We start from the raw sequence: 72,089 nt of genomic DNA, 5'->3' as shown, positions 1-72,089 counted from the left end.
CGTTAAAGTGGCAGTAATGCTCACAGAACTATATGGCGTTAAACTGGCAGTAACGCATGCTAAACGATATGGCGTTAAACTGGCAGTAAAGCACACAAAACTATATGGCGTTAAACTGACAGTAACGCACACAGAACTATATGGCGTTAAACTGGCATTAACGCACGCAAAAGTAAATGGTGTTAAACTGGCAGTAATGCACACAGAACTATATGGTGTTAAACTGGCAGTAATGCACACAGAACTATATGGCGTTAAATTGGCAGTAATGCTCACAGGACTATATGTTGTTAAAATGGCAGTAACGAACGCAAAACGATATGGCGTTAAACTGGCAGTAACGCACACAGAACTATATGGCGTTAAACTGGCAGTAACGCACACAAGACTATATGGCGTTAAACTGGCAGTAATGCACACAGAAGTAAATGGCGTTAAACTGGCAGTAACGCACGCAAAACTATATGGCGTTAAACTGGCAGTAACGCACACAAAACTATATGACATTAAAATGGCAGTAACGCACACAGAAGTAAATGGCGTTAAACTGGCAGTAATGCACACAGAAATATATGGCGTTGAACTGGCAGTAATGCACACAGATCTATATGGCGTTAAACTGGCAGTAACGCACACAAAATTATATGGCATTAAACTGGCAGTAACGCACACAGAATTAAATGGCGTTAAACTGGCAGTAACGCAATCAAATAGATGGTGTTCAACCGTCACTACACTGACGCTATTTGAACTGTCCCTACTCTAGCTATACACTAATGTAAGGATTACTGACACAGTCTCACTACACTGAAACTATATGAGCTGTCCCTACTCTACACTAATGTATGTATGAATGACACGGTCTCACTATACTACAGTGAAAATATCTGAGCTGTCCCTACTCTAGCTGTACAGCGAAAATTATGCTCGGGCCGAACCGTTCGCCCATCCTTATTAATGCATTCTATGCATTAATGTGAAAAAAATTCTGGGTGCAGTGCCCCCCTTATATTTACCTGAGCCCTATCTTGAACCAGCGATGTGCATGAAGTCAGCGGCTCTCCTGGGTATCTCTCTCCTCATTGGCTTCTGCAGCTGTCAATCACAACCAGTAAGCCAATGAGGAGACAGCAGGGGATGGGGCCGAGTTACGCTCTGCATGTGAATGGACAATGTTCACAGATGCAAGCCTGCTTGAGTGCACGAAAGAAGCGGCTTGCTAGTAGGGGCAGTCAGCAGGGGGAGCACCCATGACCCCGGCGGGAAACCCAAAAAGAATAGAAAACCATTGCACAGCAGGTAAGTATCACATTATATTTGATTTATTTATTTAAAAAATTATAAATTCCAGCATTTAGAATCACTTTAACAAGAAGTAAAATAGTCCAAAACAACAGCAGCAACTGTGGAGTAATTCACAGCAGAGATGCTAAAGTCTTTGTTTCTCAGCTGCTTAGCAACTTAGCCTTTCTCACCATTTTCCCCCAAAAGAACCCTGAAAAAATGTTCAGGTCTTTGGAATCCCTACTAAAAATGATTACACTAGCATCACATAGCAGATTAGTGTGATCATTAATGTTGAAAATATTTTAAAATAAAGGAGTAAATAATACTTTGTAACACCTTCCCTGCTCCAGAAAGCTTTTCTCTGATGCTGGTTACCGGAAAGTGTTTTCAGATACTGGAGACCAACTACTAGATGTGCATATCTATATATTCTACTGCAAGACAATATGTAATCTGTATCTATGTTTTATGTCAATGTACTGTATGTTTTAGCAATCATCTTGTGATGAAATTTTATTTTCATTTTTTCTTAATAAAACAATTTTTACTTATCTTTTAGTGTTGTTGCCAATTTAAAGTCTCATTTGGGGGTATTCCAATGTTTCCTTGTAACAAATTCCCTGCTCTGTGCAACATTTTTTTTATCAATAATAATCTTAAATGAATATTTCAAATATTGATGAAAAATATACAGACAGTAAAAACTATGGTGCCCCTGGTTAGGGGAAAATTGCCTTCTTCATTGCTCATTACTGAAGGAACCCCTAACACCCTCAGGAGGAACCCTAGGGTTTCATGGAGCTCTGTTTAAAAAAGGCTTCTCTAAAGTAACCACAAGGCAGGTACTCTAGGAGGGAGGAGCGGAGAGAGCTGAACTATTGAGAAGAGGATTTGAATTGTTCCATTGTTCCACTTTGCTTGCAGCTACAAAAGTCAATGAGAGATTATTTTACAATGCATTTACTGCTTGCTAAAAATGTGCAAATCTTTAAATATCTATTGATTGGCCACATGTGTACTTTAAAGTAAACAATTTATTTTTCAACTTTTCGGAAGGTAATGTCTGGAGTTACTAGGAAATATTGCACCACATCCCAATTAATTAATTTTTGATAGGTATGAAAAGGGGATTTTTAAGGTGCTGAAAACATTAATGCCACATAAATAAAATCAAGAATTTTTACTAATGCACTTATAAAAAATTTGTAAAATCATGTACAGTTCCATACAAGCATCATGTAAGTACAATGATTTCCACTCTACATGTTTCACCAAGACAAAGTGGCTTCTTCAGGAGACTTATAAAACCATATACGTTACTGTCACAATGGATAAATAAGAGACATATACAAATTATAGATTAAATTTCACAAGATATAAATATATATATATATATATATATATATATATATATATATATATATATATATATATATATATATATATATATATATATACATAACATTTACACAACATTACAATTGAAACAGATCATCTAGTAGGCATCGTCTCACCCTGGATAGAGGTACAGTTTAAATCAAATGGAAAAGTCTCTTTTGCACTGCACTGGTGTGTCATGGAAGGGATACACCCAACTGCGGGGCCTAGGCCAGTGATGGCGAACCTTGGCACTCCAGATGTTTTGGAACTACATTTCCCATGATGCTCAACTACACTGCAGAGTGCAAGAGCATCATGGGAAATGTAGTTCAAAAACATCTGAAGTGCCAAGGTTCGCCATCACTGGCCTAGGCAATAAACATAACATAAATGGAAATAGAAAAAAACTCAAAACAACCACCCTCATCATTGGTGCAAACATTAAAATATCTTTTTTTTTTTTTTTTGCATAAACATTTTATTGAATATTTTTGAAAATAGTACAATAAACACAAGAGAAATTGCCACATACATTGTACAGTCATGTAAATGGAGACAGATAAATCAGAAAAGAGAAGATATTAGCAATATCTTCCAATGGGTAAGAATAGGGTCTCATATCATGAAGACCCCACAGTAAAAGTATGGCAAATATAGACAAATTCTAATGAGCATTTGACCTGTGTTACTGAATGCAATACCAGAAATTGCCAGTTACGACCACTGCGTATTTATATAAAATATGTAGTCTTCTCAGGTCTCTCTCAACTCTGCTATTCTCGCTCACCGGGGTCGAGCCACGGGGGGGGGGTATGGGAAAGGGAAAAAGAAAAAAAAAGGATTGGGGAAAAGAAAGAGAGAGGGGAAGCGGAAAATAGGAGAATGGGGAGGGGGTGGGGACACCACCAACTGCCCTCTCCATCCATCATTGCCAAGTGTACGGAGGGATGCAACTTCATAGATGGCATGCAAGTATGCCTATTACGATTTTCAGTCATGTTGGTATAATCGGATTTCAATTGGCAGCCTGTTGTAGATTTTGATATGAATGTGAACCTCAAAAGGTCGTCCAGGGCGTCCATAAATCAGAGTACTTGGAAACTTTATCAAGAGTGATATGGATTAGCTTCTCCATCTCAGCTATGCGGTCAATACGCCGGAGCCACTCCTTCAGTGAGGGAGGGTCTGTGGATCTGCAATGTACTGGGACGCATTACCTAGCAGCATTAATCATATGCATAGCAACCGATTTATGGTAGAGCTTTTTAGATATCTTGGAGTAATGTAGAAGGTACTGTGTTGGAGAAAACTGCAGTGGAAGCGAAGAAACCGCCAGTATCATATCATGAACCTTACGCCAATAAGATTGGATTATTGGGCACTCCCACCAAATGTGGAAGAGAGTGCCTGTCTCTTTGCCACATCTCCAACAACAATCAGGTACCAAGGGGGCAAATTTGTGAATCAGATCTAGGGTTCTATACCACCGCCTTTTCAAATTATATTTGAAAACCCATTTTCTTGGGTTGAGACGTTCAAGGATCCTTTGTGGATATATAAATGGATGCGCTCCCAGCTAGCCTCATTTAACTTGATCCCCAGTGCATTCTCCCAGAATGCGTGGTCAGTGCGGAAAAAAACAGATGGATTCTCAAACATTGCAGCATAAAGAATTGAAATCACATGATTTTGGGGGAAAGATTTTATAGCCTGCTCTCAAACTTTGTGTGTCAGAAATTCTGATGGAAAAAGTTTGATGGAGCCCACACGGTCGGAATTTCCGACAACAAGCTCCGATCGCACATATTCCGTCAGAAATTCCGACCGTGTGTACAGGGCATAATGCCCTGTACACACGGTCGGATTTTCCAACGGAAAAAGTGCGATCGGATTGTGTTGTCGGAAATTCCAATCGGGTGTGGGCTCCATCAGACTTTTTCTGTCGGAATTTCCGACACACAAAGTTTGAGAGCAGGCTCTAAAATTTTCCGACAAAAATCCGTTCGGTTAAATTCCGATCATGTGTACACAAATCCGACACACAAAGTGCCACTCATGCTCAGAATAAATTAAGAGACGAAAGATATTGGCTACTGCCCCGTTTATAGTCCTGACATATGTGTTTTACGTCACCGCGTTCAGAACAATCAGATTTTCTGACAACTTTATGCGACCGTGTGTATACAAGACAAGTTTGAGCCAACATCCGTCGGAAAAAATCCATGGATTTTGTTGTCGGAATGTCCGATCAATATCCGATCGTGTGTACAGGGCATAACTCTAGCTCTGGGGTTGGCATACAAGGGTTCTCATACGTGTCCTGATCCTCAAAGCACCCAGAACCACCTCCATAAAGTCCCAGGCCACTCTGTCAAACACCTTCTCAGCATCCATTGCAAGAAAGAAACCCTCTTGTTGGCTAGATGTAAGCCAATGATGTAAATTCAGGGCTTTAATAGTGTTGTCTATGGCGTCTCTGGGACAAACCCCACGTGATCCAAACCCACCCATGCCAGGACATGGTAAGACAAATGTGTCACCAAGATCTTGGAGAACAACTTGACGTCCACATTAAGAAGAGAAATTGGATAGTAAGTGGCGACATTGGTAGGTTCTTTCCCTTCTTTAGGGATAACCGAAATGAATGCCTCAAGAAGGCTCTCTGACATGCAGGGCCCAGTAGACAGAGAATTGAAGGCCTTAGGGAAGCCTGAGACCAAAGAGTCGGGGAACGCCTTATAGTATTGTGCCGGAATACCATCTGGGCCTGGGCATTTACCTGGTTTCATAGTCTTCAGAGCTAATTTTCATTCTTCTTTCATCAGCGAGGCTTCCAAGGCCTTGGAGTCTTCTGCTGATAAAGCAGGGGGACCATATTGTTGCAAGAACGCTTATATAAGTTCAGCGCGATTACTCACCAACACCAGACAAGATTCACTGGTCTTTAGGTTATACAGCTTACTGTAGAAGTTTTGAAACTGTTGGGCAATGTCCTCATTTTTAGAATGAGTCACACCTGATGTATCTATAATATGGTGAATTGTGGAAGCAAGCGTGCGTTGCTGAGTAGCTCTAGCCAAAAGCCTACCTGGTTTATTTCCGTGTTCATAGAAAAATTTCTGGGTTAGGGTATTCCGACGACGTGCCCTTTTAAAGAGTTCTTCTAATAGGAGTGAGCGTGTTTCCTCCAGTTCCTGTGCCGTCCTAAATGCCTCTAAATGTTTGTGTTGGGCTTTCAGCTTGCAAATCTTATCGGAAAGTTCCACTATTAGAGTTTGGTGTTCTTTTTTCTTCCGAGCCGCTATAGAAAGCAAGTTATCTCTTATGACACATTTGTGTGCCTCCCACTGCATCAAATAAAAAACATCCGGGGTGTCATTTCGACGAAAAAAGTCACCAATCTCCTGTCTAGTAGATTCCAGGTCGCTGAGATCCGTGAGTAGGGATGCATCCATTCTTCAGATTTTAGTGGAGGTGATTCTATTTGGGAACCGCAAAGTCATGGTTACCGGATGATGATCCGACAGTACCCTGTTTTCTATAGTGGCACCATGGAGGTAGGAAAGATCAGCTTGTGGAATGAATAGATAGTCCAATCTCGAATAACGATTGTGCGGGGATGAGAAGAAAGTATAATCTCTATCTCTCGGGTAAAGGGTCCGCTAAGTATCATGCAATGCAAGAGAAGCTAACGAGTTTGATCTGCCAAAAAGCAGAAAAGGGGAGAGCAGATGCACCATTGGAGGTATCAATCAGGATTTAGGGGGACATTAAAGTCACCCCTAAGAATTAAGAGGCCAGAGAGAGTTTTGTCAGCTCTCTCCTAGACCCAGATCTAGGGTAATAAGACAGTTCACTGTGCAGGCCCTGAAGTAGTAAAGAAACCTGAGCTGCATCAATGACCAGCCATTCTTCTGCTGGGCAAGATCTTCCGCTGCAGGGTGTGCACCAAAGTGAACCAGTCTGCAGATCAGAATTCCTGCCCCTTTCCAACAGCCACACGCATTAGTTGTATGCAACAGCGCATAACAGCCATATCATAACTTAAAACAAGCTAAACACTTGTGATAACAGAAATTATAATTATGAGTCTGATTAAACTATAACTTGAACCAGGGGCACCCATAAAAGTATTAGCTGGGTAACACCAACCTAAAGACAGGACTTCCGGATCTCATTCTATATATATCTATATGTGTTCAAGCACCCACTCATCTCAGGTATCCACCAGCCATGGAATTAACAACGTAAAGATGCTGTAGTGAGGCCCTGGGTGAGCCAACATTCTGGTTAGCGTACAATCAGTAGTCAAAGAAGCATCAGATTGCCACGCCAGAGATCCTAATAGCTATAAAGATGTTAAGAGTTGCAGGGAAACTAGACATCCCCACCTCTAAGGCATGTCCGCTTTGCCAATATTCCCAACCCCAGTAGGCTCTCCTGTAAAACATTGATCTCTGGCGTGACACTCATGACAACACCATTACTGGCACTGAAGTCATTTCCATCAGGTCTCTCAATCAAAAGCTTAGTATGAGAAAAAAGCTATAGGTGATCGGGATCTCGCTGTACAGGCAAACAGGTGTATAGAGAGAAGAAAAAAAAAACACAACAAAACAAAAACAAAAACATGGTGCATATCCAGTGCGATTAGGCTAGACCTTGTCACTGGGGTGAGTATGCAGCTTTGGGAAAAATGTTAGCGTAGGCACAATTTGGCCCTGTGCAGTGGGGACATAGACTCTGCATACACTAACCCACTACAGAGCCCCCTCATCTTAATGATCTAATAGCAGGCGTATTTTTCCAAGAGCCCAGGCCCAGAAAGGGACCGGGTTAGTGTGACAACTCACAAAAGGTGGAAAACTCTGGTCAGGAATATGTCTTGCATCGAGTTGAAGAAGGCGAAGCTCTAGATCCACGTTCTGTATCCATGTCCCCTTGGCTTCTCAGGGAAGAGGTAGAGGAAGATCTGCGGCGTCTTTGCCTGTTGCACCGTGAACGTGGTGTTATCTCGGAGTGACTGTTGATCCAGGGTGGTTCTGGTTGCAGGAAGGAACTATACTAATACAGGATTGCCACTCTTGGAATTCCTATGGTGTCACAGAAGGCCTGAAAGTCTGCTAGTGTTTGCAGGAAGGCTGAACGGTTCCCCACCGTGGCTGTTAGACAGAAGGGAAATTTCCACCGGTACCCAATGTGCCTGTCACGCAGAGTAGTAAGCAGGGGGCGCAGATCCTTACTATGTTAGAGAGTAATGACAGACAGATCCTGGAATATTTGTACGTGCACCCCCATCATGAGTCAGTTGCCCATGGGTACGTGCCAAGCGTAGTATGTCTTCCTTCTGTGTAAAGCTGACTGTAACGAGCCCCTGCTCCCTCGATTCCACTCTCCCGACACTCCTCTCTGGCTATTGAATCAGATTACCGATCGCAACGTCTGATGGTTCGGTCATCCGATGCACCGGGATTCGAACTACAGCTATGTGCCATTCGAATCCAGTTGTGATAGCTTAGAACAAACACCAGGCAGGCTGTATGTAAGTTCAAACAGGAATCTCTCTTTTATTGATGTTATACACAGCAGTTTGAACACCCCGCCCCCAACAATCACTTTCCTATTGGTCAATTGTAAAGTACACTTTAGTCCTCAATTAGGTCCTCTTGGTCATGCAAATGAGGACTTGAAACAGGGTCAGCAGGGATTGGTCCGATAGCTTGAATAGAAGGACTGATTGTGTAATGACACAGAGAAGCCCCAGGGGGGTAATTAAAGTACATAAACAAACAGTCAAACACAGAACAATGCATTCTTTCCAGACCCTGGAGCCATCTGGAGGGGGTTAGCCTTAAAACAGGGCAGAAGACCCCCCCCCACTGTGTAATAGAATCAATGGAGAAATACTTCAGTATTCCAAGCTTCATGACAATACTCCCCCCTGGAAAACAGTCCAACAGCCACAGTGGGACCCCGAACGGGTCAACTCGAGGATGTTGTAAAAGTAATCTTAAGGTTCCAACAGTATGAATCGGTCACCCTATGTAATATGGCAAATACAGGGTTCCCAGAGTCTGTGTCTCTTGGGGGGATATGGACCTGAATCCAAAGTAACACCACCTAAAGGGTCCTCAGGCATACCGCTCACAAAGAGCACCGTTCCCCCAAATGCCAGGGCCCACGATCGGTCGGCAAGAGGCTAGCATTCAGTCCCCTCCAAAAGCCTCTGTCCCGGCTAGGTCTGTCACATTTTTCCCTTGTTGGCAGATGACTAACACAGGAGGAGATCCCAGACGGATTTACTCTGAAGTTAGTCCATAGTTCAAGTCCCCTAATGCCTGTACCCACACAGTACCCCAAACAAATTGTTCCAAACAGAGCATTACTCACCCAGCCAACCTCTGCCTCTCTCAGAGAACATGCCCACCACTGGGGACAGGCCTGGACTAGCCCTTCTCCCTGGAGTCCTTTCAGCCACTGGAGAGAAGACAGGGTGACTGGGCTCACTCCGTCATGCTGTTGTGGATCTGGGCCGACTGCCCAGCATCCCTGGGGTATACAAGTGGGGACTGAAGTCCCATCCACTACCACAGGAACTCCCTCTTCTGTTAGTTGAGGGCAGAGGCCAGCAGCACTCTGCCCTGTTGCCAGCACTTCTGCTGGGGACTCTACATCCTCCGCTCTGGCTAACTGTTGGGGCAGGAGGCTGGCTTCCTCCACTCCCAAACTGTGTAACTGCCATTGGTGAAGTGAGCCAGTTGCTTCCTTTTCTGTTCCCTCATCTGGCTGTTGGAACGATATGTCTGTGGTACTGTTTCCCAGGTGCATGGATCTTTGCTGGGGAGGAAAGACCGCTTCCTCCACCCTGGCCAACTGTTGGGGAGGGACGACGAACATCTCCTCTCCCTTCTCCCCCTGTATCCTGATCTGCTGCTGGGAAGTGACCACCTCCTTTTCACCCTGAGCATCTGGAACCGCCACAGATGTGGGGCAGAGGTCTTGGACCCTCTGTCCGGTGGTGTCAGGAAAGGTCTTCTCTGCTGGTAATATCGATCATTTGGTGTGCAGTATTGAAGTCCACCAGCAGGCGTCTCCTGGCAGTTCGGCGCTGCTCTTTCCTGCAAGTATTCTGTCACCTTTGGGCCGCGGTACTGGCAGGGCTGATCCTAGGGTCACCGTCGCCTGGGTGCAGAAATATTTCTGGCGCCCCCACATGGGCATGGTCATCTTACCAACTCCTCCCCTTTACAAATGTTTCTATGGCAACGACTCAAACACAGAGATGCTCCCCTAAGAAGTCTTTGTTACCCTAGGATCCTCCCATGATCTTTTAACAATAAAAAAAATACAGGAAGAGCTTACACTAATGAGACCTGGAGGGGAGTCTCTCTGATGCACACAAAGAGGGCTTCTGTTAGAGAGTCTGTTAGAAAGAGCCCCCAGACATAGTACAGGAGATGGTCAGAGACTGCAATCATGGTACAGGAGACGGTCAGAGACTGCAGACATAATACAGGAGATGATCAGAGACTGCAGACATACTACAGGAGATGGTCAGAGACTGCAGACATAGTACAGGAGATGATCAGAGACTGCATTTCCTATGAACGTTAGTAGATAATGGCCGATCGGCCCTCTCACCTGACCCAGCGATACAGCAACGGTTCTTCTGATCAGGAGTCAGCTCACTCTGAATTGCCCGTGGCGTCTCCGCTGGGTAGAGCTCAGATCTGTATTCTGGCAATGACTCCATTCCTTTCTCTGCCAGGGATGGCGCTAGGCTGTGTGTCTTTCCCTCTGGTGGCGCAGGTCAGCAGTAGGGATGAGCTTCGAGTTCGAGTCGAACTCATGTTCGACTCGAACATTGGCTGTTCGCCGAACAGCGAACAATTTGGGGTGTTCGCGGCAAATTCGAATGCCGCGGAACACCCTTTAAAAGTCTATGGGAGAAATCAAAAGTGCTAATTTTAAAGGCTAATATGCAAGTTATTGTCATAAAAAGTGTTTGGGGACCTGGGTCCTGCCCCAGGGGACATGGATCAATGCAAAAAAAAGTTTTAAAAATGGCCGTTTTTTCAGGAGCAGTGATTTTAATAATGCTTAAAGTCAATCAATAAAAGTGTAATATCCCTTTAAATTTCATACCTGGGGGGTGTCTATAGTATGCCTGTAAAGGGGCGCATGTTTCCTGTGTTTAGAACAGTCTGACAGCAAAATGACATTTTGAAGGAAAAAACTCATTTAAAACTACCCGCGGCTATTGCATTGCCGACAATACACTTAGAAGTTCATTGATAAAAACGGCATGGGAATTCCCCAATGGGGAACCCCGAACCAAAATTAAAAAAAAAAAATGACGTGGGAGTCCCCCTAAATTCTATACCAGGCCCTTCAGGTCTGATATGGATATTAAGGGGAACCCCGGCCAAAATTAAAAAAAAAAAATGACGTGGGGTTCCCCCTAAATTCCATACCAGACCCTTCAGGTCTGGTATGGATTTTAAGGGGAACCCCGCGCCAAAAAAAAAAAAAAAAAACGGCGTGGGGTCCCCCCAAAAATCCATACCAGACCCTTATCCGAGCACGCAACCTGGCAGGCCGCAGGAAAAAAGGGGGGGACGAGAGTGCGCCCCCCCCCTCCCTCCTGTACCATACCAGGCCACATGCCCTCAACATTGGGAGGGTGCTTTGGGGTAGCCCCCCAAAACACCTTGTCCCCATGTTGATGAGGACAAGGGCCTCATCCCCACAACCCTGGCCGGTGGTTGTGGGGGTCTGCGGGCAGGGGGCTTATCGGAATCTGGAAGCCCCCTTTAACAAGGTGACCCCCAGATCCCGGCCCCCCCCCTGTGTGAAATGGTAAGGGGGTACATAAGTACCCCTACCATTTCACGAAAAAAGTGTCAAAAATGTTAAAAATGACAAGAGACAGTTTTTGACAATTCTTTTATTTAAATACTTCTTCTTTCTTCTATCTTCCTTCATCTTCTGGTTCTTCTGGTTCTTCTGGCTCTTCTGGTTCTTCCTCCGGCGTTCTCGTCCAGCATCTCCTCCGCGGCGTCTTCTATCTTCTTCTCCTCGGGCCGCTCCGCACCCATGGCATGGGTGGGAGGCTCCCGCTCTTCTCTTCATCTTCTTCATCTTCTTCTCTTCTTCTTTTCTTCTCTTCTTCTCTTCTTCATTTTCTTCTCCGGGCCGCTCCGCAATCCATGCTGGCATGGAGGGAGGCTCCCGCTGTGTGACGGCGCTCCTCGTCTGACAGTTCTTAAATAACGGGGGGCGGGGCCACTCGGTGACCCCGCCCCCCTCTGACGCACGGGACATGACGGGACTTCCCTGTGGCATTCCCCGTGACGTCACAGGGAAGTCCCGTCAAGTCACCGTGCGTCAGAGTGGGGCGGGGTCACCGGGTGGCCCCGCCCCCCCCCGTTATTTAAGAACTATCAGACGAGGAGCGCCGTCACACAGCGGGAGCCTCCCTCCATGCCAGCATGGATTGCGGAGCGGCCTGGAGAAGAAAATGAAGAAGAGAAGAAAAGAAGAAGAGAAGAGCGGGAGCCTCCCCCCATGCCATGGGTGTGGAGCGGCCCGAGGAGAAGAAGATAGAAGACGCCGCGGAGGAGATGCTGGACGAGAACGCCGGAGGAAGAACCAGAAGAGCCAGAAGAACCAGAAGAACCAGAAGATGAAGGAAGATAGAAGAAAGAAGAAGCATTTAAATAAAGGAATTGTCAAAAACTGTCTCTTGTCATTTTTAACATTTTTGACACTTTTTTCGTGAAATGGTAGGGGTACTTATGTACCCCCTTACCATTTCACACAGGGGGGGGGGGGCGGGATCTGGGGGTCACCTTGTTAAAGGGGGCTTCCAGATTCCGATAAGCCCCCCGCCCGCAGACCCCCACAACCACTGGCCAGGGTTGTGGGGATGAGGCCCTTGTCCTCATCAACATGGGGACAAGGTGTTTTGGGGGGCTACCCCAAAGCACCCTCCCAATGTTGAGGGCATGTGGCCTGGTACGGTTCAGGAGGGAGGGGGGGCCGCACTCTTGTCCCCCCCTCTTTTCCTGCGGCCTGCCAGGTTGCGTGCTCGGATAAGGGTCTGGTATGGAATTTAGGGGGAACCCCACGTCATTTTTTTTTTAAAATTTTGGCCGGGGTTCCCCTTAATATCCATACCAGACCTGAAGGGCCTGGTATGGAATTTAGGAGGACTCCCACGTCATTTTTTTTTTTTAATTTTGATTCGGGGTTCCCCTGTGGGGAATTCCCATGCCGTTTTTATCAATGAACTTCTATGTGTATTGTCGGCAATGCAATAGCCGCGGGTAGTTTTAAATGAGTTTTTTCCTTCAAAATGTCATTTTGCTGTCAGACTGTTCTAAACACGGGAAACATGCGCCCCTTTACAGGCATACTATAGACACCCCTCAGGTACGAAATTTAAAGGGATATTACACTTTTATTGTTTGACTTTAAGCATTATTAAAATCACTGCTCCTGAAAAAACGGCCGTTTTTAAAACTTTTTTTTGCATTGATCCATGTCCCCTGGGGCAGGACCCAGGTCCCCAAACACTTTTTATGACAATAACTTGCATATAAGCCTTTAAAATTAGCACTTTTGTTTATTCATGTTCGTGTCCCATAGACTTTAACGGTGTTCGCGTGTTCGAACGAACTTTTTTCCTGTTCGCATGTTCTGGTGCGAACCGAACAGGGGGGTGTTCGGCTCATCCCTAGTCAGCAGGGTTCTCTCTGATGGTGTTCCCTCAGCACTGTCCTCTCCCTCTGGAGTCCTGGGTGTACTTGCCTGAAAGCTTTCCCAGGCTCCTGTCTCTCTCTCTCTCCCATTCAGCTGAGCATGCTATGTGAGCTGCAGTTTCCGTGTTACAGTGGGGCTGCCAGTCCTCGGGACTACATGTCCCACAATCCTCTTCTCTGCTCCTTTTTCTATTCTGTTTCTTCCCTGGGTATATGAAGGCAAGGGAAGATACATAGTGGGCAGCTGTGCTGGCAAGCGCTGCTCACTAGTACAGCAGCGTGCGCAAGAGGGAGAGGGAGGGGGGAGAGGGATGGGGGAAAGAAGAGCCCGCAGCTGCATTGGCATCACTAGGGTTGGGGTCACCCCCCCCTTCCACCAACTATAGTCGCCCCTCAGTACAGACCCCCCTCCACTAAGAATAAACCCCCTCCATCAGTGCAAAACCCGCACTAAGTATAAACCCCTCCCTCAGTACAGACCTTATTCAGTACAGACCCCCCCAGGAAAACCCCCCTCCATTAGCACAGACCCCCCCTCCATTAGTACAGACCCCCCCAGGACAGATCCCCCTCCATTAGTAACGACCCCCAGGACAGACCCCCCTGCATTAGTACAGACCCCCCAGGACAAACCCCTCCTTCATTAGTACAGACCCCCCCAGGAAAGACCCCCCTCTGTTAGTACAGACCCCCAGGACAGACCCCCTCAATTAGTACAGACCCCCCCTGGACAGGCCCCCCTCCATTAGTACAGACCCCCCAGGACAGACCCCCCTCCAATAGTACAGACCCCCCCAGGACAGAGCCACCCCTCCATTACTACAGACCCCCCAGGACAAAGCCCCCTCCATTAGTACAGACCCCCCAGGACAGACCCCCCTCCATTACTACAGACCCCCCAGGACAGAGCCCCCTCCATTACTACAGACCCCCAGGACAGAGCCCCCCTCTATTACTACAGACCCTCCAGGACAGACCCCCCTCTATTAGTAATGACCCCCCAGGACAGACCCCCCTCTATTAGTAATGACCCCCAGGACAGAGCCCCCCCTCCATTACTACAGACCCCACAGGACAGAGCCCCCCTCTATTAGTAATGACCCCCCAGGGCAGAGCCCCCCTCCATTACTACAGACCCCCCAGGACAGAGCCCCCTCCATTAGTACAGACCCCCCAGGACAGACCCCCCAGGACAGAGCCCCCTCCATTAGTACAGACCCCCAGGACAGAGCCCCCCTCCATTACTACAGACCCCCAGGACAGAGCCCCCCTCCATTACTACAGACCCCCCAGGACAGACCCCCCTCCATTACTACAGACCCCCCAGGACAGACCCCCCTCCATTACTACAGACCCCCCAGGACAGACCCCCCTCCATTACTACAGACCCCCCAGGACAGACCCCCCTCCAATAGTACAAACCCCCCCAGGACAGAGCCACCCCTCCATTACTACAGACCCCCCAGGACAGAGCCCCCTCCATTAGTACAGACCCCCAGGACAGACCCCCCTCCATTACTACAGACCCCCAGGACAGAGCCCCCCTCTATTACTACAGACCCCCCAGGATAGACCCCCCTCTATTAGTAATGACCCCCAGGACAGACCCCCCTCTATTAGTAATGACCCCCCAGGACAGACCCCCCTCTATTAGTAATGACCCCCCAGGACAGAGCCCCCCTCCATTACTACAGACCCCCCAGGACAGAGCCCCCCTCTATTAGTAATGACCCCTCAGGACAGAGCCCCCCTCCATTACTACAGACCCCCCAGGACAGAGCCCCCTCCATTAGTACAGACCCCCCAGGACAGACCCCCCTCCATTACTATAGACCCCCCAGGACAGAGCCCCCTTCATTAGTACAGATCCCCCAGGACAGAGCCCCCCTCCATTACTACAGACCCCCAGGACAGAGCCCCCCTCCATTACTACAGACCCCCAGGACAGACCCCCCTCCAATAGTACAGACCCCCCCAGGACAGAGCCACCCCTCCATTACTACAGACCACCCAAGACAGAGCCCCCTCCATTAGTACAGACCCCCAGGACAGACCCCCCCTCCATTACTACAGACCCCCCAGGACAGAGCCCCCTCCATTAGTACAGACCCCCAGGACAGAGCCCCCCTCCATTACTACAGACCCCCAGGACAGAGCCCCCCTCCATTAGTAATGACCCCCCAGGACAGAGCCCCCCCTCCATTACTACAGACCCCCCAGGACAGAGCCCCTCTCTATTAGTAATGACCCCCCAGGACAGAGCCCCCCCTCCATTACTACAGACCCCCCAGGACAGAGCCCCCTCCATTAGTACAACCCCCCAGGACAGACCCCCCCTCCATTACTACAGACCCCCCAGGACAGAGCCCCCTCCATTAGTACAGACCCCCCAGGACAGACCCCCCTCCATTACTACAGACCCCCCCAGGACAGACCCGCCTCCATTACTACAGACCCCCCCTGGACAGACCCCCCTCCATTACTACAGACCCCCCCCAGGACAGACCCCCCTCCATTACTACAGACCCCCCCAGGACAGAGCCCCCTCCATTAGTACAGAGCCCCCCTCCATTACTACAGACCCCCCAGGACAGAGCCCCCTCCATTAGTACAGACCCCCCAGGACAGACCCCCCTCCATTAGTACAGACCCCCCCTCCATTACTACAGACCCCCCAGGACAGAGCCCCCTCCATTAGTACAGACCCCCAGGACAGACCCCCCTCCATTACTACAGACCCCCCCCAGGACAGACCCCCCTCCATTACTACAGACCCCCCCAGGACAGACCCCCCTCTATTACTACAGACCCCCCCAGGACAGACCCCCCTCCATTACTACAGACCCCCCCAGGACAGACCCCCCTCCATTACTACAGACCCCCCAGGACAGAGCCCCCTCCATTAGTACAGACCCCCCCTCCATTACTACAGACCCCCCAGGACAGAGCCCCCTCCATTAGTACAAACCCCCAGGACAGACCCCCCTCCATTACTACAGACCCCCCCAGGACAGACCCCCCTCCATTACTACAGACCCCGCCAGGACAGACCCCCCTCCATTACTACAAACCCCCCAAGACAGACCCCCCTCCATTACTACAGACCCCCCAGGACAGACCCCCCTCCATTACTACAGACCCCCCCAGGACAGAGCCACCTCCATTAGTACAGACCCCCCTCCATTACTACAGACCCCCCAGGACAGAGCCCCCTCCATTAGTACAGAGCCCCCCTCCATTACTACAGACCCCCAGGACAGAGCCCCCCTCCATTACTACAGACCCCCCAGGACAGACCCCCTCTATTAGTAATGACCCCCCCGGGGCAGACCCCCCTCCTCCATTAGTACAGACCCCCCCTCCATTAGGGTACAGTACATATGATAAAAACACCCGGGCGGCAGCTGGAGAGGAGAGTGTGCAGCCGCGCCGCCCGGGTGGAGAACAGAAGAGTACACAGCAGGAGTGAGAGACACAGAGAGGAGGAGAATGTGTCAGCACAGACCGCTCCTCCCCCCCACGAGACATCACTCACTGCACGGCTGGTCTCTCTCCACACAGAGACCAGCCGCTCTGCTTCCCTTCTCATCTTCGGCTGGCCTGGCTGTTCTCCTTCTCTGACAGAAGGAGGGAGGGGCTTGAGCAGTAAATACAGCGGCGCCTTTCTTCTTAGAACACTGGCGGAGAGGCGCCGCAGGACACAAGAGGAGGAGGAGGAGGGAAGGGAGCACTCTGGCGCTTCAGCGCCCCCACCTCTCTGGCGCTGGGGTGCACTGCACCCCGTGCACCCCGTCTGGGATCGGCCCTGGGTACTGGCGTCCACCAGCGGAGGAATCCTGGCAGTATGGAGCAGGTATTCCCCTCTACAGACAGGTATCACCTGACCTTAATTAGCAGAGCTGCAGTATAAATACCCAGCACTTATGTTGCCCTGGTATTGTTCCTTGAGCCCTGACCTGTATCCTGTTACTCTGATTCCTGATCCTGTAGCCTGAACCTGAAGCCTGATTCCTGGAACCTGATTCCTGGAACCTGTTGATCCTGTTTCCTGTCCGTTACCTGAACCCTGGACTCTGGACTCTGAGCCTTGTACCTGACCCATCCCTCCTGTGATCCATCCATCCTCTCTTGTCCTGTTTATCTCCCTTCCCTGCTACTGATTCCCTGTTTATGACCCCGGCCTGGCTTGATTACGATTCTGGTACTCCCTCTTGCTACATATGCTGGTTGGTTTTATATCACTGATTGTTTGGTTGTTCACTCTGTATTGGTGGTGTGTTCACATATGCATTTTCCTTAATAAACTTACTTTCACCTATTTATGTCTGGTTCACTCTGTCGCAGTCACACAGTTCTGGTCACATCTGGTTTATGACAGAATACCAGGGCCATCCCTGACCAGAAGTGGCTGCACAGGGGAACCATTTTGATTCAGTTGGTTGCAAACATGAATGCCGATGAGGTTCTTTATTTTTCTCTGCTGGCATCTGAAAGTGGTGATTATTGCCGCCAGGCTTTGAAAGGATAGTCTAGTGACCAGTTGTTTTCCACTATAGGTTTGGCTCACTCCCTGGTCGATCAGGGTTATATATTGTTTGGGGAGGTGCAGCCTTTGATCAAGCTATGTACTGAGCTGGCCCTGCCCTGTATTCCAGAAGGCTGTGATGATTTCACTCCTCCTTTTGATATGAATCAGGTTGTATCCCTAGTATGGCTTTTTGAAGATGATCCAGCCGATTTTTGTGAGCACTATTCAGCCTGTTCCCCACAGGTGATTGCGGAGTGTATTGTGTCTTCTCAGTCTTTTGTTAGACAGGGAGATTTAAAAGCACAGTTTGTACAACCTATACTTTCAGCATGGTCTGACATGATGCAAGCAGCTCCAGCCAAACAAACCACCTCTGCCACCAAACACCAGCCTACCCAAATGTATGGTTCCCCATCACCCATGTCAACTGCAGTTGCAGCTCAGTATACGCTGCTGCCAACCAAATACTCATATCCAGTCTCTGCTCCCTGTACCTATCCTGCATTCAACCCACCTGCCTCTTCTCAGCTGCCTACAAACCCACAGGAACTTCCCCCAGCTACTGTTGCCTCTTCCCTGCCATATCCCAATCCTCTTTTCCTGTCTGCTGCACCCCTCACGTACAGAGCTTCAGTGGCTAAGCCAAAGAAAAAACAAAAGTTTTTTCCAACCAAGACGATCCTGCCAGTAACCCAACCTGCCTCCGCAACAGCTAATCCAACCCAGTCTGACATCCCAGTGCCTGTCTTCCAGCCTGTCTCGGTGCCTGCCTTCCAGCCTGACGTCCTGGTGCCTGCCTTCCAGGCGGATGTCTCGTTGCCTGCCTTCCAGCCGGATGTCTCGGTGCCTGCCTTCCAGCCAGATGTCTCGGTGCCTGCCTTCCAGTGGGATGTCTCGGTATCTGCCTTCCAGGAGGGATGTCTCAGTGCCTGCCTTCCAGCCTGACGTGCCTACCTTCCAGTCAGATGTGTCCAGCTTCCAGCCTGATATCTCGGTGCCTGCCTTCCAGCCTGATGTCTCTGTGCCTGCCTTCCAGCCGGATGTCTCGGTGCCTGCCTTCCAGCCGGATGTCTCGGTGCCTGCCTTCCAGCCTGACGTGCCTACCTTCCAGTCAGATGTGTCCGCCTTCCAGCCTGATGTCTCGGTGCCTGCCTTCCAGCCTGATGTCTCGGTGCCTGCCTTCCAGCCTGATGTCTCGGTGCCTGCCTTCCAGCCGGATGTCTTGGTGCCTGCCTCCCAGCCGGATGTCTCCGCTTTCCAGTCTGATGTCTTGATGCCTGCCTTCCAGCCCAAAGTCTTGGTGCCAGTGTTCCAGCCTGAGGTGCCAGTGTTCCAGCCCGAGATGCCAGTGCCTGCTCTCCAGCCTGATGAGCCCGCTGCCCAGCCTGATGAGCCCGCTGCCCAGCCTGATGAGCAAACTGCTTGTTGCCCAACTTGATATGCATGTTCCTGCTGTCCCGCTTGATGAGCCTGCTACCCCACTTGATGTGCCCGCTGCCCAGCTGGGAGTGCCCGCTGCCCAGCTGGGAGTACCCGCTGCCCAGCCTGGAGTGTTCCTGCCCGCTGCCCAGCTTGGAGTGCCCGCTGCCCAGCTTGGAGTTCCTGTCCGTTGCCCAGCCTGGAGTGTTCCTGTCCGTTGCCCAGCCTGGAGTGTTCCTGTCCGCTGCCCAGCCTGGTGTGCCACTGCTTGCTGCCCAGCTTGAGGTGCCCGCTGCCCGGCTGGACACCATGGACTTTCCCCAGCAATGGCTAGTTGGAGCGTCCGGAGGTTTCTCCTTCGAGGGGGGGTACTGTCAGGAAAGGTCTTCTCCGCTGGTAATATCGATCATTTGGCGTGCAGTATTGAGGTCCACCAGCAGGCGTCTCCTGGCAGTTCGGAGCTGCTCTTTCCTGCAAGTATTCTGTCACCTTTGGGTCGCGGTACTGGCGTCCACCAGCGGGGTAATCCTGGTAATATGGAGCAGGTATTCCCCTCTACAGACAGGTATCACCTGACCTTAATTAGCAGAGCTGCAGTATAAATACCCAGCAATTGCAGACTTATGTTGCCCTGGTATTGTTCCTTGAGCCCTGACCTGTATCCTGTTACTCTGATTCCTGATCCTGTAGCCTGAACCTGAAGCCTGATTCCTGGAACCTGTTGATCCTGTTTCCTGTCCGTTACCTGAACCCTGGACTCTGGACTCTGAGCCTTGTACCTGACCCATCCCTCCTGTGATCCATCCATCCTCTCTTGTTCTGTTTATCTCCCTTCCCAGCTACTGAGTCCCTGTTTATGACCCCGGCCTGGCTTGATTACGATTCTGGTACTCCCTCTTGCTACATATGCTGGTTGGTTTTATATCACTGATTGTTTGGTTGTTCACTCTGTGTTGGTGGTGTGTTCACATATGCATTTTCCTTAATAAACTTACTTTCACCTATTTATGTCTGGTTCACTCTGTCGCAGTCACACAGTTAATAACAGCTCTTCTTCTGCTGGAGGCTCACCAGGTTGTTCTCCCTCAGCAGAAAAGTCTATCAAATCCCCTGTCTCTGCAACTGGTGTCTGGGGATAGAGGATCACCCTCTCCTGTCCGTGGAATCCAGAAGATGCTTTTAGTGATGGGCAGAGGTTAGCAGAGCTCTGCCCTGTTGTCAGCACTTCAGCTTTGGGGATAGCGATCTCCAGATTTTCCACTGCCGATCCTCTGGCATTCTGATGGACAGGCACATTCCTCCATCCAAGATCATCCAATGCAGAAACAGGTTCATCAAGGTCAGTCAGCACTTGCTCCATCCGCCATAAGACCTCTGTGTCCATAGCTGCATGGGCAGGTTGGCAAAGCACACTGTTACTCTGCCACATTGTCAACTCTTCAGCCAGGATTTCCAAGTTGTCAACTGGTATTTCCTGATAGTCCCAGGCAAAGGGAGCCCCACCCTGCTGCTGAGCAAAGTCTAGCAGCTGTCTGTAGGCGATCTCCAGCTCCCATTCCTGAACGGCCAGAAACTCCAAATCTTCCTGTGCCCAGTGCACTTCAGAGACATTCAGTCTTCGCTCTCTGTGCTCCATTATTTCCTCCAAATGCCACTCTCGATCACTCCCAAAGTCAGGGTCCCTGGACAGCCTCCAATACAACAATCCCAGGTCATAGTCAAAGCCTTCCGTTGGGCTGTCATCCGCTGTCCACGGGCACACTTGGGCTACATACCACTGGAGGTCTCTGTAGCTCTCGTCCAACCACATTTCTGCCCGGATCAGCCTGCTTAACTCAGCTGTCCACTCCTGGTTCGGTTGTTCCCCCAATAACAGCATTCATACTTCATACTGCGACCAGTACCTTACATCGATGGAGGGGAGAACTTTTCCCCGATGTCGCTGCTCACGGGCTAGCGCTTACTTCCAGAGTTCGCAGCGGATAAAATCAAACCATTCCAGCAGGACCTGCTCTGATACTGGTCCTCTGTGCTGTATCTGCATCTCTCGCAACCTCCATCTGAATTCCTCTTCCATGACGACGTATCTGTACCTCTACTCTCCTGCTATCCGGACCTTGGATCCAGGTGATGGTTTGGATGTGTTCACAGCAAGGAAGCACGATCCCACCGGTCCCTCCATGGCTCTCAAGTGAGTCTTTCAGTGTGGCTCTCCTGCAAGCTGCATAGCTGGTCATTCACTGTGGTGGTTTGGAGTGTCCCAGTAACTGGAGAGCAAATCCCACCACTGCCATCCAATGTAACGAGCCCCTGCTCGCTTGATTCCACTCTCCCGACACTCCTCTGTGGCTATTGAATCAGATTGCCGATCGCAACGTCTGATGGTTCGGTCATCCGATGCTCCGGGATTCGAACTACAGCTATGTGCCATTCGAATCCAGTTGTGATAGCTCAGAACAAACACCAGGCAGGCTGTATGTAAGTTCAAACAGGAATCTCACTTTTATTGATGCACACAACACTCTTTTATACAGAGCAGTTTGAACACCCCACCCCCAACAATCACTTTCCTATTGGTCAATTGTAAAGTACACTTTAGTCCTCAATTAGGTCCTCTTAGCCATGCAAATGAGGACTTGAAACAGGGTCAGCAGGGATTGGTCCGATAGCTTGAATAGGAGGACTGATTGTGTAATGACACAGAGAAGCCCCAGGGGGTAATTAAAGTACATAAACAAACAGTCAAACACAGAACAATGCATTCCTTCCAGACCATGGAGCCATCTGGAGGAGGTTAGCCTTAAAACAGGGCAGAAGACTAAGTGTCCCTGGGGGGATCTGTGTCTTGCCCCATAGGCCTGAGTGCCCTGCGACACCTTTCCAACTCCACGGGTGTGTCTGGTGGTCTGCCCAGTAAGGTGTTGAAAATTGCCTATACCACTGGCTGTAGCTGGGGACCTTCCGCCGAACTGGACTGAACTGGATATCTCCCTATTTTATGCTACATACTGCACAGCTGCATCCCCTGAGTGAAACCATTCGGGATACAGATGTTTCATCTCTGAGGGGACACAGATCTGTATGTGAGCAGCACAGCGTCTCACCAGCTGACACTACAGCGGCTCGCTTCAGTGATGCCGAGCCCTTCCCTCCTTGGAACGGCCTCCCAGCTGGGCTGACGTCACCGCCCTCAGTCAGACAGAGCCTCGGTTCTCCCTCCCCGCGGCTAAGCGCCTGTGTCTTTCGCCGCTGTACACATGGAGCTGCATTCCGGAGCCGGTGAGTCATCCCGTCAGGGCTCGCATCCCACATCCTGCGGGGATCCAGCGGGTCTTCAGAGTGTCTCCCACACCCGGGTCCCCCCCTCTCCATCCTGTTACAGTTTGGGAGAATGCAGTGGGGTGAGACTCCCTTTTAGACTCTTGTTGCTCGATGGACAGCTTGTCATTATACCACACGTTTTTCAATGATCTTTTTAAGCATTGTGTATCCACAGGACTGGTTATATGGACTGCTTATTGCCTTTAATAAACTATTCAGTTTTATACTTCTGGCTGGTGCAGTCTGATTCCCTGACATCCAGAGCGCTGGACTTTTTCTGTTTTTACACCTGAGACCTTGTAACACTTAGGAGTCACATGACACCGGGGAGGGAAATGGCTAATTGGGCCCAATTTGGACATTTTCACTTAGGGGTGTACTCACTTTTGTTGCCAGCGGTTTAGACATTAATGGTTGTGTGTTGAGTAATTTTGAGGGGACAGCAAATTTACACTGTTATACAAGCTGTACACTCACTACTTTACATTGTAGCAAAGTGTAATTTCTTCAGTGTTGTTACATGAAAAGATATAATAAAATATTTACAAAAATGTGAGGCATGTACTCACATTTGTGAAATACTGTATGTGGCAATAATGTTTTTGGCACCTTAAAAATCCTATATTTTTTCAACTTGTTGAAAAATAAATCCCTTTCAAATGATCAACGTACGTTGCAAGGATTTAAACTGATTTTGTAGTAGAGTCCTACTTTTTTCTGTTCTGGAGAAAAAGCTGTTTGTTTCACCGTGTCCTTTGCAGGCTAATTTCTAAATACGAGCATATGTGTTCATCTTAACCTGGTGTACTTTCAGTTTTTATTTGGGAAACCAATGGTATCTGCACTCCTTTAGAGGTAGATAACCCTTAGGAAGTATCTTACCAAAAATTGCATTCCATAAAATGTATGTGTTACAGAAGAAAAAAGGACAAGTGTGATGGGGGCCCCAAATTTATCATTTGCTTTTATAATAAAATATTGTGAAATATTTCAGAGAGAGAGAGAAAATGTAACTGCCACTGAAATGATTTACAAGAAGCAATAACTTTTTAAACTCTACATCAGTTTCTCTAAACTACAGTCTTTTGCTGACCTGTATCTGGCCCTTAGGGCACTATTCCTCCCACTGACAAAAACAATGGGGTACTATTCCTTTCACTGACACCAACCATGGGATACTATTCCTCCTACTGACACCAATCATGGGGTACTATTCCTTCTACTGACACCAATCATGGGGTATTATTCCTTTCACTGACACCAACGATGGAGTAATATTCCTCTCACTAACACCAATGATGGGGTACTATTCCTCCCACTGACACCAACAATGAGGCACTATCCCTGCCATTGACACCAGCGATGGGGCACTATTCCTTCAATTGAGACCAACAATGGGGCTCTGTTCCTCCAACAGATATGGGTATGGGGCTCTATTTCTCCCACTGATACCTACTATTAGCACTATTTCTCCAAAAAATGATAGGACACTATTTCATCGCCTGCTGGCCCCTATAAGGTCTGAAGGAAAGGCGCTTTGTTTAGAAAGTTTGGAGATCCTTGATCTACATGAACTGTGGGGAAATGCCATGAAAGAACATTTGCACAATTCATTTACTACGCCTCTTTATTTCTATCTACAAAGGACCTTGTTAGGAAGGGCTAACAAAGAAATTGTTAAAGCTTAATGATATAATTGGGTTTGATGGATTAGGGGAGGGTGAGATTCGGTAGACTAATATGACAGTACAAGAACATATTTAAAAGGTTTGATGGAATGTTTGGTTTGAAATGTTATTAATAGAGGGCAAGTGTAAATTTCAAGTTATTAGATACAGAGTTCATGGGGAAAACTGTTTGTCATCATTATATGGTAATTAGGAGATAATTAATGATATAGGGATTCAGAAAATAATTTGAAGGGTAAATTGATCAACTTGCTGAAATGATTAAATAATTAATGAACATAAAGTCATGGAGGAGCATCATATCAACAGGATGAATTGGTCTCTATATCAACATTTAGAGTTAGCCTAAAAGTGGAGATGGCTGTTGGTTGTTGTGGAGGGTCAGCAGTACATATTTTTACTCAAACTAGCAAACATGCCCTTTTAGAAACAAGGGCAAATGGATGCAGGTCACTGCACATAGTAATTGTGTGCACGTCAAATGTCAAATGACAGAGTGCTGAAGGGTTAACACACAGTAGTCTGGGTGCTGAGAGGTTAACACACAGGCATGGAGGACTGGGCAGTGAGAGAATATTGCACATGTTCTGGATACTAAGGGTCAAGGATTAACACAGATGCAGTATGCACAAAGGGGTTAAAACACATGCTGGGAGCTGGATACTGAGAGTTTAAAGCACATGTGCTAATGACTGGGCACCAAGAATTCAACGAACCTTCACTTGGGACTGACTGCCAAGGGGTTAAAGCAGATACATTGGAAACTGGGTGCTAAGGCGTTAAAGCACACTAACTGGACACTTAGTGGTTAATGCACATGTATTGGGTACCGGCTGAGGGCATATTGCATATGTGCTAGGGACTGGGCGCAGAGAACTGGGAACTGAGAAGCTAACACACATTCTAGTGATCGGGTGCTTAGAGAAGAATGCATATTTGGTGGGAACTGGATTCTGAGTTATTTATTGAGATTCTGAGTTCTTTATGCAGATATTTTGAGGACTGGATATTGGGAATTAAAGCACAGGTGCTGGTGACTTGCTTGTGATTTGCTTAGGAACTGACCCCTGAAGGATAAGCATACCTATGCATTATGGGTATAAGGGTATTACAAAAATGATATTAGCACATGGACAAAAAGTTAATACTGTCCCATCCACTGGAAAAGTAAGTCCCCCCGGGCAAATGAAAATATATAAAACAGGACCAGTGCTTTTCTTTTCTCCCAATGTCCAATGCAGTCCAAAAAGATGTTTCCTAATGCCAGCTTGGTATCCATACCTGTGATAGAGCTCCGCCTCTCATACACTCCCTCAGGACCATTGAATAGCATATATAAGGGTAACTTGGTTGAACCAGTGAAGAGAAGCAGTACTTTGTCCCAATCTCTACCTTAATGCAGTATCTGTCTGGGTTCAGCCTCTCCCAGGACGCAGTTCCAGTGCTTGGGCTGCTAAATGCACTAAATAACTTGGGAGCTCCTTCTGTGGGTCTTGATAGGGCCTGCAATGTTTCCTCATTGGGAACAAAATCAGCCATTATTCAAGTGTCTACCGTATGGGGTTTGAGGGGAGGTTGGCAGCTATTTTATCCCTTCTCTCTTTTGGTCACTTGTGCCACACAGGGTTGCCTTCTCCTTTTTTTCTATCTCCCCATATCTGTTTTCCTTTTACCTTGGTCTTTTTTTCTCTTTCTCTCCTTCCTTGTCTGCACTTTTTGATGGTTTTGTGTGTAGCTTTGTTGCATGCCCATGTGGGGTGATCTGGGTGATCTGTGCTGCATTGCCCGAGTCGCCCTGGCATTCTTATAGGATGAGCTCGGCCTTGCGGCTTTGCTTTTCTGTGCTGGGGATGCTCCCCATGGTATCATCCAGCCACGCTGGCCAGTGCATGCATGCTGGCTGGTGGGAAGGTCAGGAGACATTTTGCTTTGGGTGCCTACTTGCTATCAGTAGGAGGTGGAGTCCTGGGGGAGGTCTCTGTCTCTCCTGGGGCAAGGCTCAGATTGCCTCTGTTTATTGGCAATACAGAGCCTTCTTGACGATAATATGTGGCACAGGTACATTGTGAGACCCTCGTCAGAGAATAGTTGCTGCTCCCACCCCCCAGATACAGCTTGGCATAGGAGGGCACACAACTCATGCCCATGGCCACCCCCTGCACCTGTAGGTAGTGGGAGCCAGCAAAGCAGAAGATGTTGTTTCTAAGTACAAATTCAATAAATCAACCACAAATTTGTCTTGCTCTCTGTCCTGGGGACCAGGCACAGGCAAAAAAACATGTGAGTGCATTTTATATGTTTACTTTGAAGTTTTTAATAAATTACGGTTTTACACTATGGGAGCCCCCTTCTGTCATTTTTTCTTCCCATCCACAGGATCATCCTAAATACAGCTGACCTGGGAACACACCATCTAGGGGGTTTTATCCCCCACAAAGTGCAAGTGCCCACTCTAGTGATAGGTGGTCAATGTTTAGGGGTGATTGTACATTCATGTGGGGCACCTTTGTCTGAACACAAAGCATTGGAGCACCGATTATTTATCCACACATGAGTACTTTTCACAAAGTGGGACATTTATAACAATTGTTATGTTTGAGTCGCCAATTTATGTTTATTATGTTTGAATATGTATCAGCCAAGCGCAGTGTTTAACCACTTCATTTCACAGTGATGCTAGTCAGCTCACATTCACACTGCTGCTCGCAATTGTTTTATTGAGGAATTTATTTTCTTTTGCATAGTTTTTTGTTCACTCTTGACCCTGTATCGCAGGATCAGGGTCAGACTAGTCTCTCTGCAGTTGGACAACAGGGCAGCAGTTGCCTTTATTCAATCCCAAGGAGGAACTTGCAGCAGTATATTATTGAGGGAGGTGGAACCCATAATGTCTTGGATAGAAGGTCAACTACAAGTCCTGGGGGCAGTTTACCTCCCAGGGAATTGTACATGCAGGCAGATTGACTTTTACATAGTTTCCCAGATCACGAGTGGGCTTTACATCCCCAAGTCTTCTCTCAACTAGTCCTCATGGTGGGCCTACCCCACATAGACCTCTTCACTTCCCACAGAAGTAGAAAACTTTGGAGGTACCTGTCCTGGTTTCCGCACCCTCAGACAGAGGGGACAGGTGCACCAGTATCACCCTGGAACTGCAACCTAGCCTACACATTTCCCCCAGCATCTCTTATAATGAGATTCCTCTTGAGGCTACTGAGAGAGAACTTAGTGGTCATAGCCATCCTACCATACTGGCCGTGGAGGCCCTGGTTTCCCCTGGTCATTCACCTGAGTGTACAGCAGCCAGTTATCCTCCCACTGTTCCTATGCCTTCTAGTGCACGACGACTTTGTACATCCGAACATATGCAGATTGGAACAGCCAGCATGGCTGGAGAACCTAGCTTATTTCTCCAGAGTAATCTCTATTTTATTGAATGCTAGAAACCCACTATTAACAATGTATATGGCAGAATTTGGGACAGGTTTGTGTTTTCTCTGGCTGAGCGGGGCCTGGATCCTACTTTCCCTCCACTGACAGCTGTTATGGATTTTTTTCCGGCAGTTTTGGACATGGGCCTTAGTCCAAGCTCACTGAAGGTGCAAGTGCCGGACATTTCAGCAATAACAAAGGTCAATTGGGCTGAAAATCTGCTGTTCACACAATTTCTAAAAGCAGTCATGAAGAATCGGCCATCAAGAAGAGGAGTCTTTCCCCCATGGGATCTATCAGTATTGCCAAACTTTCTGTCAGTTCATCCATTTCCTCTGACTGAGCAGTGTTCGGTTTGGGACAACAAAGCGGTTTTCCTGATTGCAATAACCTCAGACAGAAGAGCATCCAAGCTTTAGGTTCTTGTAGCTTCGGAAAGACATATTGTTTTCTTTCCAGACCAGAGTTTTTGGCCTGTAGATCATTTTGTGCCAAAAGTAACAACATCTTTCCATTTAACAGACATTTGGGCTTTGCCTAACTTTCCAGAAGACCAGTCAGGAAAATTACATGAACTGGACATTTCTAGAACTATAAAAAAGTATCTGTCCACAACTGCTTCTTTCAGGTCATCTCCAGCTGGGAAACATTGAGGGAGAGAGGCTATTGCAAGCTGGATTGTAAGACTCATTCAGAGAGCATATAGAGTGAGGTGTTGTGAGCCTTCTACAGGGGTGACTGCGCACTCTATCAAGGTGACTGCAGCCTCATGGGCACCCCATTCTAGTGTATCTATAGAAACCATCTGTTGAGCAGCAACATGACTTTGGAAGAAGAGCTGTTTGATCTTCTGTCACATCCTAAGTAAAAAAATTTTGTTAAGCAGTACCCACCCTGTCAGCTAGTTATTTATCTGAAAATGGAAAATTGTATCAAATACTTACTGTACTTTTCCTTTCCTAAAAAGAAAACCATACATTTTGGTACACAAATATGCGGTCTCTCAGCATCAAGGTCCACCCACCGAGGGGCTGCATATTTACGTACCCTCGATGCTAAGAGGTTATTAAAATAATATGAGCACATAAATATTAATTTTGAATTCAGAACCTCCTTTTGGGATGCACTACACTATATTTCTTGCTTTTGTTTTTGTTTTACTTGGTCCTTGGATACAACACAGGAGAAAGTGAATTTGGATTAAAAAAAAAACATACACACACACACACACAACACATTTGGGCGATGGTTTACAACAGACTTTATTTGACCCATGTGTAAGATTAAGGGTCTGTTTTTCTGGTAAGAGCATGAAATATCTTTATGGACTGCATTGGACATTGGGATCTCTAAGAAAAGCACTGGTTCTGTTTTATATATTATACATAAGTTAGATTACAGTATAACAAAGATAGGTGACTTCTAGATTTCCTGTATCTATTTTGGATATGGGTATTGCCCCTCTTTGTAGAGTGTAGCATTGTAGAACTTGTACCTTCACTCATCTATATGAGTGTGATGTAACCACTATCCCCATGTCCCTTATATAGCTGATAACAGCTCGGGTAGCTGTCATTCGGCTAGTGTTACTATCATAATTGGTTGAGTGCACTGGGTTGTCTGTTTTTTGTTTTTGTCGACAGGCATCATGATTGAGGAAGGATTTACAAAGAGGGACATGTTTTGGGAATTTTTTTTTAATAAAGGTCAAATATTTGATTCTAGGTTACAACCTTTTTTTTTTGTGAATGAGTAGGGCTATCGTGTACCCAATACTCATTTACATGAGGAGGGGAGCAATATCTGAGGCCAACCTATTTTTTTAAAGAGGGCTTCCAGATTCCAATATGTCCCCTGCTCTTCCCCTGCTATCACTGGGTACAGGTTGTGAGGATGAGGCCCTTGTCCTTATCAACATGAGGACATGGTACTTTGTCAAGGTGCCCCCATGTTGAGGGTATGTGGTCTGGTATGGTTCAGGAGGAGGGATACATGCTCATGCCCCTCCTTTTCTGGCCAGCCAGCTGCATGCTCGGATCAAGGACCTGATATGAATTTAAAGGGGGAGCACATTTTTAAAAAACGTTTTTCCTTTGTAAATGTCATTGCTGCTGCAGCATTTTCTGTACATCACATGCACCTCTTCACAGGCAGGATTAGGACACCCCCAGGCTTTTTTAAGGAATTGGACATTTTTTTTTCTATAATTATATTTTTTATTAAAGCTGTACATAAAAAGAAAAGAGGTGTTATAATAGGTTACAGAGGGAGAGATAAATGACGTCAATTGTTTTTTGAAAGATGAAAATCACCATATTCAGATTGATCCCATGTGTCCCAGCATTTATTAAACTGTACCAGAGTCTCAGAGGCAGTAGCAGTAAGGAATTCCATTCTCCTGATATCCGCCACAATGTGAAGGAGTTTGATTTCTGTAGGAAGATCCATGGTTGATTTAGGAACACTGGAGAAGGGAAGACCCAGGAGGCAGTGAACAGGGTCTAGTGGAAAAGATCTTTGGAAAAGATGTTGAAGCATTGACATGACATTGGTCCAAAAAGTTTGTATTTGTGAACACTGCCAGAAAATATGATAATGAGAACCCAGTTCAAGGTTACAGGGACAACACAACTCAGAGAGCGAGGGATCCTGGCGATGTAGGACCTCAAGGGTTTTATACCAGAACATTACATTTTTTAATGCGGTCTCTCTCTACACCACACTTCTAGATGATTCAAAGCAGAAGTCCAAATATTGTCCCAAAGAGATAATGGAATTGGCCTCTGTAAGACGTGCCCATTTCCGCATATATGAGTGGCTTACCTTCGTAAGGGGGGTTGACTCATATAGAATTTTATATATGGAGGAAATCAAGTGGCATTGATAAGGACCTTGAGCACATAAGTATTCAAATTGAGTAGGCGTATCCAAAGTGAGGGAAGCAGATAGGGATTGAAAAAAAATGCCTAACCTGCAGGTAAAAATAAAACGTGCGCTTGGGAAGATCATATTTTTCCTGGAGATCCTCAAAGGTACGTAGCCTATGTGATACTGGGAGAACTAGGTTGCTACGCTGAAAAAGGGATGCTTGCAACCATGGTGACAGACGGCCAAAAGATAAACTATTTATCAAGATTGGATTGAAAGTTATGTTAGAGAGGGGAGGGCATGGGGAAGAGATAGAGTACCGTTTACAACACCTTCTCCATATCGCTAGAGTAAATGACATAGAGGCGATGCACATGCGTTTTAAAATACCAGCATCACACAGAGAGGGTGATCATACCAATGAACATGGGTGTACTGGGTAAAGGTATCCCCTTTCGATTTCAGATCAGTGATTAGGATCATGTAAGCTAGACCAGGAGACAACAGCCCGTAGATGGTTAGCGTAGTAGTATATTATAATGTCGTGAACCCCTAGGCCACCTCTTTGGCAAAAACAACACAGAACTAGCTATACAATAAGATTTACCATTCCATATGAATTTTGGGAACTTTTGCTTGAGACATAGGAATTGCTACTGGGAAGGTTTTGAAAAAATATAGTAATCTAGGCAGTATGGACATCTTAAGAACATTCACCCTGCCTAAGAGGGATATTGGAAAGGTGGCCCAGTGAAGTAGCAAGCAGGTGATTTTCTGAAGCAAAGGGAGGGTAAGTGACCTCATAAAGAGTAATAAATGAAGGGCTTATATGAACCCCAAGATATTTCAGGGAGTGGAAACACCAGCAGTAGTATCACGTACCTGGTAGAAGAGCCTGATTGGACGAGCAAGGCCTCCCTTACACCTCTGACTCAGAGCCTCTGATAGTGTGGACAGAAGGCGCCGGAGTGCAGAGTCGCATGAGTGCCAAGAAGTCTTTGCTGGCAGCAGGACGGCTTGTCCTAGTAGGGCTGGTGAAGTCACTGGAAGGCTTCAGCAGGAAGACCCACAGGCAGGCAGCTGGTGCGGATTGCAGTAACAGAGAGGCAAGGTCAGGCAGGCAGGGTCATACACGGCTAGGAGAATCAGATGCAGGGTACAGGCAGGATTGTAGTCAGGAGGCAAGCCAGGTCAAAAGCCGGATCAGTAGAACAGGAGCCAAGGAGAAGACAGGAGACTGGTCACAGGACAAGCCGAGGTCGGTACAGGTGGAGTTCAAGGGATGGTCAAGACAAGCCAGGTTGATAACAGGAATCAAGATACAGGATCTCAGGAAACAGGATGCACAGAAGCTGAAGCAGCACTGGAACTAGGTACTGGCTGAGCTTAAATAATCTCACTTGGCACCATCACCAATCACGGGTGCGTACAAGCGTCAATGCACACGGGGATGCACGACGGCTTCTGTTTGCACGCCAATTCGCACATGCGCACTTCTATGTGCTAAAACCTGATTCCTACGAGCATCAGGAATGCATTTTCTTCTGCACCTCATAATTCTTCTAGGGAGACGAATCTCTCTGCTGGCATGTGCATCCTGACATTGCCCCTCTCCAATGGGCAGCCTCCGGATGCCCAACTGAGCTAGTATCTCTGGATGGCTTTGACAGAAAGCTTGGACAAGTCTTTTGGCATGAAAATTGCCCTCTGGCTCCCAAGAATTTTCCTCAGGTCCGTACCCGCTCCATTTGACCAAGAACTGGACCTGATTCCATTTCTTCCTACAGTCCATGATCGCCCCAACTTCATACTCCTCTTCGCCATTTATCATTACAGGTTCAGGAGGACCACTATTCCGAGAAAGGATCCGGACACGCAGGTTTCAGAAGAGCTATATGGAAGACTGGGTGAATTCTAAAGGGGTCTGGAAGTGCCAACTCATAGGCCAGGTTGTTGATTCTCTTCTTCACCCTGAATGGACCCACAAATTTAGGACCCAGTTTTTTAGACGGGCAGGCTAACTTTAGATTAGTTGTAGCTAACCATACCTGATCACCATGTTCTAGGATCAAATCTCCCCATTTCTTCTTATCAAGGGACTTTTTATAGTCTTCCTGGGCTTTGGCCATGGTCTTTTGCAACAGCTGATTGTTGGAATTGAAAAAATTAATTGTGTCTTTAACTGCCGGGATAGGACATTCTGGGGCTGTGGTGGTCAAGAATAAAGGGTGCAACCCATAGTTGGCAAAGAACAGGGATTGCTTGATAGCAGAATGTTCTGAGTAGGGATGAGCCGAACACCCCCCTGTTCGGTTTGCCCCAGAACATGCGAACAGGAAAAAAGTTCGTTCGAACACCGTTAAAGTCTATGGGACACAAACATGAATAATCAAAAGTGCTAATTTTAAAGGCTTATATGCAAGTTATTGTCATAAAAAGTGTTTGGGGACCTGGGTCCTGCCCCAGGGGACATGGATCAATGCAAAAAAAGTTTTAAAAACGTCCGTTTTTTCAGGAGCAGTGATTTTAATAATGCTTAAAGTCAAACAATAAAAGTGTAATATCCCTTTAAATTTCATAGCTGGGGGTGTCTATAGTATGCCTGTAAAGGGGCGCATGTTTCCCATGTTTAGAACAGTCTGACAGCAAAGTGACATTTCAAAGGAAAAAAAGTCATTTAAAACTACTTGCGGCTATTGCATTGCCGGTCCGACAATACACATAAAAGTTCACTGATAAAAACGGCATGGGAATTCCCCACAGGGGAACCCCGAACCAAAATTTAAAAAAAAAATGACGTGGGGGTCCCCCTAAATTCCATATCAGGCCCTACAGGTCTGGTATGGATTTTAAGGGGAACCCCACACCAAAATAAAAAAAAAAAAACGGTGTGGGGTCCCCCCAAAAATCCATACCAGACCCTTATCCGAGCATGCAACCTGGCAGGCCGCAGGAAAAGAAGAGGGGATGAGAGAGTGCCCCCCCTCCTGAACCGTACCAGGCCACATGCCCTCAACATTGGGAGGGTGCTTTGGGGTAGCCCCCAAAACACCTTGTCCCCATGTTGATGAGGACAAGGGCCTCATCCCCACAACCCTGGCCGGTGGTTGTGGGGGTCTGCGGGCGGGGGCTTATCAGAATCTGGAAGCCCCCTTTAACAAGGGGACCCCCAGATCCCAGCCCCCCCCCGTGTGAAATGGTAAGGAGGTACAAAAGTACCCCTACCATTTCACTAAAAAACTGTCAAAAATGTTAAAAATGACAAGAGACAGTTTTTGACAATGCCTTTATTTAAATGCTTCTTCTTTCTTCTATCTTCCTCCATCTTCTTCTTCTGGTTCTTCTGGCTCTTCTGGTTCTTCCTCCGGTGTTCTCGTCCAGCATCTCCTCCATGGCATCTTCTATCTTCTTCTCCTTGGGCCGCTCCGCACCCATGGCATGGGGGGAGGCTCCCGCTCTTCTCTTCATCTTCTTCATCTTCTTCATCTTCTTCTCTTCTTTTCTTCTTCTCTTCTTCATCTTCTTCTCCGGGCCGCTCCGCATCCATGCTGGCATGGAGGGAGGCTCCCGCTGTGTGACGCGTCTCCTCTTCTGACGGTTCTTAAATAATGGGGGCGGGGCCACCCAGTGACCCCGCCCCCCTCTTACGCACGGTGACTTGACGAGACTTCCCTGTGACGTCATGGGGAATTCCACAGGGAAGTCCCGTCATGTCCCGTGCGTCAGAGGGGGGCGGGGTCACCGGGGGGCCCCGCCCCCCGTTATTTAAGAACCATCAGAAGAGGAGACGCGTCACACAGCGGGAGCCTCCCACCATGCCAGCATGGGTGCAGAGCGGCCCGGAGAAGAAGATGAAGAAGAGAAGAAGAGAAGATGAAGAGAAGAGCGGGAGCCTCCCCCCATGCCATGGGTGCGGAGCGGCCCGAGGAGAAGAAGATAGAAGACGCCGCGGAGGTGATGCTGGACGAGAACACCGGAGGAAGAACCAGAAGAGCCAGAAGAACCAGAAGAAGAAGAAGAAGATGAAGGAAGATAGAAGAAATAAGAAAGAAGAAGCATTTAAATAAAGGAATTGTCAAAAACTGTCTCTTGTCATTTTTAACATTTTTGACAGTTTTTTAGTTAAATGGTAGGGGTACCCCCTTACCATTTCACACAGGGGGGCCAGGATCTGGGGGTCCCCTTGTTAAAGGGGGCTTCCAGATTCAGATAAGTCCCCGGCCCGCAGATCCCCACAACCACCGGCCAGGGTTGTGGGGATGAGGCCCTTGTCCTCATGAACATGGGGACAAGGTGTTTTGGGGGGCTACCCCAAAGCACCCTCCCAATGTTGAGGGCATGTGGCCTGGTACGGTTCAGGAGGGGGGTGCTCTCTCATCCCCCCCTCTTTTCCTTGTCAGACCGGCAATGCAATAGCGGCGAGTAGTTTTAAATGACTTTTTTTCCTTTGAAATGTCATTTTGCTGTCAGACTGTTCTATACATGGGAAACATGCGCCCCTTTACAGGCATACTATAGACACCCCCCAGCTACGAAATTTAAAGGAATATTACACTTTCATTGTTTGACTTTAAGCATTATTAAAATCACTGCTCCTGAAAAAACGGCCGTTTTTAAAACTTTTTTTTGCATTGATTCATGTCCCCTGGGGCAGGACCCGGGTCCCCAAACACTTTTTATGACAATAACTTGCATATAAGCCTAGCTGGGGGGTGTCTATAGTATGCCCGTAAAGGGGCACATGGGAAACATGCGCCCCTTTACAGGCATACTATAGACACCCCCCAGCAACGAAATTTAAAGGAATATTACACTTTTATTGTTTGACTTTAAGCATTATTAAAATCACTGCTCCTGAAAAAACGGCCATTTTTAAACCTTTTTTTGCATTGATTCATGTCCCCTGAGGCAGGACCGGGTCCCCAAACACTTTTTATGACAATAACTTGCATATAAGCCTTTAAAATTAGCACTTTTGATTTCTCCCATAGACTATTAAAGGGTGTTCCGCGGCATTCGAATTTGTTCGGCGAACTTGCGAACAGCCGATGTTCGAGTCGAACATGAGTTTGACTCGAACTCGAAGCTCATCCCTAGTTCTGAGTTATTGTATGCAAACTCTGCTAATGGTAATAGTGCCACCTAATCATCCTGCGAGAAGGAAGAAAAACAGTATAAATACTGTTCCAGTGTTTGATTGGTCCTTTCAGTTTGACCATTGGTCTGTGGTTGGTACGCTGAGGAAAAAGACAGTTCAATTTTCAAGGACTGACACAAGGCTCTCCAAAATCTAGACGTGAACTGAACCCCGCGATCTGACACGATATTAACAGGAAGTCCATGCAGTCTCACAATTTCTTTAATGAAGATCTGTGCTGTCTCTGAAGCTGATGTTGTACCCCTCATGGGTAGGAAGTGTGCCATTTTTGACAAACGGTCTACGATCACAAAGATGGTAGAGTGACCTTCGGAAGGGGGAAGTTCAATGATAAAGTCCATTGAACTCATCTGCCAAGGTCTATCCAGGATTGGCAAGGGTCTCAGCAGACCCCAGGACTTAGTCCTGCTAGTCTTATTTCTGACACAGGTAGGGCAGGTTTCTATGTACCTTGTATGTATCCTCTTTTAGGCAGGGCCACCAAAAGGTATGTTGTAAAATTTCAGCTGTTTTATGGATCCCAAAGTGTCCTGCAATGGCATGGTCGTGGCAGAGACCCAAAGCGGTAACTCATAAATTTTCAGGTACAAAGATCTTATCATTGTTCCATAATAGTCCATCCTTTGCTTGTAGCATCATCCCAGAAGAAGACGAGGTACCAATAGAGGCTTGCTTAATCTGAGACAAGAAATCTTTTTGCAACAAGAGGAAGTTCCCAGGGGCAAGAATGGTATCTGGAGGAGCAGGTTCTTCTGACACACCAAACATACGAGACAGAGCATCCGATTTTGTGTTTTTTGACCCTGGCCTGTAGGTGATGTGGAAAACAAATCTCGTGAAGAATAGTGCCCACCTGGCCTGCCGTGGTTTCAGACATCTTGCGGCTCGCAAATACTCCAAGTTCCGGTGGTCAGTATATATTAAGATTGGATGGGCTGCTCCTTCCAGCAGATATCTCTATTCTTCAAGAGCAGCCTTTTTTTTTCCAGATCAATGTTTATTGAAATTAAAGGTCATATTACACAATAACCATACAGAATCATAGCAAACAAGGATTAGTACAGTGCTTTGGTATATAATATGCGATACAGTACGTTCTTATTTTGTATTAAACATTATATTTAACTTTTATACTAAGGAACTGAAGTATGGTATAACAGTAAGCAAACATAAACAGGTAATAATCATTCTAACAGGGGCATCTATGCCTGGAATTAGTTTAGTGAGTATATTTTTGTTGGGTCTTCGCATATTTAATAACGTAACCTAATGATGTGTTCTGTCGGACCTATCTGGGTTACTGTAAGCGATCGTGTTTCCCAGGGAGACGCCTTTTTAGTAATGTAGGCAATGAGCAAAGGCCTTCAGATGTTGCGGTTAAAATTGAGTGTCAGTGTAGGCTCGTTCAGTCGTATGCTAAACTGGTGTTTATTTGTTTGGGCTCCTAGAGTTATCTGTGTAAAGAATATTACTGATTATTGTATTTTGCCTCTAAGTAGGTTAATGTGTGTTAGGATTGCGGTCACCGGACCACTAGTAATCCTATGAGGGGTTGGTTTAGGCATAAAAGTATGTAGAGCGGGGCATGGGGATTGTGGGTTTGGAAAGAATAGGTTCAAGGAGAAGGTGTAGAGTGGTTAGGTGAGAATGGTAATGACATCTTCAGCATCATGTAGTGACCCCTCAGGAAGGGGAGGATATTAAAGAAGGGTAGGACTTAAGGAGTGGCGAGATTAAGGAAGCTAGTTGAGTAGAATAGATTTGAACGTTTCCTCCTCCAACTAGGCATCGTACGTCAGCATTAGTCTTTAGGACATTAGGCCAGCATATTCGTCTGTCGATTGGAAATGTTGCCAGCAAGACCAGATAGTCCTGAACTTGGAAGGCGTATCTTTTGCTTGGTGAATCAGTTCCTCCATTTCTGCTACTTTAGTTATTTGTTTGAGCCAGTCAGCTATGGTAGGGGGCTTGGAGGACTTCCAGAGAGTCAGAATGCACATTTTTGCAGCGTTTATCAGGTGCAGAGCAAGAGAACGATGGTAGTCTTTTTTTGGGATGGAGGAGTGGTGTAGCAGCATTTGGGCTGGAGTGAATTCAATCTGGTATGTGGTAATGTTAGTAGTGATGCGTTGGACCTCTTTCCAGAAAGGTTGGATGGATGGACAGGACTACCATATGTGGAGAAGGGAACCTTCTCCCTCTGAGCATCTCCAACAAGTGGAGGGGAAATTAGGGGAAATTTTGTGAAGTTCCAGCGGAGTCTTGTACCATTTAGAGAAGATTTTGAAGCTATTTTCATGCATCGACACATTAATTGATCCTTTGTGGATATTGGAGTATATATTTTCCCATTCTTCTTCCAATAGGTCTAGTGATAATTCTCTTTCCCAGCTGCGAGTGGCTATATTAGATTTGGGATTGTGTTCAGAGAAAAGGAGAGCGTATATATCTGAGATCACATGCCTTTGGGGTTCCATCTTGGTACACAGTAATTCAAAAGGTGTGAGTTGTCTGGAGTAGTCGAGGCTCTTGTTGGGATGGTTAAGAAAGTGACGTATTTGTAAGTGTGTCCATAGCGGGAAGGGTCGTCCAGATGTATGTGTTGGTAAATTAGGAATGGTTCGAAAAGTGTTGCCGGAGAAGAAATGTTCTGCACATAAATCAGTGTGGGGCCAATAGTCCGCAAGGAATGTAGCCGATAGACCCGATGGAAAGTCTGGGTTGTTTCGGATTGGTGTCATTGGGCCTGGAGTAGAGGAGATGTGATGTTTACGGCACGCTATCTTGAAGGAGTTTAGTGTGGTGGAGATCAAGGGATGTTGTTTGCAGGCCAGAGGGACCTTTATTGAGGAGATCCAAGGTAGTTGTTGAATTGGGATTGAGAAGAACCCCTTTTCAATTTGTGTCCAGGCTTTCGTGGTGGAATGGACGTTCCAGTCAATGATTCTTGACAATTGGCACGCCCAGTGATATTTGGAAAATGTCTGGGAGAGCTATACCTCCTTTCAATTTAGGTAAAGTTAGCCTATCAAAGCTGAGTCTAGGGCGATGCTTGCCCCAGATGAAGTCGCTGCATGCTTTGCGATATGAGGTAAAGAAGTCTTGTGGTAATTTTATGGGGACTGTTTGCAGAATATATAATATTCTTGGTAGAATGTTCATTTTAATTATTGATGCCCTCCCAAACCAAGAGAACATTCCTGAAGACCAGGACTTTAGGTCTTTTTGGATATGTTGGAGGATCGGAAGATAATTTTTGGAGTACAGGTCAGATAGGTGAACCGGTAGGTGGATCCCGAGGTATGTAATCTTATCTTGGTTCCATCTGAAGGGAAAGTTAGATTGACAGGATGCAAGGATTTCCTTCTGTAATGAGATGTTTAGGGCTTCCGATTTTGCAAAGTTAATTTGTAGGTTGGTCAAGGAGTTAAATGTGGCAAAGTCCTTAAGTAAATTGGGTAATGTGATGTGTGGGTCTGTCAGGAATAAGAGGATGTCGTCTGCGAAGGCAGACAGCTTGTATGTAGTATTGGAGACGGACACTCCTTTGATATCTCGATTAGAGCGTAGGCGTTGGAGAAGTGGTTCTAGTGTGAGGACAAATATTAAGGGTGAAAGCGGAAAACCCTGGCGAGTTCCGTTTGATATGGAGAAGGCATTCGACAGGTGGCCATTGACACGGACCTGTGCGGTTGGGGAGGCATATAGGGCCATTATAAATTGTAACATGCGGTCTCGTATTCCGATCATTTTGAGTACTTCATACATATAGTCCCATGCCACCCTGTCGAATGCCTTCTCCGCATCCAGGGATAAAAAAAACCCTTGTTGTTGGGTGGAAGTTAACCATTTATGAATATTGATTGCCTTGATTGTGTTGTCTCTTGCCTCTCTACCAGTTATAAAGCCCACCTGGTCTAACGAGATGAGTTTGGGTAGTAGGGGCAAGAGACGATTAGCCAAGACCTTGGCGTAAATTTTGAGGTCGACATTCAATAAGGAGATTGGACGATAATTAGACACAGTAGATGCGTCTTTATTCGGCTTAGGTATTACAGCTATGTGTGCTGTTAGTAGGCCTCGAGGTGGGGGGTTGGCAGAGGATAGGGAGTTAAATGCAGTCAGGAAATGTGGCTTGAGGTTTTCAATGAATGTTTTGTAATATCCTGTCGTCAAACCATCGGGCCCGGGGCTTTTTCCTGGTTTCAGTTGTTTGAGGACCATGTCTATTTCCGCGGATGATATAGGTTGTTCCAGATCAATAGCTGCTTCAGTAGATAGGGGTTCGGGACTATATTTCGTGAGGAAATCTCTTATGGATTTTGTTCTTTGAGTATGGTCCGTCTGTGGGTTAGTGGGGTGTGTATTGTATAATTGAGTGTAATAGTGCACAAACTGATCTGCTATTTGGTCGTTGGATACTCTTTTTTGCCCTTTAGCGTCTGTTATTGAATGGATCGTTATGGAAGCTTTCTTGGTTCGGAGAGCTCTTGCCAAGGTTTTGCTGGCCTTATTGCCATATTCATAGAATACTTTTTGGGAGATTATATAGTTTCGTTTCGTTTGCTTGTTTAGAGCCTCTAGAAGGTCAGTCCTGGCTTGGAGTAGTTCTGGAAGGCTTGTGAAGTTTTGTGAGCATTTTCCAATGCTTGTATACGGGAAGTCAGTGTAGTAATGTGTGCCTGTCTGTCTTTCCTTCATTTCGCTGAGATTGCTATCAGTTCCCCCCGTATGGTGCTTTTATGAGCCTCCCATCGAATCATAGGTGAAATGTCGGGGGAGTCATTTTCCTTGAAGTAAAGCAGGAGGCGTTCGTGTATGTCAGTCGTTATGGCGGTGTCCGTGAGAAGCGAGGGGTCCAGACGCCATATTAGGGATCTGGGATGGGTATCTGTGAATTCTAAAGTCATGGATATAGGGTGGTGATCCGAAAGAAACATGGGGTCAATGGTGGCTGTAGTTAACATCGGTAGGTCCCTTTGTGATAGGAATAGGTAGTCTAGTCTAGAGTATCGGTTATGTGGAGCCGAATAAAATGTAAAGTCCTTCTCATTCGGGTGAAGTGTACACCATGAACCATGTAATGACAGCTCCTTTAGTTGTGATTTAATTGCTCGCAGCGCACTATATGGCATGGTTGAGGTACCGGCCGAGGTATCATGTAGGGGATTTAGAGGGACGTTGAAGTCTCCTCCTAGGACAAGAAGGCCTTCTTGGAACGTGGAGAGTTTTTGTAGAGTGGACTTGAAAAAGGGGACCTGTTTCGTGTTGGGTGCGTATATGTTGGCAAGGGTGATTCGTTTTCCAAGTAGCGTGCCTTTCACAAAAAGGAAGCGTGCTTCCTCATCTATGCGTGTGTCTGTGATTTGAAAGGGGCAGGTTTTTGCGAATAGAATAGAGACTCCTTTGGATTTTGTAAAGTGGTTGGTTGCGTGAATGAAGGTTGGGAACCGATAGTTGGAGAGTTTTGGGGTGGAGCCTGTTTTGAAGTGGGTCTCTTGAAGAAAGACAATGTCCACTTTATTTTTTTGTAAAGAAAGTAGTAGTTGAGAGCGTCTTTCTGGTATGTTGAGGCCCCGGACGTTTAGGGATATTATTTTGATTGGTTTGTTTTTAGTGCGCGGCATTTGCAGCATATTGTGGGGGTGATTCAGGTCTGGAAGTGCTGGCAAACAGAGATAGGTGGTTGATGTAATACTGCGATTGCCCGTCGGAGGAGGAGGGGGGATGGACTTAGGAAAGTGGAACTATAGAGCAGAGAATCTACGTCCTAAGTAGAGAAGTGTTAGTGTAGGTTAGGGGGGTGGGACGAGGAGAGAGGTTAGGAGAAAAAGTTGTGTATGTATCGCACTCGTGATCGGGGACGTTTGTGAACGAGGGAGTTAGGTGAGCCCGTGTGGGTAGGTGATCGTTTCCGGGGAATAGCGAGAGCCTGCTCGCTAATCCGTAAGGAGTAAATCCCTGTGTCTAGGTATAACCGGAATGAGTCAGTGGCGGAAGGTAAGGTTAGATATATATATCTATCAAGAGTTATAATGTGAAACGCCACTGAGAGGGGGAGCAGCTGAAGTCGGTGTTAAGAGGTGAGGTTCGAAGATGAGTAGCTGTCCGTTGTACAGAGATGGAGGTCAGGTGAGTGATATGAGGAGGTTAAAAAGGGTATCAGACTAATGTTGAGGTGTAACCTGGAGGACCTGTGATTAGGTGATCGGGAATTAGTTCGCAGGGAAACAAATGGGTGGTGTTATGAGAGAGGGAGATAATCTACTTATGGAGTAGAACCTCTAGATTGGAATGAGATGGTACTCTGTGTGTCCAGTTAGTGTACCCTTGATGTGTGAGAGCATGTTTGGGGTTCTTTATAGGCCTTCGTTCGACGGAAAATAAGATTACTAGCAAAACAAAGCGTTTAACAACAGGGTGTAATAAAAAAATCCTAAGCAACCCTTAATAATAACCAGGGACTAATGAACTATGCGAAACAAAACAAAACACAGCATACCGTTATCCCATATAAGACATGCGTATAGCGTAATCCTACCCATTATGTCTTGATATATTTAACACTTTGCTCGTGAGGTAAGCGAGTCAAGGCCCCGTACCCTGTCCTGCGGTGGGTCAAAAAGTGTGTTGGGCAGCCGAAGCTGAGTAAGCCTGTTTTCCGGCCGGTTATTAGGGAGATAGGAGTTGGGGCAGAAGCCACGAGGTGGGAGGGTGGGTGGTCAACCTACCAAGCTTGCCATGTACTCCACATGGGTTTTTGTTTCCAGCTTAAAGGTTTAGGGGCCCAATGGGGTTCATTCTTCTAACCTACTGTGGGGTTACTGAATGCTGGCAAATGAGAATGCAGCATGTGTCATAACTGTGTGTTGGGGTCTTCAAGCTGTAGTATCTACCCGTTGCATCAGTAGAAACATGCATTGCTTTGTCAAAGAGAATCCACTTAAGGCAAGAGAAGCGTCTGGGGAATAGCTCTGTCAAAGTGAACGAAAATTTTCTTCTTTTTTTTTTCCTTTTCCTTCTCTTCCTTTTTCCCTCCCCCCCTTTCCCCTTAAAAAGGAAAACAAAAAGAGAAGCCCAACTCTGCTGGGGTACATTTTGTTTGGTGGAGTTGATTTGCTCTTCATCCACCCATGTAGGATATTGTCATGTGTGGAGGGTCTCTAGTAAAGTTGGGGCATGCTTAAATAAAGTTAGAGATACAGGGGATGGTCTAATTGCATCGTAAGGGTGTATTCCCAGTTGCATTTAAGTAGTGCAGCTGAGGGTGTCGGTGCTGTGTTCCTCTCAGAGCGGCTCCCTCCGCTCGGGGATGTTGGTATAGTTGGGTAAGCAAGTATTGGTAGAATAGTAAACCCATTAAATCGGTATTGTAATAGGGGAACCCCAGCTACTATTCCTTTACAATGCAACGGGCCATATAGTAACATAGGTGGTGATGATCCGCAGGGTTCAAGCCTCCCTGACTGTAAATCAGAGAGTAGGTGGGTTTGAACATGTATTGAGATTGGTGATATAGGTGAGTGTATGGTTTCTCATGTTTGTGTGACAACAACCATCGACCACTGGTCATTGCGTGTGGTACCATAAATGTACATGTCTGTTCGGGATGTCAGTCACAATCCGTAAGTGGGTAATAGTGCATTGTGTAATGAATTTTCATAGTCCCACGGATCATTACCCCTACCACCACTGTTCATGCAAATCTTGGTTAATGACAAGAAAGTAAAACATTAGGAAAAAGAAAAAAAAAAAGAAAAAAGTGAATTCTGTTAAATAAAAACATACAACAGCCTCCCCTTCATCCACCTTCGTGTATGGGGGGCAGGGGGTAAGGACAAGGAGGGATACGTGTTGGGCTTACATGTTTCTGTGGTAGATGGTCTGTGAAGAACATGGGGATATGTCCGTTATTTTCATCGCATCCAGTAGCTTCCGTGGAGTAAAAAGTGTGGAGTTGATGTGATTCCTCTTGTATGGCAGCCATGTATAGCTCTGCAGTACGGGGAAGGGCTTACCATCAAAGTGTTATGAACCTGTGTGGTAGATGGTAGGCAGGGAGGAAATCCTAGGACGTAGGGAGAACCTGCCGATATTGTATGGGATGAACGAGCCATTTCATAAGCCAGGGATAACTTTGGAAATAGTAGAAGAAACAAGGAGGGTGGACGAGTGACTGAAAGTTAAGTCAGCCAAGTATTGCGAGAGCTGTCCCTGCTGTTCAGCGGTCTCGACGCGCTCTTCTGGATTGCAGGGTTTTCAATGGGCTGGAGCCGCGGTTCGGACCTGGAGCTTGGTGATGCAGTCGGGATTCGGATGGGGAACGCTGCCTCCTGTAGCGATGTTGTTGGGTTTCCATGGGTTCGCTGTCAGGTTGGGTACTTCTAGAAGCCGGGGGGCGGAATTCTGCATACCATTCGGGAACTTCTGTGAAGGGTATATCCAGGGTTTCACAGAAGTATTGCAGATCCTCTGGTACTCTGAGTAGTGCGGAGCGGCCTTGTGATGAAGCTGACAGGCAGAAGGGGAACTTCCACCTGTATGGAATTCCCTTGGTACGCAGGACTTCCAAAAGAGGGCGCAATTCTCTTCGGCGTTGCAGCGTTATTGTGGAGAGGTCTTGGAATAGACGAATGTCCGCACCATTATGCAATATCTGTGTAGTGGTCCGGGCTTTACGTAGAAGCTCTTCTTTTAGCTGGTAGTCGATTATATGGCAAATCATGTCCCTAGGGGGGTCTGAATCTCTACCCCGTGGACGAAGGGCGCGGTGGATCCATTCCATTCCTATTGGAGTAGTGGGGGGTTTTTCCATGAGGTTGTTAAATAAGCAGGTCACTTCTGTTAGCAGCCGGTCTGCCTCGATCGTTTCTGGTAGGCCTCGTACACGGAGATTATGGCGCCTGCCGCGATTGTCTAAATCTTCCATGTGGCGGTTGAGTTCTCGTAGCTGCAGGGTGTGGGTATCTAAGACCTGACAAGTACGTCGCAGCACATTTGAATGGGTTGTGGTCGTTTTTTCTACATCTTGAACTCTGCCTGCAATCGCTTGTATGTCGATCCTGAGGTCCGTGATCGCGGCTGTGAGTGCCGCTGTGAGGGTGTTTTTAATATCCGTTGCCACGGAGTGGAGATCGTGCAAACTGGGGTGGGAGTGCGGTGTAAGGATTACCGTTCCATTGTCTGAGGAGGAATTGGTTCCTGCCATCAGGCCTGTTGTCTGAGGAGAGCCTCGTGTGGGCGCCATGTTGCCAGCTTGTGACCGGAACATTTCTGGAATATTCTGGCTAATCCTGCCAGGCAGATCTCGGGGGGATCTGGAACGGGATGCGGAGGAGCTGCGGGAGGAGGTCCCCATAGTTCTCAGGTGCGCAGGTGTGCAATAAACCTCTGTTGTAGTCAGATTATCCTCTCTGTCAGCGGAACTATAGGATTCAAGCTGCCATCTTCTCCCGAGGTCAGGCCACGCCCCCCCTTCAAGAGCAGCCTTAATCGCCAGAAGCTCATGGTCTCCCATATCAAAATTTTTCTCTGCCGAAGGACAACTTGCAGGAAAAGAAAGCCACAGGATGTAGTAAGGCCTTGGCCCCTTGATGTTGAGACAGAACTGCCCTCACTGCCCTCTCTGAGGCGTCTATTTGTAAGACAAATGGTAGAGCGGGGTCTGGATGCCGGAGTATACTGTAGTGCAGCTGTAAAAAGTCTTTTCAGAGTCTCAAATGCTCAAATGTTGGGATTGTCTTGTCAATTGGGTAATGGGGGAAATTATTGCGGAGAATCCCTTGATTAACTTCCTATAGAAATTTGCGAGTCCCATAAACCGTTGCACCCCTTTTTTGTCTGTAGGAGCTGGCCAATCCAGGATGGCAGAGACCTTCTGGGGGTCTATCTTGATGTCGTCTGTGGATAGGATAAGGCCCAGGAACTGGATACTTTGGCACTCAAACTCACACTTTTCAGGTTTTGCGTATAAGCCGTGCTGTCTGAATCAGGCCAGGACATTTCTGACATGTCCCCGATGAGCCTCCAAGGAAGTAGAAAAAATTAAGATATCATCTAGATATACAATAACAAATAAATCTAAATAGTCCCGGAAGACATCATTAATAAAGTGCTGGAATGTGCAAAGTCCGAAAGGCATTACTAAACATTCGAAACATTAGAAATGTCCAAATTGGGTACGAAAAGCCGTTTTCCACTCGTCACCTTTATGAATACATACTAAGTTGTATGTCCCCACGTAAGTCCAATTTTGTGAAGATGATGGCAGAACGGAGACTCTGAAACAGCACAGGTAAGGGATAACAACTCTTAATCGTTATTTTATTGAGGTCCCGGTAATCCACACATGAGCGAAGGGAATGATCCTTTTTCTTGACAAAGAAAATTCCAGCTTTGGCTGGGGACGTGGAGGAATGGATAAACCCCTTTCTCAGGCTGTCATCAATGTACTCTTTCAAAGCATTAAGTCCATGTTATGTCAAAGGGAAGATCTGCCCGAATGGTATTTCGGCCCCAGGGAGGAGCTCGATGGGGCAATCGTATGGCCTATGTGGAGGGAAAGTCTCTGCTCCTTTCTTACTAAACATGCCAGCAAAGTCCCGGTAAGGTGCAGGAATAGAAGAGGAAATTTCAGCATCAGAGTCCATACACAGTAGAGGAGATGGAAGAGTGGATGGTTTGGAGAAGCAATATTGCTGACAGTAGGACAAGAGGAACTCAATCTTTCCTGAATTCCAATGAGCACCTGGAGGCAAGGCACATCCAAAATGATAGGGAACAAGGGTGAAGCTATGGCATCCAGACGTAGCAGTTCTGTGTGAGTACCGGAAATGGTGGCAGGTAACAGGACAGTCTCTTGGGTAACAGGACCAGATTTGATATGTGATCCATCTGCCAGATGAATTGAAAGTCTATGAGATTTAGGTTGCAGAGGGACCTTATATTGTAGAGCAAAAGTCAAGTCGATAAAGCAGCTGCAAGCCCCCAAATCCACAATAGCAGGTACTTGGATGACTCTCTCTGGAAGTTGCAGTAAAATCTGGATAGCCAGGTGAGAAGACTTGCTAGGAAGCGAGGACTGACAGGCAGAAGAGAAGGTCGAGCACCTGCGAACCTTGGCTGGACAGGACCTTACATAATGGCCACCTTTCCCACAGTATAAATACAGGCGATTCAGTTGGCGGTACTGGCGTTCTTCTGGAGAAAGAGATGGGCTAGGTGTGCCGAGCTGAGCTGAATTTAGTAGACCAGGTACTTGTGGCAACATCCCTGAAGGCTGGAGTCATCCGGCCGACCTTTCAGCCCTGCGTTCTCTCAAACGTGTCAGGTCACCTTGAGGCTAGGTGACAGATGCACTCTGTAGGAGTCAGAAGTGCACCGCTAGGTAGTGGACCCTAGGACTGACTGCTGCGGTTTGAACCCTTGGAGGTTCAGGAAGCAGGTCTACTGGATCACTGACACAGATCCCACTGGGAGCTAGAGCATAGATTCCCCAGGGCGCGGAGTCTAAGAGCCAGCAGGTGTTCACCAGAGCCTCTAGTGGTGAGCATGGACTGCACTGCAGTCTGGCTCCAGGTCGCGGCCCCCAGGGTCTCACAGCTCACGCTCACGGTAGACTACAGGAGAAGAGGAAGGAGGCAGCAGGCTGGAACAACAAGGAAAGTAAGGGACAAGCCAAGGTCGGGGGCCACAAGCAGACAAGGACAACAGAGTTCACGCCAAGGTTCAGGGTCACAGCCAAACAGGGATGGTCGGGGACACGCCAAAGGTCAGGGTCACGAGCAGACAGGTATAGTTAAGAAAAGGCCAAAGTCGGTAACTGGAATCAGACGTAGGAAACACAGCAAGTACACACGAACGCTAACACACAATGGTTGATCAGCACTGCTGGCTTGCAGTGCACAGGTTAATATAGGGTTCCCTGATAGGGCCTGGGGTGGGGCCATGCTTAGAGGAAGTGTTATAAAACCAGTCAGGTGAGAGGCAGCTGGTCTTTAGAGATGAACACATGGAGACAGTTAAGCTGACAGAAAACTCTATTGCATAACCATGACAAAACATCTGTCAATCTAGATTGTCAGGTTAACCAATGCTTCAGGTACTCCTACACGGGTTGGCTCATCTTTTAGAGGTTCAGATAATAAACCTAGCCAAAACTGGTAACAGAGGGCAGCATTATTCCATTTATTCCAGTGGCTCTGTGGCCTTGCTGGAGCGCATGTAAGGCTGACTCGGCAGTGGCCGTTTGCAGGGGGTCCTCGTAAAGTCGAGCCATGGTCACAAAGAATGAATTCAGACTAGACAGACAGGTTACCCTGTTCCAGCAACCGATGAGCCCAGAACTGAGGCTCACCTTGCATGAGGGAGATTACATACCCCACTTTAGTAGTCTCAAGAGAAAAGGTCTGGGGTTGTAATGAAAAGTATAGTACACAGGCGTTATAAAAAGTCCTGAACTTGCTGCAATTGCCTGAGAACTTTTCTGGAGTTGGTACCCGGGGTTCAGATGGCTGCATTACTACTGTAGATGCGGGAGGAAGTTCCACTGATGCAGATTAGGCAGAAGCTGGCATGGGGGAAGAGAGTCCATGGATCTGTTCGTCAAGCTGAATGCAACTTTCCTGCAGATTCTTGACTGTTTGAGTGAGTGCTGAGAGGTGAAAGCACAGCTGATCCACCGGGGAGGTTGCTCGTTCAGGCTCGGACATGGCTGCTCCGTACTATCACGTACCTGATAGAAGAGCCTGATTGGACGACCAAGGCCTCCCTTACACCTCTGACTCAGGGCCTCTGATAGTGTGGACAGAAGGCACCAGAGTGCAGAGTCGCTCGAGTGCCAATTAGTGTTTGCTGGCAGCAGGACGGCTTGTCCTAGTAGGGCTGGTGAAGTCACTGGAAGGCTTCAGCAGGAAGACTCACATGCAGGCAGCTGGTGCGGATGGCAGCAACAGAGAGGCAAGGTCAGACAGGCAGGGTAATACACGGCTAGGAGAATCAAATGCAGGGTACAGGCAGGATTGTAGTCAGGAGGCAAGCCAGGTCAAAAGCCGGATCAGTAGAACAGGAGCCAAGGAGAAGACAGGAGACTGGTCACAGGACAAGCCGAGGTCGGTACAGGTGGAGTTCAAGGGATGGTCAAGACAAGCCAGGTTGATAACAGGAATCAAGATACAGGTTCTCAGGAAACAGGATGCACAGAAGCTGAAGACGAAGCAGCACTGGAGCTAGGTACTGACTGAGCTTAAATGGTCTCACTTGGTGCCAGCATCAATCATGGGTGCGCGCAAGCATCGACGCGCACGGGGATGCGCAACGGCTCCTGTTTGTATGCCAGTTCGTGCATGCGCACTTCTATGCGCTAAAGCCTGATTCCTACAAGCAACAGGAATGCGTGTTCTTCTGCGCCTCAGAGTTCTTCTAGGGAGAAGAATCTGTCTGCTGGCATGTGCATCCTGACAGGTAGGGATATTGCTGTTGAAGAGGAGCAAGAAGATCTGGAAGAATGTGAACTGGTAAGGCTTTTGGTTTTGTACTATTGATTTTTATAGAATAATAAAGCTCCAAATGAGGACAGCAGATCATGTAGCAAGGGTAAGGAGACAAGGGGGTTGGTTAATGACAATAAAATGTCATCTGCGAAGGGAGACAATTTGTTTTCCTGGTGCCGCATCTGAACTCCCTGGATGTCCTGGTGTGATCTAATGGCCTCAGCCAGGGGTTCCAAACAAAGAATAAACAACAGAGGGAAAAGTGGACAACCCTGCCTCGTGCCATTAGTCATAGGGAATATAGGGTGATAGAAAAGAGGATAATTGAACCTGGGCAGTGGGGTTAGAGTATAAGGCAGTTAATGCATTAAAGAAGGGACCTTTAAGGCCATAGTGGGATAAGATTGCAAACATATACAGCCAGCTAAGGTGGTTAAAGGCCTTTTGTGCGTCAAGGCTTAACACCAGTGTAGGATGGGGAAACCTATTTATAAGGTCTATGTGATCTATTGTTCGCCTAGTGTTGTGCCCAGTGTGCCTAGCCAGTACAAACCCAACCTGGACTTTATCAATCAGTTTGGGGAGCAGTTGGGTCAGTCCATTGGCCAAGATCTTTGTGAAAATTTTGTAATCTGAGTTCAGAAGGGCTATAGGCCTGTAACTGTCGGGAAAAGAGGGGTCTTTGCCGGGCTTAGGAATGACAGAGAAATGCAAATGTAAGAAAGAAGAATGAGGAATATTCCCTTGGAGGAGTGTATTATAAAGGTGTAATGGGTGAGAGGATAAGATAGGTATAAAGGTTTTGTAGTAAGAGTAGGGGAGTCCATCTGGTCCCGGTGATTTATGAAGTGGAAGGTCTTTGACTACTTGCATAAGTTCTTCAGGGAAAATAGCTGAATTGAGTAAGGCTAGATTAGAGGGCGATCATTTTGGCAGGTTGAGAGTCAGAAAGAACTCATTAAATTTGTCTTGCTGAAAATTAAAGTGGTTTGCGGGAGTTAATGTCAGGGACTAACCCGCAGGAGAACTGACATCTATGGCCAGCAGAATCTTGTATCAACAAACACAAATTCGCCAGCGCTAATGCGCATGCGCATACGTGCGGGTGCGGGTGCGAGCTGTCAGGACAGTGTATTCTTCACTGTGCACGCGCGCGCTAAAGCACACGCACTACGTGAGAGACTCCAGGCGCCAGTATACTATTTAAAGCATGTTACAGCAGTCACCAACTGCTGCATGATCTTCAGCTTCTTGTACATTCCTGAGTTCCTGTTCCTATTGTCTTGGATTACCTGCTAACGACCTGGCTTGTCTTGACCTATCTGATCTGCACTGACCACGGCTTGACCCTTGGCTTGTTCCTGTTACTCCTCTCTGCTCTGCTGCACTGTGTATGACCCCTGGCTTGTTTCATTGACTTTGCTACTGCCTGCTGTCCTGTGTATGAACCTGGCTCCTGACACTGCTCCTGGTACTCCCTGCTGCACGATCTCATCTGGTACTTCCGAGGTACCCCTGCTTAGCAGTCTACCCTGCTCGTCAGCTGCCCACCAGTGGACTTCTGATTCATCTCAGCTTGCCACAGCCAGCAACCCCTGCCACTTTGAGTATAGCTTCCCCTGTGCCACCTTCAGGGGGCGCTCTGCACTTAGTCGCAAGGGAAGCCCTCCCAGCATTTCAGCCTCCGATCAGGTACGTGATAGTTAAGCAATTATATAATTTGTGATAGAAGGTCCCAAACACCTTGGCCATTGTACTGGGGCAAAATGATTGGGGTACCATCAGCCTGCATAAGTAGGACAGGGAAAGAGTGGAAACGGCAAGGTCTGAGTTTGTTCTCCAACATTCTATGCAGTTTTTTTAGAAAATTCATAGAAATTTTGTTTTGCCCACATCAAGAATTTGGCAGTTTTTCCCATGGCCAGGCCTTTTAATTGATTGCGAAGTGAGGTAACCTCACAAAGGTGTGACACTGTGGGGGAGCACAGAAGCAATCGCTCTGAGGCCCTCAACTGACTATTAGCCTCTCTCTTCAGACAGGAGCCTTCAGATATACATAGCCCACAGAAGAAAGCTTTGTGAGCTTTGTGAGCCTCCCACAGCATGGACACCTCCTGAACAGAGCCCCCATTCAGCTGAAAGTACTCAGTGAGGCCCTTTGCCAATTTATCTTTAGTAGCCGAAGATTGAAGGAGAAGGTCGTTGAAATGCCAATGGCAGGTTCTAGGAGCAGAGGTTGACATGGCAATATCCAGGGTTATAGGAGCGTGGTCTGACCAGGTATTTGGGGCAATTTCAGAGGCTACAGTGCATGTCAAGAGAGGGGCTATATTGCAGGTCAATTGGTGTAGAAGGACCTGCAGCTTCTCATCTAGTATCTCAGGGGTTGATACCGGGTTCTGGGTTGGGAAAGAAGCAGCCCCTGGGGGGTTTATAACCAATCCAAAGCCAGGGGGTGGATCCGTGGGCAGGATCGGATCCGACTGCAAAATTGAGGCCAGGAAATGTGGCCTGGACAGGAGCCGCTCCATTCTGGCCTGGGTCCGTGACTCCGGGGATGGCGGGGAGGTCCACTTTTGCCATGGGGTGCACTGGGATACTGGGGAACAGGAGAACTTACCCCTGTGGTTATAGAAGCGATGGATTGATGACAGGGGGCTGAGGAGAGCTTGCAGGGACAGGAGCTCTGCCGCTATGCTTCCTCCATAGATGAGTGCCACGCATGCTCCCCGAATTTGACATTTTAAATGTTTTGTTTTTAAGAATAAAAAATAAAAAAAACTGCTCCTGGCCGAATAGACATTAAAAATCTTTTTCACATTTGTACATGCTCCCCAGGGCAGTGCTCACACCCAGGGGCAGACTGACCCGTTAGGAGGCCCGTGAGAGGCTCTGCATCTGCAATACATGCAGTCCAGCCCCTCCTTCCCTTCCGTTCACCCCAAGTGCTCGTACATGACATCACTTGGGATGGAGGAGAAGAGAGGAGGGGCCGTCTGGGAGCAGCGTGCTGTGAGAGATATTGCAGGCATCCGATGAGGCACTGTGCACTTTTTTTTACTGAATTCTGGAGGCACCATGACTGTCAGAATCTGCACCCTCCACCCCCCACAGTGTCCCCCTATGCCCACCCCCCACAGTGTTTCCCTGTGCCCTCCACCCCACCAAAGTGTCGACCTGTGCCCTCCACCCCCCCCCACAGTGCCCCCCTGTGCCCTGGGCTCTGCTGTGTGCCCTGTGTTCTGTTTTGTGCCCTGCTATTTGCCCTACTGTGTGCCCCATAGCCTGTGGTGTGCCCCATGCTCTGTGATGTGCCCTGCTGTGCACCACCTAATGTGCCCTGTGACGCATGATGTTCCCTACTGTGTGCCCTGTGATGTGACCTACTGTTAGCCCCGTGCACTGTGATGTGCTCTGTGCCCTGCTGTGTACTCCCTTATGTGCCCTGTGATGTGCCCCATGCTTTCTGTGTACCACCTGATGTACCCTACTGTGTGTCCCATGCCCTGTGATGTGCCCTGCTGTATACCACCTAATGTGCCTTTTGACATATGATGTTCCCTACTGTGTGCCCTGTGATGTGACCTACTGTGTGCCCTGTGCCCTGTGATGTGCTCTGTACCCTGCTGTGTACTCCCTGATGTGCCCTGTGATGTGCCCCATGCTTTGCTATGTACCACCTGATGTACCCTACTGTGTGCCCCATGCCCTGTGATGTGCCCTGCTGGTGTACCGCCTAATGTGCCCTGTTCTCAACGATGTGCCCTGGGATGTGCCCTACTGTGTGCCCTGTGCTCTGCTGTGTGCCCTGTGATGTGCCCTACTATGTGCCACATGCCCTGTGATGTGCCACATGCCCTGCTGTGTACCTCCTGATGTGCCCTGCTGTGTACTGCCTGATGTGCCCTGCTGTGTGCCCCGCTGTGTACCCCATGATGTGCCTACTGTGTACCCCATGCCCTCATGATTTATGTAGGTGGAGCTTTGTGTAGGTGTGGCTTGCATGTGGGCAGGGACACAAGGGGCCCCATTATCTTCTATTGCCCGGGGGCCACAGTGCATGCTCTGCAGGTGGCCCTGAGGCACGCTTGTCCTTTTTTTCGGCTGTTAGCCGTGTTATTGAGCCACAACATGCAGAAGAGTTGGTGGAGTGGATAACAAAGCTGTCCTCATCCTCCTCAACCTACTCATCCTCTGTCACCCAAGCTCAGAGTAGTTTGCCTTCCAACACAGATGCCAAAGTGGCCTATTCCACCGGCTCCTTGTCCACAGTTACTGCTTCCATAGTCCCATCATCATGCATGGATGCGTTCCCAGAATTATTCGACCACAGTGTCAGGTACATGCTGCTGGAGGATGAGCAGCGATTTAAAGGCTCCAATGTTGGTTCCCAGGTTGAGGAAGGGAGTGACGTGAGCCTAGAGAGAGGGGGTGCCACAGAAGGACAAGAAACTGGAAGTCATGTTCCCCCCAGCTGCAGAATACTGCCAAGTTTGCTCCAGTGACGAGAAGGGAGGAGATGATGAGGTCACTGACTGTACTTGCGTGCCTGAGAGAAGTGAGGAGGAGGAGGCACAACTCCAATGAGGCAGGATGTCCTCTAGGGGGCAGCTTAAGGGCAGCCATCCTATTACATCACACCACAGAGCTTCGCAGGAGCAGGACGCTGCTGACTCCCTTCTGACTTTTAAAAGTTCCTTGGTGTTAGGCTTTTTCTACACGTGTGCAGCAGATTGTACCATTGCTGTTTGCAACCTATGTCTGAAGTGGATCAAGCGTGGCCAGAACAGCAGCCACTTGGGCACTACATGCTTGACCAGCCATGCAGTCCGTGGCAACAGCACTTGAAAGAACCACATCAAAGAAAAAGGCGGACTTCTCCTTGCTCCTCATCTGGGATCTCTAACCGTACTATTCCTCCAGACCTCTCAAAACTGAGAGAAATGAAGGTATAACAATAGGCATGCCAAGTACTTGCAGCCAATCTGCTAGCAGTACACCACCATCTGATTTTAGCAGGCAAATTTCCCTACCCCAGCTGCTGAACCGTAAAAATAAATTTGGTCCCAGCCATCCACATGCTCAGCGTCTAAATGCTAGTTTGGCCAAATTGCTAGCACTGCAACTGCTGCCTTTTCAGCTCAGCTAGTAGACTCTGGCCCCTTTTTTCATGAATTTGTGGAATGTGCTGTACCTCAATAGCAGGTCCCAAAACACAATTTCTTTTCACTGAATGCCATTCTGGCTCTCTACCGGCATGTGGAAGGCAATGTTTTGGCCTCGCTGGACAGAGTGGTCAGCAGTAAGATTCATATTACCACTGACTCATGGTTCAGCAGGCATGGGCAGGGATGTTACGCTTCATTCAGGGCACACTGGGTAACTTTGCTGGCAGCTGGGAAGGATGCAGGAGAGGGTTCAGTGTTGTTGGAGCTTGTTCCACCACTATGCCTCCAAAATACTAGTGGTGATTCTGCCACAGCTCTCTCCTCCACCCCCTCCTCTTCTTCTTCCTCTATGGCCTCTTCTGCAGATTTGTCCTCTGAACCAGCTGTGCTCAGTAAGCCTTCAAAGGGCTACGCAAGCAGTCAGGCTAAAAGATGCCATGTGGTGCTTGATTTGGTCTGCCTAGGGGACAGGAGCCACACTCAGGCAGAGATTCTGTCAGCTCTGAAGGGGCAGGCTCAGAGGTGGTTGACGCCACACCAATTGCAGCCAGAAATGGTTGTATGCGACAATGGCACCAACCTTCTCTCTGCCCTCAGATAGGAACAATTGACCCATGTTCCATGTTTGGCACACGTCCTGAATTTGGTGGTGCATTGGTTCTTGAGCAGGTACCCAGGCTTACAGGATCTCCTGAGACAGGCCAGAAATGCCTGTGGTCATTTCTGCCGGTCATACAATGCCAGTGTTCGGCTGGCTGACATTCAAAGGGAATGCAACCTGCCCACCAACCGCCTCATTTGTGACATGCCCACCAGGTGGAACTTAACGTTGGCAATGCTGCAGCGACTGCACACACAACAGAGGGCCATCAATGAGTACCTGTGCACGTATGGCACCAGGACAGTGTCAGGGGAGCTTGGCTTCTTTTCGCCACACCAGTGGATACTGATCAAGGATGCATGCATTGTCCTGTCACCATTTGAGAAGGCACGAGGATGGTGAGCAGTGATAATGGATGCATCAGTGACACTGTCCCTCTAGTCCTCATGCTGGAGCACACACTTTGTGGAATCATGGACAGGGCACTTGAGGCAGAACAGCGGGAGGAAGAGGAGGACTTTCTTTCCTCTCAAGGCCCCCTTTATCTGGATAGCATTCCTGCGGGCCCACCAAACACACAGGAAGAAGAGGAGGAGGATTGTGTCAGCATGGATGTAGAGGATAACACTCAGCAGCAATCATCAAGAGATGGTTTGCAGTCCCCAGAAACTCAAGGAGTTGTACGTGGCTGGGAGGAGGTAGTTACGGATCATGTGATCCTTAGTGACCCAGAGGGCTTAGAATCGAATGCCTCTGCAAACTTATGCTGAATGGCCTCCCTGATTCTGCAAAGCCTGCAAAAGAACACTAGGATTCATGGCATCAAGGAGAGGGATCATTACTGGCTGGCAAGCCTTCTTGATCCTTGTTACAAGGGTAAGGTTGCAGAACTCATCCTGCCTTCGCAGAGGCCTTGAAGAAAGGTTTGTGCAACACATTTCTAGACCTTGGGAGGTTACAATTTCCTGGTGCTGGTTATCGTGTTTCTGAGGCTTCGTTCAGTCTGAGGAAGAGGAGAAGGTGGCCGACTGACCGATGCCTTTAAACTATTTTTCAGTCCTCGGTGCCAAGGTCTGATCAGTTCAAGGAACCATCACCAGAGTCTGCATTACATGGTGCAGGAATATCTAGGGGCAAGAGCAGACTTGGAGACCTTTCCAACAGAACATCCACTGGGTTACTTGGTCTTGAGGATGGACCACTGGCCAGAACTTGCTCTATATGCAATTGAGCTACTGGCCTGTCCTGCATCCAGCGTGCTTTCTGAACGTACATTCAGTGCTGCTGGAGGGTTTGTAATGGATCAAAGAGTGCACCTGTCCACAGACTCTGTTGATAGGCTCACATTCTTAAAAATAATTCAGACTTGGGGGGCGTGGCTAGCCGTCGAAGTGAACAGCTGCTTTCTGACACAGCTCCGCTACACCTCAGGTCATCGGAGACTATTACAGCGGCTCAGAGCCTCGGATTAGACTGCCAGCAGGCACACACACAGAGCGGGCAAACTCCCCGATACAATCTCGGAAGAGAAAAGAGTGCACTAAGCCGAGCAGAATGACGGATTTCTTCCTGCTGCTACGCCGCTGTAACAACCAAAATGGCGCCGGCAGGCCTGAAGAACATACACGCGGCTCTCACTTGCAACCCGATCCATCCTACAGGGCAAGCCACGGTCGGAACAACAAAAGGCAGGGACGGAGGAACCATTCTCCACCGCCATCAGCCTCCAGCAGCCCAGCAGGCAGAAAACATCTTCCACACCGGGGGTGAACTCAGAGGTAAGCTGCTTTGATTCCTCACTAGACGACACCAGGGAGCTACAGGACTCTATCACTGACTTCCCCACCACTAATCAACCAGTAATGGACACCACACTAAAAGATATGCTGGTATCCCTGCGATCCACGTTACATGCAGACATACTGGCAATAACACAGCAATTCAAGTCAGAGGTGACAGCAGTCTCTAACAGAGTAACACATATTGAGTCTAAAATGGGGGAATTTACATCTACCTTTAACGACCTGGTAGATGCCCACAACGACAGGGAAGATGAACTGTTGAGAATAAACACCAAATTAGCAGATTTGGAAGATAGATCCAGGCATAATAACGTAATAATCAGGGGGATCCCAGAATCGAGCAAACCCCCAGACCTAAAAAAAATACTTAATGGATATTATGAAAGTGGCGCTACCTAAAGCACCGCTAGAGGGGCTCGTCATCGATCGCATACACTGGCTGCCAAGGCCCAAACACATTCCTGCACATCTGCAGAGGGATACATATTCAGAATCCACTTCTATCATATTAAAGATCAATTTACGATGGCCCCAAGACGCCATGAGGATCTACCCCCTGTCTTACAGGAGCTTTCCTTCTTTGCTGACTTATCTGCCTTTACCATGCAACAACGCAGGCAACTGGCTACCATCACAAAGCCCTTGAACAACCACAGCATCGCCTATCGCTGGTTATATGCTGCCAAGCTGATGATAACAAAAGATGGCACCACATATGTGATAACCAACGTAAGAGATGGTCTGCGTCTCCTGAGAGAGTGGTGAATCATTGCGTCGGACGACAATTAGGGTGATCTGCCTCCCTCACCTCCACCGCCACATACTCACTCGGTTAATGAAACAGGCTGAGCAAATATCTCTGCGACACTTTATCAACACATTCTCTGATGACCCAAGGGAATGCCACAATGTTACTTTTGTTACCCTCCTAAGTTACAGTGGCTATCTGTCCGCACAGATTCTGATAGGAATCACTAATTTTTAACATTTTTACTTTTTTTTTCTCATTTTCCCTCTAAGAGTTATCTTTTATAAGGTCGCTCCACAACGGACTTCTATCTCTGGAATCTGGCAAAAAATCCACAGCCCCTTTGACTCTCCATTTGCCATAACGATGACCTCAAGTGACTCTACACCAGGTAATTAACAAGCTCCAACTTCCAACTCATCACATTCCCAACAAAAATCTTCTCCTTCCATACACAATGCCATTTAAAATCACGCCTTTAATGTGAAAGGCCTAAACAGCCCTCACAAGCGTCAAATGTCCTGGAAAGAAGCAATTAGGCTTCACAGTGACATTGTCTGTTTTCAAGAGACTCACTTTCTATCCCACAGACCATCATTATATCAAAACCGCAAATTTCCACATGTATTTACGGCCACTGGGCCAAAAAAAAGGGAGGCGTTGCGATCGCCTTCAGCAACTCCATCCAATTCAAGTGCCTGGCCACACACACGAGTCAGGCAGATTTTTGATTCTTATATGCGAACTCAATAAGGCAATATACACCCTAGTTAACCTTTATCTTCGTAACACAAAACAACTTTCCTTTCTGAAAAAAATTTGGAGAAAAGTCTCCTCCATAGAACAAGGACGTGATCATGTGCGGTGACTACAATTTGATTCCAGATAAAAATATGGACCTTTCTAGCTCCACACGAAACCAACAAAACAGAGAAACACTAGCCCAGTTTATCTCATCCTCTGGGTTGTATGACGTGTGACAATGTCAACATTCCACAGAAAGAGATTTTACCTTTTTTTCCAATGTACATCATACATATTCACGTATAGATTTTTTTTTTCTGGTAGACAAATACTTGCTGCAACAGATTGTTACATCAGATATATATGTTATCACATGGTCCGACCATGCCCCAGTCTCCATTGAAGTGGGAGATCGTCGATCCGAAACCAGGGCGAACAGATGGCGTAATGATATCTACACCCTCTCTCAACCTGAAAACACAAAACAAATTAGCAAAGACCTTAAGGAATTCTTTGAGATTAATGCCCACTCGGTTAACGATCCCGTCACACTATGGAATGCTCACAAGGTATATGTCAGAAGCCTGTTAATACAAATGAGTGCAAAACTAAATAAGCAAAGGACAAAGTGGCTCAACGACCTACTAACTAAACTCCAAAATCTAGAAAACCTTAACAAACAAACTACCACACAAAAAACCAGAGACCAACTATTCTATACTAGTCAGGAACTTTGCTCTCTTTTGGTTTCCCAACACGTCAAGCACCTCTGCTCCCTAAAAGCGAACACATATAGGTGTGGGAACAAAGCGGGGAAACTATTGGCCAATCAATTGAGAGAAAAAGTACATTAAAAAAAATCCTAACCATGACAAACCCCACAACGGGCGACACAGTCTCTAACCCAAAAGATATAGCTGATGCATTCAGCGACTATTATGAATCACTCTATAATCTAAAAAATAACCCTGACACATAGCAACCAACAGAAGACATTATAACAGACTTCCTTAATTCAGTAAACCTACCAAAACTTTCACAAGCGGACCTGTCCATACCGAACCAACCATTCACAATCCCAGAAATAGAGAAATTAATAAAGAGTCTGCTCCACAACAAATCCCCAGGCCCAGACAGTTATTCATCTGAATATTATCAGATGTTCAAAACAATTCTTTCTCCATACTTACAGCGAGTCTTTGAAGCCGCGATGTCCAAAGCTTCTTTTCCGCCTGAAATGTTAATGGCCACAATAGTCACCCTACCTAAACCTGGCAAGGAACCCAATGTACCACAGAACTTTAGACCAATCTCATTATTGAATGTTGATGTAAAACTGTATGCTAAACTACTTGCTAACAGAATGACAAACCTACTACCGAAACTAATTGACCAAGATCAAGTTGGATTTATCTCCGGCCGCCAAGCTACCGATGCCACCAGGAGAATGGTAAACCTCCTACACCTAGAGGAAAAATCAGGGGAGCCTTCTTTGCTTCTCACGTTAGATGCGGAGAAGGCCTTCGATAGAGTACACTGGGGATATCTCCATAGAGCTCTAGGCAAATTTGGTCTGACAGGCCCAATTCAGAAAGCAATACTAGCATTGTATTCTTGCCCTTCAGCATACGTCTTCACAGAAGGCATGTTGTCCAAAAATGTCCAAATAACCAATGGTACAAGACAGGGATGCCCCCTGGTCATGGAGCCTTTGGCAGAGAAAATCAGGTCAAACGCGGATATCCAAGGCATTCACTCCCAGGGCAGACAACACAAAATTTCATTGTTTGCAGATTATGTCATATTGACATTGTCAAACCCGACCATCTCCTTGCCAACGACTCACAAAACACTCCTTCTTTTCAGTAAAGTGTCCTGCTATAAAGTCAATGCCTCAAAATCAAATATATTAAGTGTAGCCATCGATGAACCCACTAAAACCTCTTTGCAAAAAAATTTGCCAAACCCTTGGTCCACAGGATCTATAAATTACCTGGGGATTTGCCTTACTTCCCCTCTAACCTACACAGCACTAACTATGTTCCACTCATATCCTCTATCCAAAGTGAAATTTACAGAATTCAAAAACATTTCTTGTCCTGGACTGGCCGTTTGGCTGCATACAAAATGCTATTATTACCCAGAATAACATACTACTTCAGAGTCCTCCCCATTCCCATACCCGCCTCTTTCTTTACAACAATGCAAAGACAAATTACAAAATTTATATGGGGAGGAGGCAGAGCTAGATGCTCTCTTCTAATCCAACAGAAGCATAAATCAGTAGGAGGGATGGGCCTACCCATTTTAAAAGACTATTACACAGCAGCTGTTCTGGACCAACTAAAAGATTGGTTCACAAACACAGAAACTAAAACATGGTGCCAATTAGAGCATGCATGGTTATCCCCCAAATCTTCGATGTCTCTTCTGGTAGCCTACAACCTACCTCAAGCAGTGATAACCTTAGAGCACCCTACCATACTAGCAACACTCCAAGCATGGTCATACTTAAGAAGGACAGAGGTAAACACCTCTGCTTATACCGATATCCCTATACCATTAGAATCTCTCAAATGGATAATCTCAAATATTTCCTTGAACAGCCTACTAAACAGGGAAATTTATCATCTAACAGACATCGTCCAGAAGAGCAAAATGATGCCCTTTACTGACATACAGGAAAAGTACCGAATTCCCTCTGTAGAATACTTAACTTATGCCCAGATCTCGTCTTTTTACCAGCACTTAAAAATTACCCACATCTCCATCCCTACAAAGGTTTGGACTTTTTTACATTCCACAAATCCAAAGGGGAAAGGCATTTCTCTGATATACAATTTACTACAAGCTAAGACCACCTTTGTCAAGTCCACACCCCTACTCAAGTGGGAAAAGGAATTGGGCAACACTTTTTCAGAAACACAATGGCTATCAGCAATTAGGTCCAACCACCAATTTTCACGCTGCTCCAATTATGAAGAACTAGATCAAAAATTAATACTAAGATGATATTATACCCCATACATTGTTGCAAAATTCGCTCAAACCAACTCAAACCTATGCTGGAGGGGATGTGGTACTATAGGCACTCTAAAACATATGGTATGGTCCTGTAGACACCTTCACAGTTTCTGGTCAGAAATATTCAAACTAATCTCTAGAGTCACTGGGGTTATCGCTCACCCCAATATTGAACAAGCTATATATATATAATATATATTAAGCTTAAATATGTCAAAATACCTAATTTCAGTTAGATCAATAACCATGCATATCCTCCATGCTGCACACTCGGCAGTAATACAAAAATGGAAATCCAGAAAAACCCCCAGTAGAGGAGAAATCATCCTGAAAGTCAATATTATTTTGGAATATGAAAAAATTCTAGCGTACAGAGATGGAAACAAATCCAAATATGAATCTAATTGGTCTATGTGGAAAACCCTTTTGCCAAACTCTTAATTTGCTATAACCGTACCCTCTTTTCTTGTCCTTACCCTTTTTATGTATTTGATCTCTATAGAGAGTGAATTGGCTTACAATATGAGCTTCAATGGTTGGCCCCTAGGCCTACTTCTTATTAACTTCCAGTTTGTTGTTCAAGGACAGAATGCGAATAGTATACTATTGCCAGATAAATAACTCCAACTCTCTATTACCAACAGTTAATTGTGTTTGTCAAATCATTCACGGTTGTAATTTTACAAATTTCAATAAAAATTATATGGAAACAAAAAAAAATGATTCAGTCTTGGATCAGCAGCTATCAAGCACCTGATGCTGATGTAACGGATTGAATTTGCTAAACGGCCATTTTTAAAACTTTTTTTTGCATTTTTTTTCCTGGGGCAGAAACCGGGTACCCATACACTTTTTATGCCAATAACCTGCATATAAGCCTTTAAAATTAGCACTTTTGATCTTTCACGTTAGCGCCCCATAGACTGTAACGGTGTTCACGTGATCAAACAAATTTTTTGCCTGTTCGCATGTTCTGCTGCAAACCGAACCGGGGGGGGGGGGGGGTGGTTCGGCGCACCCCTAATGATCAGATTGCTTGGTCTGGGGATATCTGCATAGGTGGGATTCAGCAACAGATATGCAACCATTGTTGACCAGATCAGGTGATGATCATTCTTTGTCTGTGGCTATTTTTAAATTATTATGTGTTTGACCATGCAGACCATGCAAAACAACAGGGTTGCTAAATTCTTCCCAATCACCAGCATAGAGTATGGTCACCTTCTTTGCATCCCCCCCCACTGCTCAGTTCACTTGCTGGAAGTTAGTGTAAAAAGCTCTGTGTAAGCTCCAATTCATTTTTGCTTAAACTTTCATTAGGTGATTTCCTCTCTTCCTGCCCCCACGTGTACTGGGGCCCAACATTTAACCACTTAGGCACCCCATACTTTATTGTAGGTGGAAGAGAAGAGATTTACATACCCCCTCTTACCCAGAAGACAGGAATATTACCTTCTCTCTGGTGTGAACACTGAGTGGCAGTGGATCATAGGCAATCCAATTATAAGTCTGTAGGCACATTATAGCAAAGTGACCCTTGCTCTCCATAGCAAGAGGACACTAACTTCACTGTCCTGAAAATATAGGGCACCTTGTCCCCTGAGACGGGAAGGGAAAGGCCAGATTAGGGTAGTTGATCATTCTATACCCCATAATATTACATATTGGTTATTATCTCCTTTCAGCAACAAACTTCAGTAAACAGTCTTTCACTCATGAGGCCAAGGGTTATCTGCCCAGGCATAGCTTCCAGATGCCTTCTAGTAGACAGAGGAAAGCAGGGGGCTATCCCTGGTACTATTTTTTCTGGGAAAACTAGTTTTAAGCCAAATACTTCCAAGATGGCTAATTCATTTTAGGGTTTGTATTGGTGGGTCAGATGGGTCATTGTTGTGTGCCTTTGGGAGCCCTTAAGCTGGCCATACAAGGGTCTTTTTTTTTGTGGTTGAATGAAAAAAATTGACTTGATTCCCCCATCTACACATTTGATGTTGATGTGGGCATTCTCCTTGCTGCACTATTGTATTTTTACAGCAGGGAGACTCCCCCTTTGTCAAAATACACAGAGCAGTCTATTGCCTGCAGTGCTCGTTGGGCAAAAATATACTTCTGTTCAACCTCAATGGCCACATATGGATTAAAAATTTGCCAGTCCCTGCTGAATTAGCCAAGTTTTGAACCATATCTGGCCAGCTTTAACCTGCATTTGAGACAAGTTTGAGATGCTTGAGTTCAATCTGAGTGCCTTTACGGGAGCATTTGATCTCCATTTGATCTCCTTCTGATTTGCAATTGACCTCCTAAGCCAGTGATGGCGAACCTTGGCACCCCAGATGTTTTGGAACTACATTTCCCATGATGCTCATGCACTCAGCAGTGTAATTGAGCATCATGGGAAATGTAGTTCCAAAACATCTGTGATGCCAAGGTTCGCCATCACTGTCCTAAGCTATATCAACCTGCTTAAAACTGCCTTTGCATTCCCATTGATTACAGTATACAGGCACTTTTCCATGTCTGTGACTGTCTGGTGATTTCTATAGATATTGTGTTTTTCACGCTATCGGGCCAAAATCATCCCAATCAACCATCAAGCATATCATGTCTATGGGTACCTAAAATGAATAAAGTATTTAATTTTAATGTTTTATTTGGAAAAAAAATAAACGTAATATGTGCCATATTTCACATATATTGGTATGTGTTGCAGGTATACCAAAGACAATTAATGTGCAGCTGAATTAGAAATAGCGGGTTATGAAACATGCTTCCTATTTTATGGCTCTGCCAATTTTTTTTTTATAAACATCAAATTAATTTAAGGTGGCATTATTCAGCATTTAATTTCAGATTGCCATGCAGGTTTCACAGAATATAGGGCTGTGTACATCCCAGATGCACTTACAGTTTACATGCACTTATTTCCATAGCAACTCCTCTATGTTACAGCTAACAGCTTTGTTATCTTACTGCCCTACCCTTGATCTTTAGTGTGATATGTGGCTGTTTTCATTTCCTATTTCATTCATAGGGAATTAAAGGACATGCATATTTATTTATTGTTCCAAACACAATCCTCGACTATGACAGCATAGATATAAGCCATTTCTAAGACTACAGTCATAAGTGTAGATTCCTGGTATAAGTGTCACTGTTGTACACATGCAAAATTCTGCATACTTGTTGATGATCAAAAACTTGGAATTCCAAAGTTTTCAAAAGGGGTATTTACAGACCAGGACTGTACATGGGCACATGTGTTAAAAATGTCAATTTTTATATATGGATACATTTTGGATAATTTGGATAATTTATGAATTATTGAAAATTTAAAGCATAACTAAACCTATCATTTAAAAAAATTGTGAGCAGGCAGCTCTTTATTTCAGAAGAGACATGCTATGTCTCTTCAGTAGTAGGACACACTTACCTACCTGCTCACAGTCTTCGAGTGAAGTTACACTTAGCTGCACATGTACATCTAAGCATGAAATCCTGACACACTCTGGCTGTGCCAAAATTACCACAAAACCACAAAAACCTGGCACCTGGAAGTAGCCCAAGGAGAAAATGACAGTGATTGGTGAAGGCTGTGTGAATATTTACTTGTGCATGTGCAGATGCATTTTGTATGATTGGATAATTGAAGTGAATTGAAGACTTTTTTTTATTTATTAACCTGAGGTTTACACTGAGCTGCGGGAATGAAGCCATGCGAGTTCAGCCGATTTCACTCCCGCATATCAGTCCAGATTTCAGCCGCAATTTCATAGATATCTGTGCAGACTTCTGTACAGATGTCAATGGAAATCGCACCCTGAAATCGCAAAAAAGTAGACAGAAACTACTTTTTGAAATCGCTGCGGTGCTGCGAATGTGATGTCACACCTATTAGGACAGTGCCATTGCTGGCAATTGCCGCCAATTTGACATGCGATTTGACATGTCAAATCGCATGTAAAAACGCACCAATGTGAACCAGGGGTCAATCAGCCTTATTGTTCCTATTAGGGAGACCTTCCTGATACTTCCTGATTAGGTTCAGATTAGGTAGTGAGGGAAAATATCCCCAAAGAGGGAAATAAAAACAAATCAAATGTTTGGGCTGTGGTTTAATTTTGCATCACTTTTAAAATACTCTTTCAATGCCCCAGACATATTTATTACTTTATATGTTATATATACTTACTCGTTCACATATATACACTGCTAAAAAAAAATGCTTTGAAAACACATCAGATCTCAATGGGGAAAAATATCATGCTGCATATTTATACTGATATTGACTGGGTAATGTGTTAGGAACGTAAGGATGTCACATCATTTGATGTAAATGAAAATGATCAACCTACAGGGGGCTGAATTCAAAGACACCTCGAAAATTTAAAGTGAAAAAGTGATGCAGCAGGCTAGTCCATTTTGCTGAAATTTTATTGCAGCAACTCAGAATGCTACCCAGTAGTTTGTATGGCCCCCACGTGCTTGTATGCATGCCTGACAACATTGGGGCATGCTCCCAATGAGATGGCGGGTGGTGTCCTGGGGTATTTCCTTCCAGATCTGGACCAGGGCATCTATGAGCTCCTGAACAGACTGAGGTGCAACCTGGTGGCGTCAGATGGACCGAAACATAATGTCCCAGAAGTGTTCTATTGAATTTAGGTTAAGTAAGCGTGGGGGCCAATGGTATCAATTCCTTCATCCCCTAGGAACTGGCTGCATATTCTAGCCACATGAGGCCGGGCATTGTCATGCACCAGGAGGAACCCAGGACCCACTGCACCAGCGTAGGGTCTGACAATGGGTCCAAGGATTTCATCCCAATACCTAATGGCAGTCAGAGTTGTAGTGATATAAAGTATATACTGCATAATTAATTTAGTAGTTTTTATAATGATGATGTAAGTTACTGTTACCCCCTCAAGTCTAATTAACATCAATAAATATTTCTTCTATGGTCCTTTAAACAATGTACCCTTTTAAATGTTCAATTAGGTTAACAGGCCATACCTCACACACCTAGGTAGACTTGCATAAGATTAACACATCAAAGGGTCTTCAGCTGTCCCCTTGATATGTTAAAATTCAATTGGCTTGGACAACTCAACTGAATTTCTGGTCAACATGGCACTCCAATACAACATTATACATAAATCGGCCAACATATTACAACAAGAGTGCCATTGTCTAGCCTGTAGAGGTCTGTGCGTCCCTCCATGGATATGCCTCCCCAGACCATCGCTGACTCACCACCAAACTGGTCATGCTGAACGATGTTACAGGCAGCATAACATTTTGCACGACTTATCCAGACCCTTTCACATTTGTCACATGTGCTCAGGGTGAACCTGCTCTCATCTGTGAAAAGCACAAGGGCATCCTCAGTACCAGGCAGTGAGCACAGGGCCCATTAGAGGATGTCGGGCCCTCAGGCCACCCTCATGAAGTCTGTTTCTGATTGTTTGGTCAGAGACATTCACACAAGTGGCCAGCTGGAGGTAATTGTAGGTCTCTGGCAGTGCTCATCCTGTTCCTCCTTGCACAAACAAGCAGATACCTGTTCTGCTGAAGGGTTAAGGACCTTCTACAGCCCTGTTCAGCTCTCCTAGGGAAACTGCCTGTCTCCTGGAATCTCCTCCATGCTCCTGAGACTGTGCTGGGAAACACAGCAAACCTTCTGGCAATGGCATGTATTGGTGTGCCATCCTGGAGAAGTTGTACTGCCTGTGCAACCTCTATAGGGTCCAGGTATCGCCTCATTCTACCCTAGCCAAAGGTAAAGCTAGTGAAAAACAGTGATAAAAGATGAGTAGGGAAAGAAATGTCAGTGGCCTCCAGCTGTAAAACCATTCCCTTTTTGGAGGTCGTCTCATTGTTTCCCATCTAGTGCACCTGTTGTGCACCTGTTGTTAATTTCATTAACACCAAAGCAGCTGAGACTGATTAACAACCTCCTCTGCTACTTAACTGACCAGATCAATATCCCAGGAGTTTAATTGACTTGATGCTATACTCGTATTAAAAAGTGTACCTTTAATTTTTTTGAGCAATATGTATACTGTATATATATATATATATATATATATATATATATATATATGTATACATACAGTATATATATATTTGCCAAGATCAAAATAGTTTTCTAAGGCCCGTTGATTAATGTTTATTGATGCCTATGGGTCTGACTGTAAGGTTAACTGGTTTGCATTCTGTACTGTGAAAATAGCAAGGTTTCATTGACCTTTCACCTACAGCACTCATTTTTCCTTTAAAGTTATTGAACACTTTCAAATATTTTCATTGTTTTAACTAGGTATTAGTGTAGCTATATTTCCTGTGTTGTTTGTTTGCCTTACCTTTTATTGATGAGCTTACATGCTGTGGCTGCAGTTTGTAGTGTTATGGTTGACCAATACCCCTAATACTATGTATTGCTTCATGCCCCTGCGTATGTCCCTATGTGCCAAGGGGACAACACAACTTCCTGTTCCAGGTCACATAGCATCCAAAGCATGCCTCACCATCCCTTCTGTTTTGCATCACAAATGTGGGAGTAGTAATGTGATGAAAAACACCTCCCAGCTGCAAGAGTGAGCTTTCTAGGTGTCTGTGAATGCTCTGCCTGCTTGTGTATATTTTAAATCAAATTCATGTGTAGCTCTCACCTACACAAGTGCTAGACTGAGAGACCTAGAGATTTTGGGATATGTATTTCCTTCATAAGAAATTTCAGGTCCATGCTACAAACATAGGTCATGCATTACATGTGTAATGCCATGCTGCATGCCTCATGTTAAAACACAAAAACTTCTGGCACAGGTATATAAAGATTTACCATAGGTCCTGTGTAAGGGCAACAAATGACACTATAAAGCTATATAATCAATGACAGGTCGACTGCTGAGATAGCAGTGGTCTGAGTTGATCGCAGATGATACCGAAGTCCATTATCCAGGTAAGGGTCAGGGCAAGCAGCAGTCAGAAAAGTATCAGTATCTAGGCAAGGGTCAAGGCGGGTGGCAATCAGAAAATTATTTTGTATCTAGGTAAGGGTCAGTAACAGAGTATCCATATCTAGGAGAGGGCCAGCACAGAAGGCAGTCAGTGATCTGTGTTCGGACAAAGGTCAGTAACAGAGTATCCAGAGTCAAGGCAAAACACAAGGTACAGATTCCAGGTAGCAGATGCTATCAAAGTCCTGGGCTTATGATGCTTGAATAAAGCTCCACGGCCAATTAGGGGAGAAGAGGCTAAGCAGATGGAGCCAACCTGATTCTTAATTACAAGAACACACCTGAGGGAAGAGCCTCTGCCAGTCAATAGAAGGAGGTGGAGTGTAAGGCCCCTTTCACACGATCGGACCGTTCAGGTCCGCCTGTCAGTTTTGACGGCGGACCTGAACGGGCGATCCATGTTAGCCTATGGAGCGTCGGATGTCAGCGGAGACATGTCCGCTGACATCCGACCCCGTCCGATCCGCTAAAAGCAGACGTATGGCTCTACGTCCAGATCCGTCGCTGGCGGATCGGATCGGGTGAGATCTGACGAAAACGGACACGCTGTCCGTTTTCGTCCGATCCCTCCATAGGCGGCAGCGGCGCCTGACAAGCCCCTCCCCGCTCAGTGAGCAGAGAGGGACCTGTCATCCGCCGGCTCAGCGGAGATCAACGGAGAGATCTCCCACTGAGCCGGCGGACCGAGGCGGGCTCCGTAGAAACGGAGCCCGCCTCGTGTGAAAGGGGCCTTATGCAGGAGGCATTGCCTGGCAACTGATGCTCTGCAGGGTGAGAGACTGAGGAGCAATTTTGGGAATCTTAGCAGAGGTACTAGCGGTGGGAAAACAGAGAGCATGTGGGATACTCCTAAACTGCAAGGAATTTAAACATATCACCAGATTATTTGAAATCAATCATTCCACTGTAATGAAATAGATCAAATATATCACCTTTATTTGTAGGCTTCTTTTAAATTAATATATATGTTTGTCTATTGTTAACAATTTGTTGGCAACAGTATGCTGTCAACAATTCCATGTATTTATACAGAATATATTATTGTAATAATTTGTATTTGGTAATGAAGTCTGCATCCCTTTTGAGGGAGTGCTATTTTTAAATAGCTTAAAGTAGAAGTTCAGCCAAAAAACAAACTAACTCTATATGTACTGGCAGCCACATTCTAAGACTACTCTATCTAACCCTGTAAAGCAAAAATCGCTATAATACCTTTTCTGTAACTGATCTAGTCCAGTCACATGCTGAGCTGTCAGTGGCGGCTTCTATGTGTAGGTATGTGCAGGAAAGGCAGCCGACAAGGGAAGCCCCATAGTAGGTCTATGGGTGATTTAACTTCCCAGGCATTTCCCAGGCATTTCTCAGACTTTGTCGGCTGTGTCTTCAACACAGCATCCACTGCTGGAGACTGAACCGGATTTGCTGCAGAAAAGGTATGTATAGCAATTTTTGATTTACAGGGTTAGCTAGATAGTCTTATGCCCCGTACACACGGTCGGATTTTCCGATGGACAATGTCCGATCGGAGCGTGTTGTCGGAAATTCCGACCGTGTGTGGGCACCATCGGACATTTTCCATCGGATTTTCCGACACACAAAGTTGGAGAGCAGGAGATAAAATTTTCCGACAACAAAATCCGATCGCGTCAATTCCAACCATGTGTGGCCTGTTCCGACGCACAAAGTGCCACGCATGCTCAGAATAAATTCCGACACGGGACAGCTCGTTCTGGTAAACTTAGCGTTTGCAATGGATACAGCACTTTCGTCACGCTGCAATGTTAAAAATGGTTTAATACAGCGCACTCTCTTCTTCTTTATAATGTGACAAGAATTAAGTAGTTTTGCTGCTCATATTCACACACACTTCTCACAAACTTTTATTTGTGTTTTTTTAGTGGGATTCCCTGAATATATTGTTATTAGTTGTCACATCTGACAGTTTTTTATTTATTTATTTATTTATTTTTTGATTTTCAGCCTTTTTTTTTCTTTAATGTTTGGATTTTTTCCAAGGCTGATCTTTGTTCAATGTTATTTTTATTTTTACTCCAGAATATTTTTGTGTGTGTTTTGTGTGTCAAGTTACCCCAACACCATTGATATCTTTTATTATTTAATCTCCAGGAGATTGTTTGTTGTTGGTGTCCCTTGTTCATTTCACATTGTATATTTGAAATGTACCTGAATCCTCACAAACCAACTGTCATTTTTGAAGTAAAACACATAGGAGAGTATAATTCAAAACAAAAATCCTTTATTAAGGGATCAGAACCAAACAAAGAGGAAGGCAACACTGGATCAACATGAGAAATTAGCGAAGCCTGGGACCCCCACGGCAGACAACAATTCTTAAACATCAAAATTGGTGGCCTGAGGAGTCCATATCTAAGGGAGGGCAGTCTGGTCCGGGATTCACAGAGACTTGGATAGCAGCAGATGACATCTGTGTCCCCAGGCTGTGGTACCACAAGAGGCTGCATCTTTTGGCCGACCAGACTGGATCCAGGGCAATCACTGTCTGGTCTTCCTTCCACGCTTCCTTCCGGGCTGTGGCTGTGCAGTTGGAGATGTGGCAGGAGGAGGAGTAGGACCTGGAGGAGGAGGAGGACTGGGGGGACCTGGAGGAGGACTGGGGGGACCTGGAGGAGAGGGAGGAGGAGGACCTGCAGTAGGAGGAGGAGGACCATCCCAAAGATGTGTGTGAGGTGTAATTTGGCCCCTCATACCTTTCTCCAGAGCCTCTGATATGAGGGCCTCACACATGGCTTTTTGGCCCTCCTCCATCCTCTGCATTTTATAGGCTATGAAGGCAGCAATGTTCTCCTGCATGATGTGGGGTGCTCCCAGGACCTCTGTAGCCCTCCAAAAGAATGCTATAGCCGCCTCCTCTAGGGTACTCCTCCTACTGCCACTTTCTGTTTTCAGGGGGGGTGGAGGGACCTTGATATCAGCCAGCCGGCTCGGCCCGGCCACCTCCTGGCTGAGACTTCCCTGTGTATGAAAAAGGGACATGGTTTTAGTTTTTGCATCATCAATCACAATCCTAAATTAGTACTCCCAACTAACATCTAGTTAACATCATTGATTGGACAAGCAGAAATATTTAGAGGAATGCTATACCTGGCTCAATCTGGGCTCCTCCACATATGGCCTGGAAGGCCCAGGTTGGGCGTCAGAAGCCTCAGCCAGGGGGGAAGGAAGCGTGGAAGGAAGACTGGAGAGGGATGGCCTGGGTTCAGTCTGGCCTGCCAGAAAGTGCAGCCTGTCATAGTACAACATCCTGGGGACATAGATGTCATCTGCTGCTCCGGATCTCTGTGAATCCTGGACTTTCTTGCGCTCCCTTAGATATGTGCTCCTCAGGCCACCAATGAAAATCTTTAAATAAGTGATGTCTGCCGTGGGGATCACCTGCTTCACAATTTCACACAATTGCTCCAGTGCTGCCTTCCTCTTTGCTTGGTTCTTGAAATGGGGGTGGGTAATCTCCCACAGACAGGGCAGCTCACTTAGCATATCTATGAATACTGACATGAAGTCAGTATCTTTCATTAAGATATCCATGTTCACTGCAAGACACAACACAAGAAAAAGCCTAATGTCAGACAAAACTCTCCTAATCTTGTTACAATATAGGCCTCAATCTAGA

This window comes from Aquarana catesbeiana, linkage group LG02 (genome assembly GCF_042186555.1).
Source record: "Aquarana catesbeiana isolate 2022-GZ linkage group LG02, ASM4218655v1, whole genome shotgun sequence".
Lineage (NCBI taxonomy): Eukaryota > Metazoa > Chordata > Amphibia > Anura > Ranidae > Aquarana > Aquarana catesbeiana.
This window is presented reverse-complemented; position numbering follows the sequence as displayed.